General features: G+C 45.9%; 3 protein-coding genes across 3 annotated transcripts in view; all 3 read left to right on the top strand.

Annotated features, from left to right (window-relative positions):
• The window catches only part of nploc4 (NPL4 homolog, ubiquitin recognition factor), an 11,574-nt gene extending 1,779 nt beyond the window's left edge, over positions 1–9,795 (top strand). Inside the window, exons 3-17 of the mRNA XM_061094925.1 lie at positions 2,705–2,814; positions 4,007–4,231; positions 4,311–4,359; positions 4,448–4,542; positions 4,623–4,746; positions 5,670–5,849; positions 5,991–6,077; positions 6,633–6,704; positions 6,783–6,909; positions 7,785–7,945; positions 8,086–8,157; positions 8,248–8,340; positions 8,590–8,706; positions 8,989–9,091; positions 9,397–9,795. Coding sequence (XP_060950908.1) covers positions 2,705–2,814; positions 4,007–4,231; positions 4,311–4,359; positions 4,448–4,542; positions 4,623–4,746; positions 5,670–5,849; positions 5,991–6,077; positions 6,633–6,704; positions 6,783–6,909; positions 7,785–7,945; positions 8,086–8,157; positions 8,248–8,340; positions 8,590–8,706; positions 8,989–9,091; positions 9,397–9,560 — 1,779 coding nt within the window. The 3' untranslated portion in view covers positions 9,561–9,795. The remainder of the gene's footprint in view (positions 1–2,704; positions 2,815–4,006; positions 4,232–4,310; positions 4,360–4,447; positions 4,543–4,622; positions 4,747–5,669; positions 5,850–5,990; positions 6,078–6,632; positions 6,705–6,782; positions 6,910–7,784; positions 7,946–8,085; positions 8,158–8,247; positions 8,341–8,589; positions 8,707–8,988; positions 9,092–9,396) is intronic.
• Positions 9,796–15,714: 5,919 nt separating this feature from the next.
• rnf213b (ring finger protein 213b) lies at positions 15,715–46,874 on the top strand. Its single transcript, XM_061095541.1, has 66 exons — positions 15,715–15,768; positions 16,815–16,954; positions 17,060–17,308; positions 17,426–17,769; positions 17,848–18,003; positions 18,652–18,821; positions 18,908–19,191; positions 19,277–19,515; positions 19,755–19,961; positions 20,038–20,251; positions 20,341–20,396; positions 20,474–20,639; positions 20,712–20,858; positions 21,045–21,143; positions 21,247–21,375; positions 21,514–21,679; positions 21,765–21,932; positions 22,018–22,167; positions 22,255–22,886; positions 22,981–23,140; positions 23,228–23,445; positions 23,522–23,665; positions 23,751–23,903; positions 23,989–25,282; positions 25,837–26,021; positions 26,101–26,247; positions 26,391–30,176; positions 30,274–30,410; positions 30,490–30,588; positions 30,678–30,790; positions 30,900–31,013; positions 31,138–31,181; positions 31,268–31,424; positions 31,520–31,655; positions 32,261–32,449; positions 32,536–32,669; positions 33,257–33,432; positions 33,513–33,716; positions 33,831–34,018; positions 34,097–34,217; positions 34,532–34,632; positions 35,434–35,613; positions 35,847–35,992; positions 36,082–36,181; positions 36,417–36,531; positions 37,625–37,829; positions 38,707–38,897; positions 39,405–39,521; positions 39,673–39,774; positions 39,936–40,172; positions 40,579–40,663; positions 40,737–40,771; positions 40,869–40,972; positions 41,062–41,206; positions 41,375–41,540; positions 41,618–41,712; positions 41,793–42,041; positions 42,144–42,270; positions 42,508–42,591; positions 43,277–43,460; positions 43,546–43,747; positions 43,837–43,914; positions 44,095–44,292; positions 45,051–45,140; positions 45,494–45,672; positions 46,163–46,874. Exons 2-66 carry the CDS (start codon positions 16,862–16,864, stop codon positions 46,299–46,301), a joined length of 15,222 nt encoding a protein of 5,073 aa, XP_060951524.1. The 5' UTR covers positions 15,715–15,768; positions 16,815–16,861; the 3' UTR covers positions 46,302–46,874.
• A 494-nt stretch (positions 46,875–47,368) lies between these two features.
• cep131 (centrosomal protein 131) lies at positions 47,369–67,477 on the top strand. The gene is made up of 29 exons (XM_061095037.1): positions 47,369–47,482; positions 50,387–50,583; positions 51,467–51,633; positions 53,156–53,267; positions 53,708–53,835; positions 54,257–54,361; positions 54,509–54,688; positions 54,767–54,878; positions 54,969–55,085; positions 55,431–55,626; positions 55,754–55,848; positions 55,931–56,059; positions 56,193–56,364; positions 56,476–56,570; positions 56,668–56,865; positions 57,808–57,999; positions 58,126–58,266; positions 58,389–58,514; positions 58,593–58,709; positions 59,598–59,700; positions 61,440–61,641; positions 62,197–62,304; positions 62,785–62,902; positions 62,999–63,073; positions 64,216–64,358; positions 64,465–64,642; positions 64,732–64,928; positions 66,955–67,015; positions 67,102–67,477. Exons 2-29 carry the CDS (start codon positions 50,398–50,400, stop codon positions 67,171–67,173), a joined length of 3,825 nt encoding a protein of 1,274 aa, XP_060951020.1. The 5' UTR covers positions 47,369–47,482; positions 50,387–50,397; the 3' UTR covers positions 67,174–67,477.
• Positions 67,478–69,946: the final 2,469 nt, after the last annotated feature.

The following is a 69,946-nucleotide window of genomic DNA, read 5'->3' as shown; positions in this document are numbered from 1 at the left end:
GTAGCAGTGATACATCCCAGTAGCAGTGATAGATCCCAGTAACTGTTATGCATCCGAGTAACAGCGATACATCCCAGTAACTGTGATAGATCCCAGTAACTGTGATAGATCCCAGTAACAGTGATACATCCCAGTAACTGTTATACATCCCAGTAACTGTTATACATCCCAGTAGCAGTGATAGATCCCAGTAACAGTGATAGATCCCAGTAACAGTGATAGATCCCAGTAACAGTGATAGATCCCAGTAACAGTGATAGATCCCAGTAACAGTGATACATCCCAGTAACAGTGATACATCCCAGTAACTGTGATACATCCCAGTAACTGTGATAGATCCCAGTAGCAGTGATAGATCCCAGTAACAGATCCCAGTAACAGTAATAGATCCCAGTAGCAGTGATAGATCCCAGTAACAGATCCCAGTAACAGTGATAGATCCCAGTAACAGTGATACATCCCAGTAACTGTGATACATCCCAGTAACTGTGATAGATCCCAGTAGCAGTGATAGATCCCAGTAACAGATCCCAGTAACAGTGATAGATCCCAGTAACAGTGATGGATCCCAGTAACTGTGATGGATCCCAGTAACAGTGATACATCCCAGTAACTGTGATACATCCCAGTAACAGTGATAGATCCCAGTAACAGTGATACATCCCAGTAACAGTGATAGATCCCAGTAACAGTGATAGATCCCAGTAACAGTGATAGATCCCAGTAACAGTGATAGATCCCAGTAACAGTGATACATCCCAGTAACAGTGATACATCCCAGTAACTGTGATACATCCCAGTAACTGTGATAGATCCCAGTAGCAGTGATAGATCCCAGTAACAGATCCCAGTAACAGTAATAGATCCCAGTAGCAGTGATAGATCCCAGTAACAGATCCCAGTAACAGTGATAGATCCCAGTAACAGTGATACATCCCAGTAACTGTGATACATCCCAGTAACTGTGATAGATCCCAGTAGCAGTGATAGATCCCAGTAACAGATCCCAGTAACAGTGATAGATCCCAGTAACAGTGATGGATCCCAGTAACTGTGATGGATCCCAGTAACAGTGATACATCCCAGTAACTGTGATACATCCCAGTAACAGTGATAGATCCCAGTAACAGTGATACATCCCAGTAACAGTGATAGATCCCAGTAACAGTGATACACACAAAGAAGTGCACACGTGTTTTTTCAGAAGGCCATCAAAGCTCCACACTGTTTATCCTTTGATGTTCGCAGGGGATTCAAACCATCAACCTTCCCACTGCACCACCATGCTGGTGCTAGATGTTTGATATTATACACATTAGTAGTCATGATGGAGATCAACACACAGTGTCTATACAAGTCAAACCAGAGTACAGTTGGGTGGTTATTTACAGTGTAGGCACACAGCCATAGTATTTATCCTGTAAGATGCATAATTTATCAAAACCATAATGTTACTCTATTTATTAAGACATATGTAATCAGTGTTAAAATCCATCAGAACTTCTCAAACCCTGGATTCTTGGGTCCATTTCTTCACCTGTAACATAAACACTGTTCTTTAGTGTGTTTTCTTTCTACTGCATCACAAGTTCTGATGTGCATCGTACACTGCTGTCACACACAGTGGAGATCTGCTCACTGATCATTTATGATTTATGTATGAAGCTGTGCAGGAAGCATCCGTGGCAAGGACCGGAAAATATACTGGATTCACTCTTATCATCACATCTGCACGGCAGTTTGTTGTTTACAGCCACGACATTACTCCTCCACACGAGTATTAAACAGGATGATAAACACAAAGGATTTATAAATATGTAGTTAGTTAATGTGGACATGTTTTTAAGATCATCTTGGGTTTTGAAAAACCTAGAATAGAAGCAGGATCAGCAGAACGGTCACAGTGGAGAATTCCAGTATCATCTCATCAAAGATGCATGTGTCTGAGTCGAGGCCGGACGGTTCAGCAGATCAATGGAAGGAGTGGTTTCAGTCCCGGCTCCGGTGCAGCCAGCGACGGGTGGAATGGAAAAGCACGGGTCTGAAGCAGAGAGGTTATATTTCTGCTGCTGAGACAGAATGAAACACACAGGATACAGTTTCACCAGCGAACAGCAACGCACACTGTTCTTTGTGTGGTTTGAGGAAATATAATGATTTAATGCTCAAAGACTGTTCCCAAGTTACAAATACACATTTACAACCACGAACAGGATTTACTATGAAAGTTCCCACACAGTCATTGGTGGATGGTCCATGATGGATTAGCTTTAATGCCAAGATAGTTGTCCTGTTCCGATGTAAACAGTTCCGCTCTCTGAGTTCACTCATGGCTGATTAACTCAGTAAATCTAAAGTGATGACGAGCCGTCTGATAATTTGACGTGAGGTTTGGATGCAATGACAAATACGTCCGTCTCCTAATAGCTTAGTTTGGCTCAAAGTGTCGTCACTGTAAGAGGTGTTCTTACAAGCTGAGGTTCTCTCGTGCCAAGAGGCTCTTTGCTAATCTGCTTTGAGATGGACGCACTTTACGCTATGAAAGTGTTTCCTGTGATGAATCTGAAGAAGAGCAAGAGACATACTGCTCATCATAAGCCAGGACTTGTTAAACACTGAAGGTGGTTTACAAAGTCAGTGCAGTGGGATGAGACATGAGTGTGTTGTTGCTCATTCTAATCAGGAAACTCCACTTCCCCCTCAGGTGGCCACAGAGTTTGGGTTCATCTCCAACGGGTTTTCTATTTACGTGAACCGCAACAAGACCGACGAGCTTCTGTCCCAGAACGTCACCCTCGGCTTGCTGAAGATCAAGTGAGTAACAGCAAATGAGTTTTTAGAATTATGTACAACAATCGGTCAGATTGAGGAGGTTTTAAAAGTCTTATTGTCAAATTAAGTTCTGTGTGTCCTTGATAAAATGTGCTATTTAGCCAAAAAGTAATACAAATTATTAATGGTTTTCATGTCGATTAATGTACGTGAACTTATTAGGGCCCGAGCACTGACATCAAAGGTCAGGTGAGACCCTATTGAAATTGTAAGGATTATTATTATTCAGGCAAATGAATTGGCTTTTTGAGGGCTTTACCATGCTCAACTTCTTACCAAAATTTGCAGAAAGTTAGAAAGTGGTGAAAATTTATGCATTCTGAAGGAATTTTTAATGGGCGTTGCAAAATGGCTCAACGGTGCCCCCCGAGACCCCTGGAATGTGTTCACATTGACCGGTCTTCACAAAAATCAATACACAGGTGTATCATGACCAGACAAACAAAAAAGTCTTTAGGTGCAATTGGAAAAACACAACAGGAAGCCTGCTATCTTGCATTTAGTGGCCATTTTGCCATATTCCACATTTTTACTTTGATGTACTTGTACCAGGGCTTTCATCGAATCAACTTCAAATTGAGATGAGTGTCATCACAACAAGATGGAGATAAAAACTGACTGAGGGATTTTTTTTTCGTTTGATTACACGCCATGAAAACACGATGTTCTGTAACGCGGACATACATAGACCATGAATCCTTTGATGCTGAGCCGCAAACAAACAACTCCACTCCTGTAGTGACAGTGGTCAAAGATCAGAGAATATTTATGTCTTGCAAAGGTCACATCTCTCTCCCTCTCAGAATTTGGACATGTCCTCAAACCGTGCAAATGTTGAGTTAAGGTGAAGGTTCATCCTTCACCAAAGGAGACGATGTTGTGATAACTCCACTGTGCATTGTCCTATCAACACCAAACTTCTGTCTCATGATCAGAGTCCAAGCCAGAACAGCTCTATGTGTCAATATTTCCTCGGTCATTATTAGTTTTTTTCAGGCAAAAAGCATGCAACGCTTCAAAATGCATGTGCCCTGGCCCACCCAGTGCTGCTTTGCAGCCCTAGAAATTTTTAGTTTATTATTATTATATTTATCAATTGAATTTCTTTGCCTTTATTATTTATGTTTTTCCATATTCTTTGGTGAATCATCTTATTTCTCTTTATTTTCTTCAGGCATGGCGACATCTTGTATCTGTATCCTTCAGGCTCCTCCTCCGGGGAGGTGATGGACACGGCCACCCCGCACACATCTTCATCGCTACCGTCCATCTCCTCATCTTCCTCATCGTCCAACATGATCCCTCGGTCCTTCTCATCAACCCTGGTCCAGGAGGATGAAATTGATCAGTATCTGACCAAGCAAGACGGCAAGATCTACAGGAACAAAGATCCCCAATTGTAAGGAGGAGACGTCCTGGTGTTGTATGTTAAGTGAAGAGTTTCTCTGCGATCTCTCACACTCCTCATCTTGTTACAGATGTCGCCATGGTGCCCTTGGAAAGTGTGTGCACTGTGTACCGTTAGAGGTAAGAAAAGTCAGAAAGATGTAAAGCTAACACCGATGCTGTGGGACAGTTTCAACCTGCTGAGGATCTGCCTCTTTTCCGTTTTCAGCCTTTTGACGAAGACTACCTGAATCACCTGGACCCACCGGTGAAGCACATGTCATTCCACGCATACCTTCGCAAGCTGACCGGAGGATCTGATAAGTGAGAAGTTGTTCTAATTCTTCCAATAGAAATGCAGCCATCTCGTTTCCAGGTCCTAAGTCTGTTTTCACATCCTGCAGAGGGAAGTTTGCGGCTCTGGAGAACATCAGCTGTAAGATCAAGTCGGGCTGTGAGGGCCACCTTCCCTGGCCAGAGGGTATCTGCACCAAGTGCCAGCCCAGTGCGCTCACACTGAACAGACAAGTATGTAGCTCTACCTGTGTGTGTCTGGGACAATGAAGCTACAGTTCACCATTTTGAGCAAGCCATTAAAAAAGTAGTGTTTACAATTAGTCATTTATCAGATGTTTTATTTAAAAGTACTCACCACCACGTGACAATTGTGTTTGTATTGACAGTAGGGATGGGGGGAAAAAATCAATTCAGTTACAAATCGCGATTCTTGTGAATGACGAATTTTAAATCGATATGCTGCCTCCCAAATCCCCAAATCGATTTAAAAAAAAAAATAATAATAATAATAATAATATATATATTTTTTTTTTAAACATATTTATTGGTTTATACCTGGGGGGATATATGGGGGGAACCAACATCACCCCAGAGCATGTTGACCAGCTCTTGTTTTTGCACAAGAATCGAAACATACCCAAGCACTAGCTTTGCATCGCCTACATGCAAACAGCAATAGCCTACTTTTTGTTTATTTCAAAGTTAATATTTTAAGTAAACTTTTATTCATTCTATTTAATTTACCTTTTATTTATTGTTTAAAAGTAGCCTAAGTGGCAAACATTTCTTAATCTGTCAGTTTGTGTGCAGTTGACAGGGGCTATACAATAATAGGGAACATTTTTATTTATTTTCTCTATTGGCTGCCCGGCAGTCATTAAGTAAATGTTAATATTTGAAATAAAACTGGTAAAGCTCTAAGTGAATTTGACTGTGTTGTATTTGAAGGAATGATTCAACATTTTTCCATGGCCCAGTATTTAAAAAAAAAAAAAATAACCAAAAGAAATCCCAGGAAATCGTAATATCGAATCGCAATACTTACAGAATCGCAATACATATCGTATCGCCACCTAAGTATCGTGATAGTATCGTATCGGCCTATTCCCGTCCCTAATTGACAGAGAGATCATTGAATTGTGTTCTTCTTCCAGAAATACCGACACGTGGATAACATCATGTTTGAGAACCACACCATTGCCAACCGCTTCCTGGACTTCTGGAGGAAGACGGGCAGCCAGAGGATGGGATACTTGTACGGAAAGTACACTGAGCACAAAGACATCCCGCTGGGCATCAGAGCTGAGGTGGCTGCTATCTACGAACCTCCACAGGTGAGAGATTCTCATTAAATTGCATTCAGTATCATCGTAATTATGAACTGTCCATTATCCATTTTGACCATGTAAGCAACCATTTGTTGAGCTTTTACCTTACAGGTGAATTTAAGACTCTTTTCTTCTTCCCTGTTACAGAATGCCACTCAGAACAACCTGGAAATGTTGGAGGATCCCAAAGCTGCAGCTGTGGATGAAATTGCTGCCAAGCTGGGCCTGTGCAAGGTCGGCTCTCTGTCCTTCAGCGGCTCTCATTGGCTGTAGACAAGCTGGGCTTTTCATATTGTGTTTCCACACTGTGCTGGCAGGAGTTATAAAGCAGATTTATGATTTTCACGGCCAAGTATCGCAGCCTCTGACTAGAAATTGATTTATTATTCAGAAAAGGCTTGAACACGTTCAACCAGAGGACTTGAAGGGAATCAAACTGTTTTTTATGGGTCTGTAGTGCTGGAATATGTGAAATGTTAAGGTCGGATGGGCAAATCTAAACCTTGCTCTACTGTCTTCCACTTTGCATTTAACTGGCAGGATTTTTCTTTTCTCTGGTTGAGACATTGAACACTTCACTCACACACTGCATGTGAAGGTGTTTATGTAGATTTCATCAGATACGGTTTATCCATTGGTTAATTAACTTGGTTCCTCTTTCTCTGGTCATGATATCAGACTCATTACTCTGTGATGTGACCGTGGATCAGTTGTGTTCTTGGATGCCTCTTTGTTTTATGAATTGAGCAGATGGATTTGAATCTGATTGAATCTTCCTCTGGTTTCCAGGTGGGCTGGATCTTCACAGACCTGCTCTCTGAGGATACGAGGATAGGCACTGTCCGCTACACACGGAACAAGGTGAGGGTGAAGCCTGTTCCTCAGACTGACCTCCTGACCTCCTCCTCCAGGACTTATCATTGCTCTCTCTCCTGTTAGGACTCGCACTTCCTGAGCGCAGAGGAGTGCATCACAGCAGGGTACTTCCAGAATCTACACTCAAACCCCTGCAAACTCTCGCGAGACGGACATTTCGGATCCAAATTTGTGACGGCGCTGGCGACAGGTACGTCTTCGTTCCCTCCGAGGCTGAAGTGAAAACTGAAAATAATTTTCCTCACTTAGTGCTGATGTTAGATTTCTTCAAGATCACAACATGTGTTACTTTGATCGTTATTCTGTTTATTTCACAAAGAATCTCCAGCTGCTTGTGATTTTACAGTTAAATATCGTAATGCTTCATATGAAGTAGGAAACTCGTTCTCTTCCAACAGCGCAACATTATGGGCTGAGCTGTGTAATTCATTCATTAAGATCGTAAAAAGTCTTAGAATGAACTCATTGAAACCTGCAGAAACTCTGTGTGTTATTGCAAAACACTTGTTATTGAGTATCTTCACCTATTTGTTCTCTACAGATGTTCTCACTCAGTCCAGGCCTGTCAGGTGGCTGTCGTGTGTTTATTTCCATTCCTCTTGAGTATCTACTCTGTGTGGGCTGTAATTTAGAGGCCAGATTAACGCTGTAACTCAAGCCACATGCTGTGTGAGAACAACTCTCTGTGGAATCAACGCCAAGTGTTTACTCTTCTGTTCTAAACGCACAAAATCTCTTCTATTTGAGGTCACACAGCGTTGTGGTGACCTCATCACTGCTCATTGCACTAATGAGGCTCTGCAGCCAAAGCTGATGTCATGATGCACATGTGATTCCAGCCGGGGCCGAGGTCCATCTGTTTGACTTTCCATGGTGTGAAGACGTAGCGTGTTTGCAAATGATCTGCATGTGTTGGGCAGAAGATTTAAATACTCTGCACACCACAGTGACACGGACAACACAACTGTTCAATGATGTCATGTGTTAAACCTTATTAGTCTTTTCATTGATTTTATCCGGGTTTAATCCCACGAGTGCATCAGCCTGTGTCTCTGCTGCCTGCAGGAAGTCCAGACAACCAGGTGCACTTTGAAGGATACCAGGTGTCCAACCAGTGCATGGCCCTGGTGAGAGACGAGTGTCTGCTGCCCTGCAAGGACGCCCCCGAGCTGGGCTACGCTAAAGAGTCCAGCTCGGAGCAGTACGTCCCCGACGTCTTCTTCAAGGTACCAGCGCATACATGAGAAGGATCTAACATTCTACTGATCATTATAAAAATGAGCTGGATAATATCTTCCAGATTCTTAGGGCCAGGTGTCATGACTCAGTTAATCCAGATGTTGAGATTTTCGTTTGAATCCAACAGGACACAGACAAGTTTGGAAACGATGTCACGTTTCTGGCTCGGCCTCTTCCTGTGGAGTATCTCATTATAGATGTGAGTAACATTTGGTGTTGAACATACTAAGCACACGTATGTATTCAGGCAGCATTTAGTCTAAATTCCCTTTTTTTAACCCTTTTAAAGATCACCACCACGTTTCCAAAGGATCCTCAGTTCACCTTCTGCGCCAAACAACCCTTCCCCATCGAGAACCGTGATATACTCGGAGAGACTCAAGTAAGAGGGCAGGAGAGACACACACACACACTCACACACACACATCTTGAAGGCTGTAACCATTTCTAATAATCATCACATGTTTTGTATAACTGAGGGTAATTATTGGGCTGCAGCCACGATACAAAGTTTTTCTTCCGTCCACTTTTGCCTTCATCTGTGTATTTCAACCTGAAGCAGCAGTTCCAGCTTCATGTTTACAGCTCAGAGGAAGTGACATGTGTTGTGTTGTGTTGTGTGTCTGTGCAGGACTTCCACAGTTTAGCCACGTACCTGTCCCAGTGCACCTCCACGGCTTTCTTGGACATCGTGTCCGACTTCCATCTGCTCCTCTTCCTCGTCACCAATGAAGTCATGCCTCTGAGAGTAAGTCCACATCTGGAAGTGCTCAGTGGTGTGAGGACGTTTCTCACTCGGAACCTTTGTTCATTCGATTCTCAGACTGGCCGCTCGTTACCATCACAAGTGCGTTTGATTTGAGAAATAAAGAAAAGAGAAATCATCTTTCTGTGCCGAGCCGCCTCATCAGATATAGTCTATGACACCGAGGCTCACGAAACCAAAACCCTGCAACTGGTTTTGTTTCCAGTTTCCTGAACGTGTCCGTGTGGAGCAGGTTGATGATTCTGTGTTTTGTGTTTGTTGCAGGACAGCATCGGGCTGCTGCTGGAGGCCGTGAAGACTTCCAACGAGGAACTGGCTCAGACCTGGAAGAGGTCTGAGCAGTGGGCCACCATCGAGCAGCTGTGCAGTGAGTCACTGACACACACAGACACACACACACAGACACACACACACAGACACACACAGACACACACACAGACACACACAGACACACACACAGACACACACACAGACACACACACACACACACACAGACACACACAGACACACACACAGACACACACAGACACACACAGACACACACAGTCCGACTCATTCACACACACACACCGATCTGCCTCCGATTCATACACAATATATATATTTATACGTTAAATGCTGAATTTCTCTTGATCGGGCAATCAGTGATTTAATCGGTCTCCTGTGTTCCAGGCACGGTGGGGGGGCAGTCCTCCAGCTCTCTGGGGTTCGGGGCCATGGGGGGGGGCCCCTCGGTCCCGGCCTCCTCCTCCTCCATGTGGTCCTGCCTCCACTGCACCTTCATGAACCAGCCCGGCACCGAGCACTGTGAGATGTGCAGCCTGCCCCACGGTTAACCCCTCCCTCCCTTGCTCACGCAGCCCCGCCCACTCGCCGATGACGCCGCTGCACCCGGACCCGGCTGCTGTGACGCCGGCGAGGGGGGTGGGGGGGGGTGGGTGCAGCCGTTTACATCCCGTTGGTTCAATGAATAAAGTTCACTCAGACTTTTCTTTGTGTCCCTCCTCACCGCGGCTCTGGTGAGTGGCCGGTTCTTTACCGTCGAGCACTTGTGGCTGAGGCCCCTCCCCCTGAACCCCCACCGCCCACAGCCCCCCCCTCCCACCCCCCCGTGGCTCAGATAGATCCTGCTGTGACCCGGGACGACAGCAGAGACTCGAGTGTTTGGACGTTCGCTCACATCAGTGCCCCCCCCCCCCCCCCCGCTCACTTTCGTCTTCTGGAGAATTTTGCTGTGTATGAATTACATTTGAGGAATGAAACTGTTATTTAATGAAGCGTCTTCTTCTTTTCCTTTTTTTTTATCTGATTTGTAGCGAAACCTTAAAATGTTTTTGGATCTTCAGCGTGGACTCGGTCAGGTTCTCACAGGTCTCGAGGACGAGTTCCTTAGAGTTCAGTCATGTGACGAGCTCCCGAGCGGCTGCGTTTCACTAGAGAGTTTATTTTCATTATTGAATATCTTTTAAAAATGTTTGGAAAGTAAAGTCGTGGATCGGAGCCGGGAGACGATTCCTCCGCTGAGTGGTTCCTGAGGAGCTTTCACTGTTCTGTTGGAATTTTAGATTTGATGGTTTGAACTTGGCAGAAAGACGAAGCTTATTCTATCACCATCCATCGTCTACATCACGACGCGCTTATAGGAACAACTGGTGCTCGCCACTCCCCCCCCCACCACCACCACGTCACGTCCCCAGCACCTGGTTCTCGTCTTTCCTTTTTCTCGCCGTCGGATCCGAAGCAGCGTCTCTCCGCTGACGAGCCCGTCTGGGTCGTTCCGTCGCCTTCTAAAGATTTTCCTGCTCGGACAGAAAGAGGTCGTGGGTCAATGTGGAGAGAAAGAGACACGTTGGACATCGCCTGTCTCTTCTGATGTCTCGTGTCTCTTCTGATGTCTCGTGTCTCTTCTGATGTCTCGTGTCTCTTCTGATGTCTCGTGTCTCTTCTGATGTCTCGTGTCTCTTCTGATGTCTCGTCCTCCAGCAGCTTGAATGATGAACAGATGTCAGTGTCTCTGTTGCAGCTCAGTCTGAAAACAGTGTGAGAAGCAGATGAAACCCTGAGATAAATGCCCATTGTCTTTATCTAGAACAATAAAGGATATTTAATATGTGACGCTCACGACATTTACAAAGTTCAGTTCCTCTGCTTTTAACAGAAATGTCACAGAACAAAACTTCTCTAAAGCTCAAGACAGATAAAACAAGACGATCTTCATATTCCATTAAAAATACTTTAGAGAAACTTTCCCTTTAACATGTTCCAGTCCGTGGAGATGTATCCGGATCTCCAGTTAAAACTTCTCTAACTTCTTAGTTTCCTCTGGGTTTTGAATATTGGGACCAAGACTTAAACGTTTGATTCATTTAGGTTCAGTTCTGGTTTAACATCATTAACATGCGCCAGCAACATGTTTCCTTTGTCTCCACTTCGTCCAAAATGATCAGAAACATCTCAAACACATTGATAGACGGATAAAGTCATGGCTCGTACACTGAGCCTGTGTGACTGCAGGGGGCGCTGTTGCTCAGTCAAAGCTCCAAAGTGTTGCTTTAAAGTGTAGTTTAGAAGACGAATAGCATTTGAGCACCAAAATGACTTTAATATAATATGAGGGAATCACAAATAAGACAATTTGGTGTTTTTTATTCTTAAATAGCAAATGACACAGATTCTTAAAGAAAACAACAAATGGCAGTTTCCCATATAACCCATCTAACCCTAACCCATCATCTGACTGATCTGGAATCATTTGAATTCACGACCTGGATTCGTTCGCTGCTGACTGTCGTCGACTGAATTAGACTCAAACATATCGATGACATCACGTAACTCTGCACTTTGCACTGTTATCTCAACTTAACCTCCAGAAAGAAAACTGAGCGAATCACTAGAAGCTGTGGAGTTGACCCCGGGGTCGTCTCCAGGGAAACGGGCCCTCGCACATTTAGATATTTATGAGACGTGTGCTTCTTCGTAAGAGCTTGACAGTAATTCCATGGATGAAGTGAGAATATATTTTAATTGTGGATTGAAAATGCTTGGATTGTTTTTGCCCCCCCCCCCTCGTGTGAATAATGTGAGAGCATCTTCTCTGATGTCACGGTAACGGCCGGCAGCGAGCTTCTCTTTTTGTACTGGTCCGGACCCGTTTGCTGAGCTGAGTTCACAGAGGACGCAGAGAGGCGTGTGCTGTTCATCCAGATTTGAAACAAAATAGAATTTAAAAAAAAAAAAAAAATGAAATAAACAACAAAAATTCCTTTTGCACAAAATGTCTCTGTTGTTTTTTGATGCATCGTGTCCGATTACTGACGTCAGCCTTTCTGGGTTTTCATCACTTTCACGTCTTCATACAAATAATCAACTGGTTTATGAGAAGTGGGTAATTTTTATTTTTATTTTAACACAAACAGTTTTCCACATAGACTTTAAACAACCCTTGATTTTTAGAGCTCGACCAATTTCATTGTTGGCTGAATAAAAACAATCACTATGATCCCATAGCATCAGCATGTGTGGGTTTGATGATACAAAAAACTATTTTCTGACTTAAATTATATTTATTTGGCTGCTTTTCTGTTTATGGTCATTGCTACTAAAATTAATGGTTAAACTGTTAAATATCAAACCTCAGTTACGATTGTTGTAAGAGTTATAAATCATTGAGCTTTTTTAGACACCATCAAATGTTTTACCCCCAGATATCAGTATCGACTTCCAGCTCCAATAATCCACATCAGCTGAGCTCTGGTGATTTATCTTTAGGTTTTGCTGAGCTCCGCCTCTGTCGGTGTTCTGCCTCCACACGACAGATGTTTGAACATGAGTGACGAGAGCAGGTGGAGTCCAGTGGGTCGAGCTCCTCTGGATGGGAACCAGATGAGGAGCAGGAATGTGAAACATCAGACACGTTGGAGCTGGAGCTCCTTCAGAACCGATCCCTGGTCTGTTCCTCTGCTCCTGCTGCTTAATGAGGTTTACAGAGAAGGACACAGGCTTGTTTCAGTGAAAACTGTGAGTTCAGATCAAGATGAACGTCTTTGTCTTCTGTTGAAGTTTGAACTTGAAGTAAAATCCTGATAACTGACCTCATGTGGGAGGGGCTTCTGGAGACCTTCCCTCCTCCTCAGTTAATAATCTGATACCAGGACTCTGCTCCGTCCACACAGGATTCTCTGACTCCACTGCAGGTACTGTTAATATTCACTGCACGTGAGGATGTAATTCTTCATGGTGTGACTCAGCAGTTCACAGTAACGTGTGTTCTTGTGTGTGCAGACGCAGATTGAAGGATGAAGGCTGCTGGACTCGTCTTCATCCTGGTGCTGACTCAGTCTGCAGCTCAGAGACAGAAAACAACTCACAGAGCAGACGTGGGTCTGAGGAACGAAGGTGAGTGGAGAAGAAGATCAACTTTAACTTTCCTCATTTCATCTTCCTCCTGCGTTTAGAACATTTCAATGTCAAATTAAGATAAAGTTGTTACAGTTATAATATATTATGTAACAGTGTATTAATGTCGACACAAACTTCACACAAAAGCTTCAAACACAAACAGTATTTTAACGTTATCGTCACGTGTTGTGTTTTTTATTTTAACTTTTAAAAAGCCTCCTGTGAACAGGTTGTAAATAAACATTTGAGATATATTCTAATTCCAATGCTATTTAGCAAGTATTTATTAATATTTCAGTAGATTTTATTGATGATATTTTACATCTAGGTCAGATTTCTTTGCTCTCATTTCTCATTGTTCGCTTTTTGATTCAAATCAGTTTCTTCCCTGATGATTCATGTGTGTGGTTTGAATCCTGGTTTAATGGTTGGATCCTGGTTTAATGGTTGGATCCTGGTTTAATGGTTGGATCCTGGTTTAATGGTTGGATCCTGGTTTAATTGTTGGATCCTGGTTTAATGGTTGAATCCTGGTTTAATGGTTGGATCCTGGTTTAATGGTTGGATCCTGGTTTAATGGTTGGATCCTGGTTTAATGGTTGAATCCTGGTTTAATTGTTGGATCCTGGTTTAATGGTTGGATCCTGGTTTAATGGTTGAATCCTGGTTTAATGGTTGGATCCTGGTTTAATGGTTGAATCCTGGTTTAATGGTTGGATCCTGGTTTAATGGTTGGATCCTGGTTTAATGGTTGGATCCTGGTTTAATGGTTGAATCCTGGTTTAATTGTTGGATCCTGGTTTAATTGTTGGATCCTGGTTTAATGGTTGAATCCTGGTTTAATGGTTGGATCCTGGTTTAATGGTTGGATCCTGGTTTAATGGTTGGATCCTGGTTTAATGGTTGGATCCTGGTTTAATGGTTGAATCCTGGTTTAATTGTTGGATCCTGGTTTAATGGTTGAATCCTGGTTTAATGGTTGAATCCTGGTGTTGATGGTGTTGATGGTGTTGATGGAGACGCTCTTCAGCCTCTGCAGTGATTCTGTGTTTCCCTCTGGTTCCTTCTCACCTGAAGCAGAGAGGACGAGCACCAGAAGCTGTTCCAACCTCACGCTGGTCTTAGACAACTGGAAGTACGCCATCATGACGCAGGTCAAAGATCTGCTGCTGCACGACCACAACACTGTGCTGCCCGACTACGGGAGGTGATTCTCCTCTGGGAACCTTCTGGGACTCTGTCGGTGAGGATGACTTTTTCATTTATTCACTCATTTGAGTTTCAGGATCCAGCCCCTGTCCGACGCCCTCGGGGATCTCTACAAGGAGTTCAACGCCCTGAAGGAGCGTCTGGCCGACCTCACCCTCAGGTTTGACGGGGTGGAGGACTTCGTGGACGGCGTGCGGTCGGGAAGGAGCCCTGCAGCCCCCCGAGGCGAACCCAGACCCCCGGGCGCCCTGCTGGGAGACGTGGTGGCTGCTGGGAGCCGACCTCCGGGGAGGAGGACCAGGGTGGTGGTCCGGAGAATCCAGAAACCTGCAGCTCCTCAGGACTGAGGAGGAAACTGAGGATGAAGCATCAGAATCCTGTTTGCTGTAATGTTTTATATAGAGATTTTATTTTTCGGTTTTATCACCACCTCCATGGTTTCAGTGTGAGGAGGTCATGTACATATCTTATCTTGTATTAACACTATCTTTATTGTTATTAAAGATTATTGTAACTGATGCATTTGTTTGTAGATCACTTTTTACGGTTGTAGCTGGTTTAACAAATGTTTTAAATGTATAAGTTCCTCATATTTGCACTTGAGTAAATGTATCACACGTCAGAAACTGCAGGAATGATTTCATATCAAGAAAATATACTTAATGTGTTAAATACAAAACTAAAAAGCACAGAACTGCTGAGTCATGAAAACAATTGTCAGCTCTGAGTTTTCATTCTCCACAGTGATGAGGCAGAAGTGAATCTTCCACAGAACACAATAGATTTTGAATAAAGAACTGTATGTGTTGTTAATATTATTTATTATTAAGTTCATACAAAAAGTCTCAATACACTAAAGTCATTAATATGCTTTAAGCCACAGAAAGTGGAAATTTACCTGATTGTTATTTTAATTTATTGAACAAACGTTTCTGTATCTGAGAGAAACATGATAATATAATATATAATATTTAGACATCGCATCTGTGAATTACAACAAAGTTTAAACTAAAGAAGCAACAGTCTACATTTAGAGATGTTAACTGTTACTCAGGTTTTTGACTTTAAACACAAACGTCCGAGTTTACGTAATTTGCGCGATTTCAGTTACGCCTCTTGCGTAAGTTTCATGTTTGTTGCGATTCTGGGAGAAATGAAACTGAAACTCAGTTCAGGGACCGTCAATAAATTACTCACTAAAACAAAGTGAAGAAATCTCTTACTTAGTGAATTTAACTGAAGATTTAAAGACCTGAACAGATATATGTTTACTTAAGATCATATTTTGTAATTTAACAGGTAACATTCTAAACAAAAAAGAGATTATTCGGAAAGTTTCACTTCAGTGGATTCATTTGTTGACGTCCTCTTACAGTTGTATCTCTCAGGTCTTATAAACGTTTCCTGATCATTTCATCTGCAGCTGAGAACCAGAAGGTGAGTGAATATCTGTTTATACTGTAAAAGTACTACCACACTGTGCAGAGTACTACCACACTGTGCAGAGTACACAGTAAAACTCTGTATGTGAAGTTCTGATCCTTGTTCAAACTGAGCTGCAACATTACCAGATCAAAACTCAGTAAATCATCTTTGTGTCATCGTCTGAATTCAGCTCAGATGTTCATAGAAGCAAATAAGAGTCGTTATTAGTTTCTCTGTTGTTATGTCACATATCTAATCAGTCACTTTAACTTTTTATTCAGTTTTTAATCGTCTTATTTTCTAGGGTTCAGAACAGAGGATGTTAGGTCCTGAGACAACTTGTGAATATGGGCCATACAAATAAAATGTGATTGTTGGATTATTGATAATTTATTGTTCAAATCATTGATTAAGAAAGATTCTGAACATTTAGTGGCTCCACTCGTTCAAATGTGATCATTTGCTGCTTCCTCTGTTTTATTTTACCCCAAATTGAATATCTTTGGTTTCTGGTCTGTGATGTGTTGATCATCACAAATATATTAGTTTACACAGACATAGTGATTAAAGATGGATGACATGATGATTCTCTCATAGTCAAATCAAAGCATCTCCATCGCTCCCTGGTGGCTGGCTGCAGTACTCCTCATAAACCCTTCATTCTCCACGTTAGCAGATATGACAAAAATAAATCAAATCAGAGTAGATGTGAGATAAATCTTTGTCAATGTTTGTTCAAGTCTTCATGTTCCTGATAAGTTTGGTTTGAATTGGTGATTTGATCGTATAAAGATGGGCTGAGACGTCCTGATTGACAGCTGAGCCTCACTCCTCCCTTTTTACCTCCCTAAAATCTGTGTCGGCGTCTAAAATGGTAAAATTGTCTAGAATAATAAAAATCACATGAGTAACTGATGATAATATAACAGGTCTCTACAGCCATAGAGTTTTTTATGGATATTTACGACTGGTCAAAGTCCCTGAGGAAGAGGAGCTTGTCTGAACAGTGTCACAGAGGTTTTGCAGACATGGTGGATGTGACTGACTTTTACATCCAGACACAGGAAGCATGGAGCAGAGACGCCCGTGAAGACAGAGTGGACAGATGGAGGAGGCAGCAGGACGGACCCCTGGATCCCAGCAGGGAACCAAGGAGAGGGAGGATGATGCAACCAAAAGATCCCAGAGAAGAAATAAGGTACAAGAGTTTCAAACAACAAATGTGTTTAAAAACCCTGAAAGAAATGAAAACCAGTCTTGTGGTCGTTGCTTCACGTTTACTGTACGTTACTGTGTGTCCCAGGAACAAGGACCAAGCCGGAGAGGTCAGGACAAAGAGAAGAAGAAAAAGAGAAATCCAAGAAAGAGAAAGCACAACTCAAACGCAGGAGCAGCTGCCAGGAGTGAAAACGCAGAAGAAGAAGAGAAGATGGAGGCTGTGACGACGCCAAGCAGCCAAACTCCAGAGGAGGTTCCTGCAGAGACGCTTCATGTGGATCCTCCGGCTGAAGAGAACGAGCAGAATCCAGAGAATCAACCGAGGAGCAAAGAGGTGAGGACGGTCGAGACTCAAACCACGACACGGGACGGTTCAGACCAGGTCACGCAAACTGAGGCTGTTGCTCAGATGGACAAAGAAACTCAGACCGACTCAGCTGCCCCCGAACAGGATGACACCATCAATGCAAAGACTCGACCCGGGTCTGACGCTGCAGAGACAAGACGAGACAAGAACTCAGCTGAACCGACGCTGCCGGACAACGACGCTGCTCAGACTCCGTTAACCAAACGTGAAAATCCAGAGAACAAAGCCTCAGAAGCGTCCGATTCAGCAAAAGAGCAAAACCCTGCGAAGGAGGAGAGTCCTTCTGCAGGAGTCTCCAGCCAAGAAACACAACCCAAACCGATATCGTACGCCAGAGCTGTGTCCGGAGACGGGAGCAGAGGGAGAGGATCCAATGTGGCTGCTGACAAAACCTCCGATAAAACCTCCAGAAGGTCCCAGAGCTCCCGGTGCGTGTGACACTGATGTTTGTGACTCAAGTGTTTGACCCTGATTGTAAATGTGTATTTCTCTCTCTCTCTGCACAGTGATATCAGCCCAGTGAGAGCGCCCCCTGGAGTCCCCATGTTCACCTTCCATGTCTACGCTGTGCTGGACAAAAAGTTTAGATTCAACCAACAGCACGACACGCTGGCTCTGTTTCACTCTTCAGGATATCATCCTCTTACAGTGACGCACTTTGTGTAAGTGTTTGTGATGCTTACATTATGTTGTTCTTCTTACAAATATAAAACTTCTGCGATCTGCACCAACTGATACTTTCCCGTCATAAGCCAGGTACAGGTTGATTTAAACTTCACGTATTTGCTTTCGTCCACGTTTGTATTGTGGCGTTGAAACATCTAAAGATTGGGTTTGTCCTTTAACCCCTTTTTACACAATGTCCCAGTAGTATCCCAGTATCTGCTTTCCCCTCCTCATCTCGCGCCATACTAGCCAAACTTAAAGATTAGCTTCCTGGTGGGCTAACCGACCTCCGGCCAGGGTCCACTATTCATCCATTAGAGGGCAGTGCAGAGTCGTAGAGTTTGATAATGTTCCTCTTGTTGTTAAACGACCAGCCGACCAATCAGAGCAGACTGGGATCTATCAGGGGGGGTCTTAAAGAGACAGGAGCTAAATAGTGTTTGAGCCAGAGGCTGAGGTGAGGAGCTGCAGCGATGGACAGTTTGAGGAAATGTTTTCTGAACATTACAGCATGAAAACACTAATAAAACCTGTAGATGATCAGAATGAGTCTCCTTTACTATTGCAACCAGTTCTTTCCCTGAAGTTCACAGACAAATTCCATCCCTCTGTCCTGATTAACATGTTTATCTTGTTATGTTTAGTGGAATAGAACAACGAGGCTATCTGGTCGAAGCGACTCTTTCGGTTGAGGAGAGTGTTCTGCAGAGAGGAATAACCCTGATGTATAAATATGGTGTCCTGCAAAGACAAAAACAGATAGAGGAAGACGCCATAAGAGAAATTTATTATCCTCAAGACTCCAACATTAAAGGTAAGAGAAGACGCATTAATCTTCAGCATTACTGCTGGTTTCAGTCTCATTTTACCTGATGTTCTACTGGTCTGTGTTTCATCCAGAGCTGCACCTCTACGAAGGCCTCATTAATGTTGGTGGAGGGCGAAGCCTTTTGCAAACTGGCCTTCACATGGTCGGCTTGAGGAAATCGAGAAGTGAGGAGGTTTCCGACGCCTGGCTGGCCTCCGCCAAACTGCTGCTGAACAGAACCTTCCAGAGCTGGTCTCCGTCAGACAGACTGAACACCAACTGCCTGTGTGACCACTTGAGTCATTTCACAATGAGTCTCGGTCTTGCACATTTTAGAGTGAAATTCAGCGACGGATCCCAACCCACCAGGATCCAGGTGGGTGCAGCGAGAAGAGTTAAGACATCCTCTAAGTTAGACCTCCATTGCTCCACCTATAACTAAACTCTTTCTTTGTTTGCAGACCTCAGAGCTGATTTCAGAGATGTTGGTTCAGATCTTGAAAGGAGAGGAGTTGCCAGGAGTCCGCGGCGGCACCAGTCCTCTGGTTCTGGGCCTCTCGCTTTTCACTGTGACCAGAAGCTGTCGTATCGATTTCAGAGAGAAGTTTTGGGAGGAGCTGTGTGTCCTGGTGTCTTCAGAGCCGGAGATGGAGAAGACAAACCTGGACGGGCTGCTCACATCTTTCCCAAACCTACAGCAGTAAGTTGCATTAAGCAGGTTCTTATATTTATTTATATTCCTTAATGCTTTTAAAGTTGTTAAAAGCATCAACCACAAACTGAGGAGAAGGTTTTCTGGGTTCAATATAGTCTTCTTCTCCGGGGAGTAACCTGCCTGACGCTGTGGAGGGTTAACACCTGATGAAGTGATGAAGTGTTGATCTGAGGCTCTGATGATACGACCTTGTCTTCTCTCTGCCCCCCCCCCCCCCCCCTCAGTACCGTGTTGGGTCTGATAAACCTCTGCTCTCAGCGCCTGGTGTCGGAGCTGGTCCTGCTCATTCCTCTGCTCTTCAGGCTCAGACACTCGGGAGCCGCTGCATCCAAAGTGGGTCCGACCGTGGAGGAGGAGCCCTGGTCGGGACTGGAGGGCGTCGGGTTCAGTCAGTTCAGAGAGAACATCCAGTTCCACCCGGACAAAAGAAGGTGACTCTATCTTCCCCTCAGCTTCCCTTCTTCATGAGTGAATGATGTGAGTCTTCACAGGATTTGTTTTCCTCAGGAGGATGATGGATTTGACAAAATCGCGCTTATCATTGGCTGAAGAGACGCCTCAGCTCCTGATTGGCTGGCTGTCACTGTTCGCCCTGGAGGATCTTCCTGAATTCTCGGACCTGACAGGGATACGTGCAGAGCACCTGATCCAGAGTCTACTGTACCGACTCCGAAAATGTGAAGAGAGCAGGGATTACAACCGACTACCGGAGACCGTGAAGGTGAAAAAACCTACGAATAACATTTAAAATAACGTTGCCTTCTCTTTAAAATGACCCTTTGTGATGATCGTTGTCTTTTCCACGTGCAGAACACTCAAAAAACGTTGAACCATATTCTGCTCATGGTCGACAAAGAGAAGGACAGGTAAGATCCGGTGAAAGCTTCTTTCAGACCGATGCACCCTGGCTTCGTTCCCTGCAGCTTCTTCTCTTTGTCTGTAGATTGATTGAATCTGGAAACGTGGGCGGAGCCTTCATGAGCAGCATCAGCGTGGCGAAGAGCACGTGCAGGATGGTGAGGGTGGTCCCGTGGTACCAGGCGGCGGTCCTGTCCCACCAGCTGGTCCTGAGACTGGCCGAGGTTCTGGACACTGCACAGAGAAACAAGGTGATGATCTCTTCTTTATAATCCGTAACTTCTTCAATACTTCAGTGTAACTCAACGTTCTGTGTCTCTCAGTCTGAAGATGAGACGTTGGAGATCTTCAAGCTGAAGCTCTCGGAGAAGCTAGGTGCCGCGCAGCAGCAAATCCATGAGTGGAGAGAGGAGCTGCTGAAAAAAGCCCTGGTGGCGAATAAAGCTCTCAGCTACCCGAAGGAAATTGAGGTACACAGGGAATCAGAATTATACTGTCAGTAGTTTGTGGAGTCTCATTCAAACTCTCTTGTTTTGTTTCTTGCTGCAAGAAAACGATGATGGATTCAGTTTACAATGAACCAGTGTAACCATGCAGCTGAAGCAGTGTTAACATGAAACTGAGTGAATGTACCAGTGACTGTGTTGTATCACCAGCTGTGGGACACACTCTTCAGAGTGGAATGCTCCATTGAAGAAGTTTCCTCCCGATGGACTCAGAGCCTGAGAAAAGAGCTGAGGAAAAGGATTTCCGCGGTGAGTGGGTCCGTGTTGTTCAGGGTGAAGTCGATGTCATTATCTGAGGTCAGAGTCCAACATGGTTTATTGTACAACACATCTGAGCTGAGCATCTCTGCAGGCAAGTGATGAGGCTAAAGTTCTGCTGTGCTGCGTTGATCCGATGGCGTCGGCTGTGAGGAGCAGCCACACTGAAGTGCAGACGTGTTTCCATGAGATGAGTCAGTCAGCGATCAAGTCAATCTGCCAGGTGCCGTTCAGAGTCCACCTCCTCCTCAGAGGGATTCTTTTCCTCTCTTCTTCCCAGAACATTTGAATTTAAGAGCTTATTGATTTTACGTACCCTTGCTTTGACTGATTAAGACCCCGCCCACATGTTTGTTTTTAGGGAGGCCATGCCGGAGACCTGATGCGCAGGCTCAGCTCCGAGGGGAAGGAGGTTCCGGTTGCCATCCTGTCTGCTGTCGTGCTCGAGTCCGCAGCTCGATTCAGAGACAAGCCTGTGCTCCAGCTGCTGGATTTACAGTCGGCCATGAGCCACCTGCTTCTAAACGGTACCTCAGTCCATATTTCATCGTTCTAACTTGTTTCCTATCTTCTGTAGCTTGTGTAAAGACCAGTGTTGTTGTGTTGGCCCAGAGGATTGGAGGTCGATCCGGGTGGATGACTCCGCCGGGCAGGAAGTCCACAGCTGTGTGGTGGCAGTTGGATCTCTGGTGAAGTCTGTGCTTCAAGGAGACGTGGCGCTGGGACACCTGCAGACCTGCCTGAAACACAAAGAGCAGTTTAAGAAACTCTACCTGCAGTGTATGAACCTTCATCAGCTTCAAACAGCCTTCCTGGATAACTTTGTTAACTATATTTAATATCTAACATTAATATCTTCCCACAGACAAGAAACAGTCCACAGCTGGAAGCGTTCCTGTGGATGCAGGTGATGTTCTGACTGAGAGAGAGAAGGATTTGAACTCTTTCATGCAGCGGACACAGCAGATGGAGACACTGATAAAGATGATAGCAAAGGTTAAAGAAAGCATCACAGGTGAGTTGAATTACTCTAGATTAGACAGAAAGGGCTTTTTGGTTTGGTTTTGGGTTTTGCTGAGTAACGTGTTTCTTATTCCACCAGTTCCTGAGATGTCGACTCTTGAGGAGCAGCACGGAGCAGATCTTCAGAGCATCAGTCTGAACAAACTGGTGCAGGTTCAGTCTCTTGATGCTAAATGGACTTTGAAGCAGACGGGTCCTCCCCAGGTCCTCTGGTACCACATCGGTCTGCATTCGTTGAAAATGATCCACGAGATGCACAAACTGCATCAGAGCAACCTGATCCTCTCGTCCTGGGTGAAGAGGGCTGCGTCCGAAGCTTCGGCGAGGCGACCCTCCTCAGCTCCCGTTGCAGTTTCCCTAACACAGGTCTGTGAACACATCTGGAATCCGCTGCTGACCGAGTTCCTGCAGCTTGGCGTCAGCATAGCGGGTGCAGACGTCACGCTCGAGCAGCTGGATCAGGCCCTGTCGGAGTCTGGCGACCAGGGAGACGGGAGGCTAATGAAGAAGGAGCTGAGTCTGATGTCAGAGATGTTTGGTGAACGCAGGCAGTTCCGACCTGTGGAGAACTGGGTGGAGCTGAGGCTCGCTCAGATCCGGGAGTATTCCCAGCTCCACCAGGCCGCGGACGCAGCCGGTGCGATGCTGAAAATAGCTGAAAAAATGAAGCTTTCTGGAAACTTTGCGCAAATTCAGACCCTCAGCCAGCTGGTAACTGTCTTATTATCTTGTGCTACATTTGATTTCAAGTATTTAAGATTTCCACTCTGTCTCTGAAGGTCTGTTATGCTTAATCATTTAAAAGGGAGAGGACACCTTCAAGCAGAGGCCTCTGGCGTCTCTCACTGACGACCTGTTCAGTGCCAAACAGCAGCTCTCCAAAGTCTCCAAGCAGAACACTCGGTGTCTGGAGGAGTTTCTAGCGAGCCAGGCGCTGGTCACCTGGGTCAAAGCAAACCTCAAAAGTAAAAGAAAAGTCTCCACATTGATGCAGAAACACAAACTGTCCTGGGATCTTGCAGGAGATGTTCATCTTTCTGTCCTCTCGATAGATATGAGCGATGTGAAGGTTTACGTGGAGTTGGCTTCCATATCTGCTGGAGAGAACGACACGGAGATCGACCAGGTGGCCTGTTTCCACGATGCAGTGATGGGCTACGCACCTCTGCTCTACCACCTCCCCCCCCGGGCCGGCCTGGACGAGTTCATGAAGTATGCTCAGCTGGTGTGGGACACCCAGAGTCGAGATGAGAAGCTCCCGGACAAATTGGTATTTATTTCTCCATTATTGGTGGTAGCACATGAAGTCCTTTCGCTGTAGCGTCGTGACAGTGTTGGTTTTTCAGAGAGAATCTACTCGATTGCTGAACTGGTTAAAAGACTTGAAGGAGACCCACGGCTCGGTGGAGCAGTCCTCTCTCTCCCTGGCTTCTTCTGTTAATGCACATGGGGTCTATCACATCGGCTGGTCCGATGGAAACACAGAGAGGGTGAGTGAGAAATCCTCCGTTCAAAGATGAGTCAAAGAGACCGAGATACAGAGCTTTACTTTCTCCGCCTTCTACTGGTTTGCAGAGATGTCTTCAAAACATGGTGCAGGTCACAGTGACCAGCGACAGAGAGGAGAAGAGCTACAAGCTGGAGGAGCTGCTGGAGCTGCAGAACAAACTGATGCTCATGTCGTCTAAAGGAGAGCACGGCAGGGAGCAGGTCAACCGGTTCACCGAGGTCAGTGGCGTTTCCATCCATCATCTTTACCTCTTAGGGTCCTGTTAACATGTGCTTTATGAACTCCTGCACTTCTGTCCTGTAGGTTTTTGAAGGCGTTCAGAGACTCGGCACCATCCTTCTCCAGATGCAAACATCTGGCAACATGCTCTTCAGAAAATGGCATGCCGAGGTCCAGTGCCGTCCACAACAGCAGCCGTGCATCACTGTGACCTTCTTGTCCCTGAAGAGCAAAAAGATAGTTTACTGTGGGGAGCTGACGGAGCAGCTGCAGTCACTGGCTCACTCCATGGACAGCTGTCAAAAAGAATGGCGTTCCTTCATCTGCGACAGGCGCTCAAAGTTCAGCTTGTTGAACCACTACACGTCCGAGCAGATGGTTTACCTGTGCTACTGGATACACAGAGTGTGTCAGCAGCGGGCGGCAGTTCCTCAACAACTGTGGAATTTACTTTTCCCCATGAAGCCCCAGTGCACTCTGACTGATGTGAGAGTCGCTCACAGAGAGGCAGTAGGTCTGATGTCAGAATACGATGAATCAGAAGAGTCTGGGTCTGATGATGAAGATCAACACCTCACACCTTCAGACTTAACACCAGGTTCACCAGGACACGCTGAAGAGGACGAAGACGAGACTCGTGATTTGATGGAGTTCTCCTCGGAGGAGGAAGATGACTGTGTGATGAAATGTGATGATGACCACGACAATAACAGTCTGGAAAACCTCTGGAGCCTGTTCAAGAAAGACCCGTCTCGGTATCTCAGTGAGTACTTGGACATCTCCACTCTGGCCCACTTCCTCTCGTGCCTCTCTGAGATGAACCAGCAACTCATGATCAGGAACCTACCACCGGTTCTCCAGGAGGGAAAGCCCAATCTCTTGCTTTGTCCCAGCGCAGAGGTTCTGACCACTGTGCTGTCGTTCTACATGGAGAGTCCAGAGCAGCCTCTGCCGTCGGCTGACGAGGTTCTGGTCTGCAGAGAGGAGACCACAGAGGAGGAGGTGGAGATCTTCCTCCGCCGGGCTCTCGGCCAAGGCTCCAACCAAAGCTGTCAGAAGATATATTGTCTTGTGGGTCCAGGGCTGCTGGGATATGATGTGAGTGTGGCGTTGGGGGAGCGGTTTGACGACCTGCAGAGAAGTGCCAGCCCACATTACCGTTTGGTGATCGTCAGTCCTGTTGTGCACCAACACAGATACGTGCCGTCTTTCTTCAGTAATGACAAAGTACAGGCTGCTGTGAGTCCAACGTCTCATAATGCCAGGAAATATCTGCATCAACACTTCACACAGAACGCACCCCCGGAAAACCCTGTGGCACAGGTTTCTCCAGATCAGCTGTCGGTCTGGATGGTGTCCTCTCTGCGCCCTGCAGTTGGTAAGGATAACCCGGATCGGTAAACCATCATGAAAACGCTTAGAGAATCGAATTTGCAACACTTGAGGTCTTGTCACACCAAGGCCATATTTTTCGTAAGCTATTTTTAATCCATCATCTAATAAAAACAGTGAAATAGTCCGAAGAGTTTTATGATCCTATCAGTTTCTTGAACTTGGGCTGATCCAATCCTGAGAAACCATCAGGAAGAAGGAGAATTTCATCTTCTAGTCAAGCTGTGAAATCATTCCCGTCACTTCCAAGTCTGTTTCAGGACGTCACTGGTTCAGTTTGATTCGCTACCAGCTCAGACCAAACCTTAAAAAGAGGAAAACAACTTTCTGTGATCCAGTGTTTTCCTGAACAGCTCTAACATCTCTCTGAAAGGAATTTGACAGAGGAGAATCAAACGTGGTCATTTAAATAATTAAACGTGACTTGGTGGGCAAAGACCTTAAAACTGTATCCGATCCACAATGACAAAAATGTCATGTTTACTGAGGCGGTTTATGTTATTTAATTTCTTGACAGAATGCCTCTCTGTGTCTCATTAGGTAAATCCTTGTATGTGAATCGCTTGTTTGAGAAGTTCCAGCAGAGATCTCCTCACACCAAACACATCAGGATCCGACTGATTGAGCCGCGTGTGGATATCGACCAGTTGATAAAGAGTCTGTCAGAGGAGCTGGCCTCGTGTAGAGAGCAGGATCCCGTCCTTCTGCACATCGACACAGCTGGAGTGAGTATTCACTCCTTCATCTCGGCCCAGAGCTGCTTCTGGCGGTTGTGCTAAAGAGTCTGTGTTCCGTACCTGTCAGGTTCGCTGGGGCCTGGAGGAGCTGCTTTTCCATCTGCTGGTTCTGGGCTGTTTGAGTGGAAGTCACGGGATGCTGTGGAGAAGGAATGTAACTCACCTGGTCATGGTTGAGGTCCTGAAGACGTCAACACAAAGCCAGACTAAAGAGGTAGAATGTCGTTTTCAGATCCCAACTTTTTAACTTTGTATAAAACCCTAACCCTATGAATTTAAAGCTATTTTTTTAAAAACCAACCCTGAATCCAAATGTGATATATTTGAATATTATGTGTGTTGACTTTGTTCCTACAGAAGAGCCTTGGACTTCTGGACGTTCTGCCTACGATCCACTGTCGGCCTCCTAGAGAGGTGACGCAGCTGCTGGCAAAACAAAGTGTCTTCACCCTGGATCCACTCATGGATGAGCAGGAGTTTCTCAGTGAGGGGATTCAAAGACCTTATCAATACTTAAAACTTTACCACAGCCGTCAGAACCTGGATCGTGTTACCTACCAGGAAGGATCCAGACGGGGGGATTCGCTTGACTGTCTCAAACACTTCCTGCTCCACTGTGGAATGACAGATCCGTCTTGGGCTGAGCTGAAGAACTTCTCCTGGTTCCTCAACGTGCAGCTAAAAGACTGTGAGAAATCAGTTTTCTGTGATCCAGACTTCCTTGGTGACCAGCTGCCTGGTTTCAAGGGCTTCATTGTGAAGTTCATGATTCTAATGGCCAGAGATTTTGCCTCCCCTTCTCTGAACACATCTGATCAAAGCCCTACGCTGCAGGTTGAAAGCAGCTCCGGCGACGACCTTCTGACGATTCGTAAGCGATGGGAAAATGAGTCTCATCCATACATTTTCTTTAATGCAGACAGATTCTCGATGTCTTTCCTGGGCTTTAATGTGAAGAAGTTCCAAAACACACTCCGTGCAGTTGATCCTCACAGCGACAAGGTCCTGATAGAAGATGTGATGTCACAAGACCTTTTTGAGGGTTTGGAGCGGCAACAGATTTCTCTCACCGAGGACTTTGATCAGCTTCCCCGACAAGACAAAATCAAGAGGCTCTCATTGGTTGTTGGTGCAAAGAAAGGAATGACGGACCCAAGATTTGATCCAGATCCAACATACGAGCTCACTGCTGACAACGTGATGAAGATGTTGGCCATAAACATGAGATTCCGATGTGGAATTCCAGTTGTCATCATGGGAGAGACTGGCTGTGGAAAAACCAGATTAGTCCGATTCCTCTGTGCTCTGCAGAGAGAGGAAAGACCGATGGAGAACATGGTGCTTGTCAAGGTGCACGGTGGCACCACAGCAGAGATGATCTACAGAAAGGTGAGGGAGGCCGAGAAACTTGCTGAGCAGAACCGCAAAATGCACCACCTGGACACCATTTTGTTCTTTGATGAAGCGAACACCACAGAGGCCATTTTTGCCATCAAGGAAATCCTGTGTGACCAATCGGTGAAAGGGAACCCTCTGAGAGCCGGCAGTGGCTTAAAGATTATAGCTGCTTGCAATCCCTACAGGAAGCACTCGCCTGAAATGGTGGAGCGCTTGGAACGGGCCGGGTTAGGCTACAGGGTGAAGGCGAATCAAACAGAAGACCGCCTTGGCAAAGTCCCTCTGAGGCAGCTGGTGTACAGGGTTCATCCTCTGCCGCCAAGCATGGCGTCCTTGGTGTGGGACTTTGGTCAGCTGAGTGACTCAACTGAAATTTCCTACATCAGACAGATTGTCCAGAAGAAAGTTGCTGACCATTCTTTGCCAGAGACCTGCGAGAATGTCATTTCAAATGTGCTGGCCGCCTCCCAGATGTACATGAGAAGCAGGAAAGACGAGTGCAGTTTTGTCAGCCTCAGGGATGTGGAGAGGTCCATGAAGGTGCTGGTTTGGTTTTACCAGCATAGTGAGCTCCTGTTCAACAACTGCTCTCATCACAGTGACATTGAGATAACCCTGAAGTGCCTGATTCTCGCAGTTGGTGTTTGCTATTCCCCGTCTCTGGTGGACAAAGGGACGTACCTGGATGACATATGTTGGTACTTTCCAGAACCTCTCCGCTCCTCAAAAACGTTGAAAGAGGAGATTTCATCCTGTCAAGACTTCTTCCTGGAGAACATCAAGACAAGGGAGACCATCGCAAAAAACATTGCACTCAAAGAGAATGTGTTTCTCATGGTGGTTTGTATTGAACTCAGGATCCCACTCTTTCTGGTTGGTAAGCCGGGCAGCTCTAAGTCGCTTGCAAAGACAGTGGTTGCTGATGCCATGCAGGGCCAGAACTCCCACAGCGACCTGTTCAAGAAGCTCAAGCAGGTTCACATGGTCTCCTTCCAATGCAGTCCTCACTCCAGTCCAGAGGGCATCATCGGGACATTCAGGAACTGTGCCCGCTTTCAGAAGGACAAAAACATGGAGGAGTACGTATCAGTGGTGGTGCTGGATGAGATTGGACTAGCAGAAGATTCCCCTCAGATGCCCCTGAAGACCCTTCATCCTCTTTTGGAGGATGGATGCATTGACAATGACAAACCAGATCCACACATGAAGGTTGGCTTTGTTGGCATCTCCAACTGGGCTCTCGACCCAGCGAAGATGAACAGAGGAATATTTGTGTCCAGATGGGATCCAAGTGAGGATGAACTTGTGAAAACTGCCAAAGGAATCTGTTCCTCCTCCGAACCAATTCTTCTGAAAATCACGCACCTCTTCGAACCTCTGGCGAAGGCATTCCTGAGCATCTGCAACAAGACCTCAAAGAATCAGTTCTTTGGTCTCAGGGACTATTACAGCCTCGTCAAGATGCTCTTTGCCACAGTGAAATCCACACAGCAGGAGCCGGATGGTGCACAGTTGGTGGAGGCCATCCTGTGTAACTTCAGTGGGCAGCCAGAGGGTTTTGACCCTGTGGTATTTTTCAAAGAGGTTCTCCAAAACCACACAGAAATCCCCAGACCGAGCACCTTGCAAATGGTGAAGAAGAATCTTGATCATGACACCGAGCTGGAGAGCCGCTACCTTCTTCTGCTGACCACCAACAACGCAGCTCTCCACATCCTCCAGCAACAAGTCTTTGCCAAAGGAAACTCTACCCAGCCGGAAATCATCTTTGGCTCAGGATTTCCAAAGGACCAGGAATATGCCCAAATCTGCCGTAATGTGAACCAAGTAAAAATATGCATGGAGACCGGTCGCACTGTCATCCTGCTCAACATGCAAAACCTCTACGAAAGTCTGTACGATGCTCTGAATCAGTACTACGTTTACCTCAGTCAACAGCGATACGTCGATCTAGGTCTTGGTTCCCACAGAGTTAAATGTCGTGTCCACACAAACTTCCGACTGGTGGTTGTGGAGGACCAGAAGAAGGTCTACGAGTTCTTTCCTGTGCCGCTCATCAACAGACTGGAAAAACACAGACTGGATCGGAGTACTGACCTGGAACCATGGCAACACAGGGCTCTTCACAAGCTGAAGGAATGGGTGAAGGCATTCTCAGGTGAGGCCACGGAGGATTTCATGCTGTCTGACATTTTTGTAGGCTTCCACAGCGACGCCTGTGCCAGCGCTCTCTTGCAGGCACTTGAACAAAGAGCACACAAAGTTGCAGACAGTCCAGGAAGACAGGATGAAAACAGAGACTCATTGGAAGAAGACGAGCTAAATGAAACCATTGAGTCAAGTCCTAATGGACTGATAGAGGCAGCCGATGATGCAACTGATGCAATGGACACTGAAGTTACTGGAAAAGAGCAAGAAGCCGAGTTGGTGGATCAGAATGATGAATCCACTGAGATGTGCCAAGATGAGACCAAAGAGATGTCTGAGGAGGTGGAAATGATGGAGTCAGAAACCAGTGTTGGGTCTGCAGCTGATGATGAGGAAGAAGTCTTCGATTTAGCCAAATGCCTCTTGTTGAACTGCGCCACCCCCGATGCTGTGGTGAGGCTCAAGTATTCAGATTTAGCAAAGCACGAGTGGGAGAAACTCCAGAGGAGGTACTTCCAGAAGCAACATCACCACTCACTCAGAGACTTCCTGGAAGGCTTTCTGAGCCGGACCCAGCTGTCCACCAGGTTTCTAGAGGTAGGCCACAGGTCACTGCTCCAGTTTGGTTTTCATAATTTCCTCTACAATCTTTATAAACCGTTGACATCACTAACAAGTTCGTTGCTTGGTGTAGGTAACTACGTTCTCCAGCTTATTCACCAGATCGGATGTCAAGGTGGTAGCCAGGGCCCTCGGACTGCAAATGGAGAAGATCCTCCTGCTCTCGCTCCACCAGTTTGACACTGAAGTCTCCTTCTGCAACACCATAAGGTACCGACCGCTCACATAACAGCAGCACAGCTTTCTATCTCAGTTATTTCAGTTAATTATCTTTCTCCGTCTGTCCCAGGGGCTTCCTGCAAGGTGCCGGCCACTCTCCTTACCTCCTGTTGATTCAGATGGACCTCGAGGAATCCCACTGCAGTGACGAGCTCATAGCATCAGCAAAGTAGGGCTCGATATCCTGAGCAGATCGGATTATACATATGTTCAAATTCCAGAGATTTCCAGCAAGTTTATGATTCACTCCACCTACAGATACTGCTCCATGAATTACCTGATGTCACGGGAAGATCAGACGGGTTTGGTGATTTTTATTGTAAAGGTTTCCAGGATCACAAGTCAGTCTCAGTACATCGGTTTCCAAGGAGGTGAGTGCGAAGAGGATTCTGATCATTTCTGCGATACGATTATTTACCGACTGAATCCTCCATAAGGTTTGATAAGACTACAGCCATGCTTCCTCCTTTTGTCTCTAAGGAGTGTGGCAGTCGGTGCATATCGATGACCTGAGGGATTCACAGGACATGAGCCCGAACCTGATGGTTTTCTGTGGAACTCTCATCAGCAACCTGCTCAAACCTGCACTGTCAGGTAGTAACTGTCCCTCCTCCTGTAAATCAAAGTACTTTCTATATCACAACAAGGAAACTACGCAGTTTATTGTCATTCCAACAGTTTCTACTTAATAACAAACTGTGTTATTGATCGTTATCAGACCAGGAAGACGAAGACACTGGGAGGAACACAGAAGACTCCCAGGTAAGTGTAACTGAAATTCACTTTGAATTAAACACATCTTCATTCATATTGTCGCCTGATTGAAATGTGTCTGTCTCTGCTCACAGGCGGACAGAGCCCAGCTCCACAGCCTGGCCTTAGTGACGTCATGTATTCAGAAGGCTGTGGGTTTGCTGAGGGACCCTGATGGTGTGGAATCACGAAGTATGAAGCGGATGCACCTCCTGCTGTCTCTACTGGGAAGTGCTCAAGGGCACGTAGGAGGTAATATATCTACTATTCATTTGAGTTTATACATAGCTCTCAGACCGTCCGCCAGCATCTGTCTCTGGTGTTTAAACCTCCATCTTTGCTTGAAGCTCACTTCCAGAAGGTGCTGCTGAGGCGACTGGCTGAGGCCTTGGCCAGAACAGAGGAGTGGATGGATGGTCCCAAGGAGTGGGTGAGCAGAGAAGCCAAGAAACGACAGGCTCTGCAGGAGGGAGGAACTCTGAGGTAAAACTCTTCACGTGGCACCAACTCTGTATTCATGGTCATAGGTGGTTGTCTTTGAAAAAGATCTTTAATGGTTGTTAATGACAACTTGTGGAGGAACAACTGATCAGTTTTGCTGTGGATCCTAGAATTTATAATGAATTTCTAACACGATGGGGAAAGAGCCATTTGGAACATTTTCCTTGTGTTTTGCTTTGTTTTAATTCAAACTAGCACCCAGGGAAAACATGTAATATTAGAATAATATAACAATGAGTTGGAGGGTTGTACAACATTGGTAGTTATGTTGTGGCTCTAAGGGAGTCAATCAAAATGTCTTGTTTTATCACGTGGAGATTCATAAATAAACGATAATAAATGTAGTTGTATAGAAATACATGTTGTGTGGTCAGGAGTTTTTCTATTGAATCACTGACCTTCTGGTTAGAGGACGACCCGCTCTACACCCTGAGCCACAAAGAGTGGGAGGTGTCAGCAGAGATTTCACTGAACAACCTCAGTGATCGATTTATCTGATAATTAATCTGTGACTGATTTATATCCAGTATCTGGAAGCAGTCGACCTTCATCAGAACTCACTAACTCTCCCTGTCTCCACCTGGCAGACACACCCTGTGGCGCTGTCTTCAGTCCACTGTGATTCCCATCCTGGCCAGTATGTTAGAGGCGATGGACAGATATTCAAACCTGGACCTGCTCTCTGACCCGACCCTCGGCCCCGGCCTGACCACACTGTGGCTGGACATCCTGGACGATTCACAGGTCTTAGACCTAACACCTCCTCAAAAAAGAAGGTGTGGTGGGTTCACATTTCTGTGTAATGCGGTTAATTAGAATGTTAAACTAATCAGCTCTGTGTGTTGATTGTTATATTCCACAGTGAGTCGGACCAGGAGGTGCTGGTGCAGCACTTCTTCACTCTGGATGGTGAAGAACAGCCCTGCTCTGCTCCGTTCAGCTGGATCATCACCATGCATCTGGAGAGTCTGTGGGCAGAATCTGAATTCCTTCCAGGTTTGGACTCAAAACTCATCAATAGATCCTGAAGTTATAGTTAGAGACTAGGGCTGGGCAAGTTAACTCGTTTTAATCGAGTTAACTCAAGTGATGATTGTTTATCCGCCAATTATTTTCTTTTTTCCTGTTCTGCAGCAGTCAGCAACAGACTTTCACAAAATAAAAGCCTGACTTTCACAATAAAAAAATAAATAATCAAACCTGAGTTAATGCGAGATAAAATAATTAATCGAGTTAACTCATCACCTGAGTTAACTCGATTGAAACGAGTTAACTTGCCCAGCCCTATTAGAGACACTTGAATCCACTTGTTACTATGAGGAGATGAGTCTGTCTCCTGTGTCCTAATGAGGAATGTGGAGCATCTTGTTAAGTTATACTTCAGTAAAGGTTCAACAAATAATGAAATATGCAAACGAATGGCTCATCAGCTCCACATTATCATATGTATCAAGAAGTCTATCCTCAAGAAAGAAGCACACCGACTTATTCTCATAAGATCATGACTCTTGTCCTGTTAAATTAAGACTTTATCCAGTTAAGTTGAAGTATATATTTCTCTGTCTCTTAAATCGGTTCCTTAGTAACTAAAGAGGGCGGCACCGAGAGGGTTCTCCAGTTTGTGAGCTCGTTCAACAGCAGCCGGCTCGGCGTTCACTTCCACAAGCTGTCGGACGAGGAGCGGCTGCAGTGTCGCCGCCGCTTCCTGAGAGACTTCCTGCTGCTGTCTCTGAAGATCAAGACGGAGGAGGAGCGGCGGGTACGGACATCACCTGTCACATGTTTCCGTTACACATTTTGAGAAAAGGTCATAGTCTGAACCTTCCACGTGTCACGCAGGTGTTGACCACAGCCATGTTGGGCTGCGTGTCCGAGCTGCAGACGTCCACGGGCGCCGTCCCTGACCTCTCTCCTGCCTGGATAATGGCGGCTGCCAAACATTTTGCCTCCAGACTGGAAACGCTCTGCCACATCTTCCTGCTGCAGCCACACCTAGCTGCCCAGGTCTCTCAGCAGGGGTCAAGGAACCAGCCCCAAGAAATGGTGAGAGAAACGTTTTGGCTTCATGTTCCACCTCTTCCTCCTCCTCGTCATCACCAACAGGTCACATGTCCTCTCTGCAGTTTAGTGAGTGTGTGTGTGCGTTGCCTCTGACAGGTGGAGGACATTCTGGCTCTCGGCGTCTGTGTTGAGCAGATGAAACTTCTGACTGTGACTTCGCTGCAAGCGTGCGAGTCCTTCGTGAGCAGAGTGGAGTTCCTGCAGCCTTGTCTGGACCGAGCGTTTGGTCCGACCTACAGCGCCCTCTGCAGCCCTGGCTGTCTGCAGCACCTGGACTCCATCAGGTGAGTCTGGACACTCGTGCAGTGAGAGAACAAGACCAATGTCCTGTGTTTCTGAGGCTTACTGAGATCTGTCCTCAGGCTGCTGTGGCATGGGATGCTGGTTGTTGCGTCTTTCATCCAACACGTTGTGTTTGAAGTTGAGCAGGACGACTCTCGACTGAAGGAACTGGCTCTCAAACACTGCAACCTTCACCTCAACGTACGTCCAATGCTTTAGTCTTTTAGTTTTGTGTTTATTTCCAACCAGAGCGAGTTTCCTGATCCATTTATATAGCATTTTTATTTATTTACATTTGCTGCATGAAGAAGCTTCTCTGCAGTTTTTCCCTGAAGGTATTTTATTTCTTAAATGTTCCTATATTGATATGAACATTTCATAAATTGTAATTTTATATTATTTTAGCTGAGGCACTCTTTATTTCAAGTGAGCTTTAGTGGAGTTTTCTTGCTAAGGGCAGGAAACACAGTCGTCCAGACGTGTTTTCACATGTTGTTCTTCTGGTCCTGTCACAGCTGATGCAGGAGTCACCTGACATGAGGGGCGTGGCCACGCTGCAGCAGCTGATCCGGATCCTCAACTCCTTCCACAACGAGTGCATCAGCAGAGATCTGAGGTCAGACGGTGCTTTTAAACCTTTCTCTTCGAAACTTGAATATACTCACAGGAGCATCTCATTCCAAAAGCACTGCAGCAAACAATCCCACTTTGTCTCTTTTAAGCAACTTTTACACAGTGGTGGGAAGTAACGAAGTAGAAATACTTTGTTACTGTACTTAAGTAGATTTTTCACATATCAGTACTTTACTTGAGTATTTATTTTCCTGACGACTTTTTACTTTTACTCGTTACATTTGAACAAAAATATGTGTACTTTCTACTTCTTACATTCTCAAACTGGCTTGTTACTTGAGCAGCGGAGGTTGGCGCACCTCCCTCTTTCTCTCTCTCTCTCTCTCTCTCTCTCTCTCTCTCTCTCTCTCTCTCTCTCTCTCTCTCTCTCATCTAGGGTTAAAAAATTTGTAAAATTATACATTATATACGTTATATTCATATTGTTGTTATAATTTTTCAGTCAATTGAGATAAATCTTGAGGAGAAACATTTTGGGTTGTTTTGTGTCTGTATAGGCCTACTATAAAAATCACTTTGCATTTTTAATTTTGGTACTTGTACTTTTTCTTTTGATACTTAAGTACATTTCAACACCAGATACTTTTGATACTTAAGTACTTTTAATATGAGCTACTTTAAGAATTTTACTCAAGTCATTTTCTGACGGGTGACTTCTACTTTTACCGAAGTCACTTTCAGGTCAGATATCTGTACTTTTACTCAAGTATAGTTTTCAAGTACTTTATACACCACTGCTTTTACAATATAAAAATTTACCAAATGTCTAACTTGTGATGTACAGGTTTGGCATTTCCTGCCCAGTTTGCTTGCTGGAGCTCAGCGAGCCGTCAGCTCTGCCCTGCCTGCACGTCCTCTGCCTGCCGTGTCTCCAGCGCTGCCTCCAGCCGGACAGACGCTCGTGTCCTAAATGCAGAGCGGACGTCCCCCCCGACTTCAAGCCCACGGTTTCTGACGCCATCAAGTGAGTTAGAGATAAACAGTGTTTGTAGAAATGTGGTGATTCACAATGCATCATTGGAAACTGCGTCCCAAAGATTATATGTATTTTATTTATGTAGACATTCACAAAACATCATCTACGATCTATTTTTTATATTAAAGCAGAATTTTCCGAGCATTATTAACTGAGACTGCAAACTGAGAGTCTTCTTAATTAAAAAATAACAGGAAGAATAATATGTCTTTGTGTCTCAGAGTCTCTCTCCAGCAGCACCGAGCGATCAGGAACTGCTGTAACTCCTTCTTCCTGGAGGTGGTGTCCAGGTTCTGTCTGTCCGAGGGGCAGCAGCCTGGAGCCGGGGTGGTGGAGCTGCTCTTCTCCTTACTGGTCTCTGCTAATGGTCGGTGGAAAGAAAGCAGCGCAGGGTTCGAACTCTCTGATGCTTTGATTTGGTGGATTTCAGATTGTTCATTATTTTGTGTGATGCAGGAGACGTGTACAGGACCAGGGAACTCACTCCCTTCCTGGAGTGTGTGGACAACTCTCCGGTGGTTCGATCCGTTCTCCCCAAGCTGCTGCTGCAGTACAGGTGGGGACAGGAATCCAACGAGCCCGGGTGGAGCTAGAGCGCCAACCGCTTTTAGAAACAAAACCACCAACATTAGAAAGTTCTGAATTTGCCTTTAATTTCAATTTAAGTACTGAAACAGGCACCTGGTACTTAGAAATGTACAGAACATAGATTAAATAAATAAATGGAAATTAAAATGTACAAGCTCAGATTAAAGTAAGCAGCTGATGTTGGTTCACTGTGCATCTGTCAGCTTCGATCAGGCAAAGACTCACATTGAAATCTACCTGAAGAATCTGGAGGAGAAACTTCTGCTGGACAGAGAAGACCGAACAGAACTCTACCTGCTGTTCGTCAACTGTTTCCAGGTAGAACGCCCTGGTGCTCATATCCATCCTTCCATCCTCCCATCCTTCCATCCTTCCATCCTTCCATCCTTCCATCCTTCCATCCTCCCATCCTTCCATCCTTCCATCCTTCCATCCTTCCATCCTTCCATCCTTCCATCCTCCATCCTTCCATCCTCCATCCTCCCATCCTTCCATCCTCCATCCATCCATCCTTCCATCCTTCCATCCTTCCATCCTTCCATCCTCCCATCCTTCCATCCTCCATCCTTCCATCCTTCCATCCTTCCATCCTTCCACAATTCCATCCTTCCATCCTCCCATCCTTCCATCCTTCCTTCCATCCATCTATAATTCCATCCTTCCATCCTTCCATCCTTCCATCCTTCCATCCTTCCATCCTCCATCCTTCCATCCTTCCATCCTTCCATCCTTCCACAATTCCATCCTTCCATCCTCCCATCCTTCCATCCTCCATCCATCCACCCCTCCATCCATCTATAATTCCATCCTGCCATCCTTCCATCCTTCCATCCTCCATCCATCTATCATTCAATCCTTCAATCCTTCCATCCTTCCATCCTTCCATCCTTCCATCCTTCCATCCTTCCACAATTCCATCCTTCCATCCTTCCATCCTTCCATCCTTCCATCCTTCCATCCTTCAATCCTCCATCCTTGCGTCATTCCATCCTTCCATCCTTAAATCCATCCATCTTCCATCCTTCCATCTTCCATCCTTCCATCCTTCCATCCCATCCATCCATCCCATCCATCCATCCATCCATCCATCCATCCATCCATCCATCCATCCATCCATCCATCCATCCATCCATCCATCCATCCATCCATTTATCCTTCCTTCCTTCCTTCCTTCCTTCCTTCCTTCCTTCCTTCCTTCCTTCCTTCCTTCCTTCCTTCCTTCCTTCCTTCCTTCCTTCCATCCTCCATCCATCTATCCTTCCCTCCTCCATCTATCTATCCTTCCATTCTCCATCCATCCATCCCTCTATCCTTCCATCCTTCTATCCTTCCATCCATCTATCCTTCCTTCCATCCATCTATCTTATATCCAAGCAGAATTGAAGTGTCCTGTCCTAACAACCTTTCTCAGGACTCTCTGTTGTGCTCGGACGCCAGAGAAGAAGACGAGAGCGGAGAACGACAGATGAAAGCAGAAATCCGCTTCCTGAGCCGGTTGGCCAGGAAACAGGCTGCAGCCCGAGCAGCCGAGCCGGCAGAGTTCCTGCTGGACATGGCCAGACTGAGAATCTGTCTGAGGTCGGCTGCACGGCTCCTGGAGAAAGTCAGAGTTCAGGGTGAGTGGAGCTGACTGGACTTCATGACGTAGGACTAGGGCTGGGCAACGATTAAAAGTTTTAATCGCGATTAATCGCATGATTTCCCTGATTAATCACAATTAATCGCATTTGTATACGCAAAATCCAATAATGGATTAAAAAGTAGTGTATAGCGCAATTTTATTTTCAATGTTCTGCCATATGAACGAAAGTGCCATAACACTTGTTGTGCAAACACTTTTAACATCAGCATTTAATACAGTAGCAGTTAAATAAAATATTCAGTGTAAATCTCAACTTAACAATGTTATCAAAGCAAAAATATATACAAAATTAAAGCTCAATGCCACTGCCAGGGCATTAATGTTATTCTCTTCGTTATGAAAGATGTATCCTCCTCCCTGCGTCTAACGTAGTCTGCCGCAGCCTCGCTCCACTCGCTGTTTCGTTGAGTGATTTGCTGATATCAACTGTGTGTTTTGCATTCAGGTGATATTTTAGACTGGAAGTTCTCCGGTGATAAGAAAATTCACCTTGGCAGTGGCTACAAATTACTTTGGTTCTGTCGACTCCGCCATCTGGAAGGACTTTAAAATGAAAATGGCCATGTAAAAGCTCCGTACCCTTATCCATGGTTGTTTATCCGCCAATTATTTTCTTTTTTCCGGTTCCGCAGCAGTCAGCAACAGACTTTCACAAAATAAAAGCCTGACTTTCACAATAAAACAATAAATAATCAAACCTGAGTTAATGCGAGATAAAATAATTGTCTGAGTTAAATAAGTGATGAGTTAACTCGATTTTAACTAGTTAACTTGCCCAGCCCTATGTAGGACTGATTGATATGATTTGTGTTCCGTGGAAACAAATGAGGCTGTGGTGTGTGTTTCTTCAGGTGCAGTTGAGAAGCTGGAGGATCAGTACCTGCAGCAGGTGAGAGCGGTGTGTGAGTACTGTAACAACGACTGGTTCCGGGTTTACCTGCTGCGAGCGCTGCACCGACTCTCTGGGCTCGACTGCATCCTGTCCCTGATGAACAGACCCGCCTGCGGATGGCTGTTCCCCACAGAGCTCCCCCGGCTGCAGGTACCGCTCCCAGACATTTACATTCACGTGGTGTAATCTTAGAAACTTAGAAACTTAAAACTCACTGTTTAAAAACGTTTCTTCTAACAATGGCCTTGACTGTTTGTTTTTTTAATAAAGTATTCTACATCTTAAATATATTTTCCGAACCTCAGCAGGTATTTGCTGTTCGACTGTGCAAACATTTTGAATGTGTTGGTTTTCACTTATTTTCATAATCAATTAATCTTTGGTCATTTTGTCGATGTCAGTGAAATTACTGAAAAATGTCCATCTCAGTTTCACAGAACCAGAGGAATGTTTTCAAATCACTTGTTCCAAAGATATTTGTTTCAAATAAAACTACAAAAAACTGGCAAATCTTCAATATAGAATCAAATTAATATTAATCAACAATGTATATAAACACATGCATTTATATAAAACCACAACATGGAGCTGTACTGCTCTATTATCTTCCATGAACTACTTACCTGTAATAACACAGTAGAATGTTTGATCCCTCAGGTGGAGACCACCCCGGACCCCTTCCTGTGCTGTGGGACGTCCTACCGAGAAGTGAGAGACGCCGTGACTCAGGTTCGGCTGCAAAACAAAGCCGGCAACTCCCTGACACAACTAAAGGTCAGAGGTCATCGATCTTTCAGTTCTCACTGTCATTTTTTGTAGACCTGTTTCTAAATTGTATTAATAAAGAGTTTTCACTTCTCTTGTGGTTTTTCTCTCACGAGTTGAATGATTCCTGCTTCTCTGCTGTTCTCCTCTCCCTGTGTAGAAGCTGAGAGGTTCTCAGATGAGACTCGTGGCTCTCGCCTTGTTCAGGGACGTCACCTCCCGCTTCAGATCACCTGACGTCCGCTCACAGCCCTCAGCACAGGTCGCTGCACACGTCTCAAGGCCTTTTGTGTCATATGAGCCCGATACTGGAACTCTCTGTGCTGGTTCTGGGTTTCACAGGTTAAATAATATTTCACTGTGAAGTGTTTGCAATCAGTCTCTTCTTGACTCACTGTGTTTTGGCCCCATGTGAACGTACAGGACAAGGAGAGACTGCAGCCGCTCCTCATGAACATCCAGCCGGTGAAGCTCAGGGAGTTCTGCTCGTCACTGCTGCAGAATGAGATCGGTGGACCGGGCTCACGTCTCTGCGTCAGCGACGATCTCTGTCCTCAGAGACAGACCGTCCTGGAGCTGCTGGTGCATCAGGCCTCGGTGCTGCTCAGTGGAAATAAGTTACTGGCTCCTCTCTACCAGATCGCCTCCCAGCCGCAGAAGGTCAGAGTAAGACGCCACTTGTCCTCTTACTTCATCATGTCCTACGTTCATGATGACATCACTGCGTCACGTGCAGTACAGTGTAAAATGTGTTGTCACCAGCTGGTGGCGCCACAGGATTTCCCTTGACTGCCCAGGGGAGATGGTCTTTAGAATAAACCATATTATTCTAATTCACCGCCCAATTTCAGCTTTTTTATCATTTATTCTGGTTTATTGATTTACATACATTTAACTGAGGTTTGACAGATTTTAGAGACATGAAGCATTTGAAGATTCTAAAGGAAACTTTAACAAATAATATCAGCATAAACACTGGAGGACTTCTTTAAAGAAGAATATATAATAGGCAGCGAGCAAGAAATTTCCTATCTCATTTCTGTATAATTCACCTTTTCCCTTGTAGAACTATTTCCTGCCAACGATGCCGGACGATCACTCGGCCGAAGCCCGGCAGTGGCTGGGAGAGAAAAAGAAGCTGCGGTCGTACAGTAAGTGTTTCACAGCGTGAAGCTGCTCGTTGCTTCTCTCGTCAGCTTCTCACATCTCTCTGCTTCTTTTCAGCCTGTGAAAACGGACACGTTTGCTTCGTGGGAGAGGTGAGAGCTTTTTTCTGTCCTGTTCTTGCATCAAGCATTGAAAATGAGTTCATCTTTACAAAGTGAATACATTCTGTGCTTCTGGGTTTTCACCCAGTGTGGCAAACCGGTGGTTCGATCCAATTGCCCTGACTGTGGAGTTCCCATCGGTGGAGAGAACTATCACCCAGTCCAAGGCTTCACTGCACAGGCAAATGAGAGGTAATGACACGTTAAACTAACCAGTGTGGGGCCGGATGTTTGTGTTTCGGTGGATTTCATTTGAGTTTCTCCTCCTCGGTGGTGTGAAGAGATCAGACTCGGACGGGACACGTGTTAGGAGAAGCTGCTCGCAGGTCTGAAGCCCCTGAGAGGCAGATGACGTGCGCTCAGTCCTGCGTCCTGCGGCTGCTCACGCACCTCGCCATGCTTCAAGGAGCCACAAGAAACCAGAGCGTGAGACCTCACTTCCATCTGCACCACACTTCAGTTTTTTGACATTCAGATTTTGTAAAACTTTCACTCAAAATCCTGTAATCAATGATCCCTGCTCTCAAACCGATGAGCGGATTGTTGTGATCGGCGTCCCGTGAACCCCCTGCTGTGCTGCTCTCTGTGCTGCAGGCCGTCCAGGACATGGTCCAGCCCAGGCCCACGGACGTTTCCAGCTTCCTGTGGCAGCACCTTCTGAAGGACATGAGCGTGCTGGGTCGCAGTTTGAATCTGAACCGGGACGACACGGCGGTGACAGTTCATCTGGTTCTCAGCGTCTGCACAGAGTTCAACTCAGGTGATTCTGACTCTCTGACCACTTTCAGTGCTTCTGTTCATGTAAAGAAACGCTGACTCTGCTGAATGTTATCACAGGCTCCCGAGGTCAGATTCCTAATCTGTCCTCCAAAGCAGAACGGCAGCGGTGGGAGGAGCTTGTCCGTGACGCTGCCATCAACCCAGTGCTTCAAGTAAGAAATGTTCTGTTGTTGCTTAAAATGCTGTGATCACATTTTTGTTTAGCGTGGTGATCAAATCTTTTCTCCTCCAGGATTTGCAGAAGAGTCTTTCTGAAGCTCAGGACAGAATCGGTGCTGACGATGGACCTGCTGGAAGCTCCCTGAGGAACCTGGTGTTCGGGGATCCGGGGAACGTGTTGTCGCTCCCCTCCGACTGCCCGACCCACCGCTCGTCCTTCTGGACTCTTCCTGAGATCATGACAGTGGAGAGATTCTCTCAGCTGGTGGGGGAGGCGAAGGAACGCAGCTCTTTACCTCTGCTGCTCGAGTTCCTCAACAAGGTTCCCACAATCCCATTCCACAGGTTTAGTTTTCCTCAAACTCAACTTTTGTGTTGTTTTTCTCATTGAATATGTTGTGTTGTGTGTGTGTGTGTGTTTCAGATAAACTGTGTGAGGCAGTTGCACCACCTCCCTGAGCTGGTTGTGTTACAGTCAGACCTGCTGCGGGTGTTTCCTCTGACGTCTGCAGCTCAGACTATTGCTGAGATGTTGCAGCAGATTCCAGCAGGTAAATCAATGTCTCATTTATTTCTGAACGTTTATAATTATATTTGAATGTGTGTCTTTTTTGTTTTCATATAAACTTATTGCAGGTCTCTACCACATCCTCACACGTGTCTGAATTGACAAATAACAAACTAAAGCAGCAAAATCAACGAAAGAATAAATGTGATCCCACCACTAATATCACACATGTACAGACACACACTCACACAACCTGAGCCTGTGTCGTTGTGGTCCTCAGGATACCAGAAGAGGAAGCTGCAGGAGCGAGTGACGACCTTCCTCAGCGTGTGGAACTGCCTCCGAGCGGAGCTGGCAAACCGCTGTAAGCACCTGAGCTGGTTCATGGTGGAGAGATGGATCTGTGAAGGGAAATAATCTGTTCTGTCACGATCCGTTCAGACACGATTAGAATCACAAACATCGAACCCTCTGTTACTGCTGCTGTTCTAAATACTGCTGTTATGACCGGTGTGATAATATTAATATGACGGCTACTGTCAAGTAAAATACACATATCTATATAGTTTATATCTATAGTTATTATAAATGACATGATTTAAATTGAGTGAAAGTGAAGTTAGTGAATTGTTTGACAACGATGTTTAATGTAGAAACTCTGAAGTCTTCAGTAAAATGTGAAATAATGGGAACCTCACATTTTAATTAATTTGTCAAATTAAAAACTTCTATAAGTATTTAATATACAATTCATAATATAATATTCAATATATTTTGATGAATTATCTGACAGCTAAGAATCAAATAGAAAATAACAGTAAAAAAATTTTTTTTGTAATTTGTTGTTATTCTTAATGTGACACCTATTCCTACCCATATTAATTTACTTTCGCCTGTGTGTGTGTGTGTTTGTGTGTGTGTGTGTGTGTGTGTGTGTGTGTGTGTGTGTGAGTGTGTGTGTGTGTGTGTGTGTGTGTGTGTGTGTGTGTGTGTGTGTGTGTGTGTGTGTGTGTGTGTGTGTGTGTGTGTGTGTGTGTGTGTGTATAAAGCAGCAGAATTGGGTGTGGATGTGAAGTTGTGTGAGAAAGAGGTGACAACCAAGAGCCCCGGGGAGTTTCTGACACCGGCCCGACACGGCCCGGGGTCGTGTCTCCGCACGCTGGTGGACTTCCTGTCCAAGACTCACAACAGCCTGGTGACAGAGGCCAGGAGAGCGAGTCGCCAGGAGGACAGGTCCGTGCAGAGGTCACGTGATGAGACGAGGACGAACTCAGGGTTCAGCAACTAAAACTGTTTTAACTCTGTTTCATCTCCTCAGTGAGTACATGGTCATGTTGGAGAGGATTTCCGAGACCCAGCTGACTCTGTGCAACCCCGAGAGAGAGCTGCTGCCCCTGGTGTTAGCTCACTGTCACTACACCTTGGAGAAAGGCCGGGAGACGGACAGCAGCTACGATCTGACGGGGATCCAAACGCAGCTCGCCCGCCGCTTCCTGGCTGGAAAACCTCTCATCAAAGGGGTAAAATCTAAATATGTGTCTGTGTGTCCGTCTCAGGTAAAACAAACATTCCTCTCACCAGCACTGTTTTCCACTCTGATTAAAACCAGGACACGTCGAGGTACCTGAACAGACACCTGCAGGATTTCTCTGTGGTTCTATCCGAGGTCAGAGGGAAGGTTTGTCAGGTAAAAGCATTTCCCTCAGCTCAGAACATTAGATACAGTACCAGTCGGGATCTGGAACTGAGTGGTGCCAGCTGAAGAATGTTCACAGGAGTCTCCCCTGTACGAGTGGGTGAGGCCACTTTGTTAGAGGTCAAATTCCTTCCCTTGGCCCTGCTGACTGTTTCCCTGTCCGTCCTGCAGGAGGCGCTGAAGGGTTCTGTGTGCAGCACCATGAGGACGGTGCTGCGCTCGTACACAGATGTTTGTGACGCCGTGTACGTGGTGGAGATCGGCCTTCGCTTCCTTGGCAAGATGGGCGGTGATCCTCAGGGTCAACTTTCATCCTACCTCACTGATTCTTTGCAGATGCGCCCACAGATTTCCAGCACTGTAGCCAAGGTAGAAGCCTCCAGACCCACAGCTATTTCCACTGCAACACCACTATGCAAAGAAAGGGATTCCATCTCATCTTGTAAAGAATGCACAATTAAAACAACCCTCTCTTGTTGACTTTCTCTCAATGAAAGTCCCATTTATGGAATATTTCACTTATATGTAAGATATTACATAATCAAATTGAACAGTTTATACCTGACTCTGATCTTCTCTGTTGCTATGTTACAGAAAAAGATTTACAAGACTAGAAAGCTAGAAAATCCCAAACAATGGGGTCCGGCCTTCTCTGGAGTTTGTCTTTCACTCTGGAGAAAGTCCTGAGACTCTCTCGAACATTTTCTTCCTCCTCCGGATAATGTCAGGAGACAATCCAGAGTTCAGTGCATGACTGAAAGCAGATGAACATTGGTTTTCATGTTTTGTCTTCTACTTCTATTGATTTCTATTAAAATCAAAAATCAGATCGAAAACCCGCAGCTGCTACAAATTTGCATGACTGGTTTAACTCGCCTCAGTGGAAAAGTTAAATTTACTAGTATATTTGTGCCAAGGTGTAAACTCTACATTCATCATCATCTTGCCACGATAACGTATCTGAAAGATTGTTCAGGTTCCAGAGTCACAGAGAAATGACTGGAAGCTGGTTCCTGCTGTAGAGAGATGTTGCTTACAAAAAAAGTTCCTTTTAGGAGATAAAACCTGCACAAAAAAACGCGATGGTTTGCTGTGACCTTTTAAAAACATGAAACTTTTTATTTTAGGGTCTTGGAGAATGCAAACTGGAACACAGCATATTCACCTGGCAGTTCCTGACTTGTTGGAAATCCGAGCTCATGCTGAACAGAAAACAAGTGAGTATCAATAAAAAAAGAGTTATTGGATGTGGACGGAAGAAATATTTGAACCAAACCCCTTCACAGACTGAAACTGTTAAATCCGTGAGAGGAACTCTATCCGCGAGGACCACATAATCACTCATGACCCCTGCTGGCTGCCAGAGACTGACCCCGACACCACGGAGAGTTAAACTTTCTGGGCTGTAATCCGTTGGACGTGTGCCATGTGACCCACGGCGCCCACAGACTGACCCCAATGAAAACTGAGTTCGAGGAATTCTGTGTTCGCAGCGGTTTCTGCAACGATGCACAGAGTCGTGGAAGTGAATTAAACATCGATTAAAGGGAAATCCGTGATTCTCTTTCAGGACCCGTTTCAGAAACTGCCCCCGAGGTTCCAGAAGAAGCTGTCCGAGGACGAGATGAAAGGGCTGAAGGTTTTCCTCGCTGTCACAGACGTCGACACGTTTTCTTTGGAGCTTCATGAGATTCTGCTGCTGAAGACGAGCGATGCCGTAGCTGAGCGGGGTTACCAACCAGGCTGGGAGTAAGCACGAGCCTTTTGTATTCACCCATCTGTAGGAAAACTCATTCACCGTCTGTCAGTTTAGCTTCTGTTGGAGGAAATGCACCAAATGGTTAAACATTCCTTTAAACATTTGCAGTAATGACACAAATTTCTCCAAAGGGTGTTTGTAAAAAACACAAAGATCATGAGTGAAAGACGTGTGCCTCTTGTCACGTCAGAGATTACCACCCTGGTCCAAAGGAATCCATAGATCCCAGACAGTTTGAATCAGAGGAGAGTGTGGAGGTCTCGCCCGGGCGCTCCCCTGGGATGTGGAGCCTTTTGACTTCCAGGATGAGAGCGTGACCCTGCAGGCAGCCATCTGTCAGGGGAAAGGAGCTTAAGTTGTAGCCCCTCGGCCGCAGGTCACTCCTGTGGGGGCGGCAGCTGGGCAGAGGAGTGAATAGGAATGCTTGGGGTGAAAACAATGGCCTCTGTGCTAACGCTTCTCCCTCCCTGCTGTTTCCAGCATCAGGTCCACCATGGAGAACCATTTGGAGGAGAAGAACCTTCCACCGCTGCTGGAGCTCGAGTCTCTACCGGAGGAGATCACTCTGGCACAGGGGGCCGACGTGTGGAGGGCGGCTGTGGACTTTAAAAGAAGATAGATGCTGATTGTAACAGAGATCTGGGTTATCTCTGATTGTTTGTTGTAACTGTAAAATAAGAGAATATCTAGATTCAAATAAGATAATAAGTTCATAGATTGGAAGAACGACCAAAACAGGCATTCATGGCAAAGAGCAGGTCAGAAGTGACTGTAAATAGATAGAAACAATCACAAGGAGACACACAATGACGACAAAGGGACACAAAACAACCACTGAGACACACAAAAAACACCACAAAGAAAAGCTATATGACCACAGAGACAAATTGACCATAAAGAGACACACTGACCACAGAGATAAAGACACAAATATAATAATAATAAACATGCAGAGAGACACAATAGTCTTATATTAAGATGTAGTGGTACAGTAGTAGTGGGGCCGTTTTTATAACTCATTAATCATTCTATATATGGGGACACATTCTGAATAATTGTTCTCTTTGTGATGTGAATATTGTGTTGGAGATGTGAGTCCTTGTTTCTCTTTGTTAAAGTCTTCTTGGTGTCTGATCATGTTCATTGTGTGACTGAGGTTTGAGGGAACATTTAATAAATCATCTTTAAACGAGCTGGAACTTTTGTACTGTTTCCTATTCAGTGAGAAGTGATAATAAATCAAAGCGTCCTTTTGTAAAGTCAACCAAACGGTTGAATGAGCCACGCCCCCTGCGAGGCGGATTATCTTGACCAATCAGAAGCACGAACGAAGGGACGGGACTTCCTCCTCCGCCAATCGCAGGCGACGGGGGGCGGGGCCGAGTGGGTTTTCACTACATGATGTTCCGCGTTATCACGGATCGTCAGTTTGAGTCCAGAGACAGAACCGAGCAGAGTCAGAGAACTAACCCGAGCTAACCCGAGCTAACCCGAACTGAACCGAACTGGTTCAACTGAACAGGTTGACCTGGTTGATCTGGTTCTCCTGACCCAGCTGATCCGGGTTCTCCTGACCCAGCTGGTCCGGTTCTCCTGACCCAGCTGATCCGGTTCTCCTGACCCAGCTGATCCGGGTTCTCCTGACCCAGCTGATCTGGTTCTCCTGACCCAGCTGAACTGGTTCTCCTGACCCAGCTGATCCGGGTTCTCCGGACCCAGCTGATCTGGTTCTCCTGACCCAGCTGATCCGGGTCTCAGCCTCCCGGAGGAGACGAGCTGCAGCGGACCCGCGATGCTGAAGTGAGTTCTTCATCAGCTGTTGTGTTGTTTGTGTTGATTATCGGTCAAACGTGGACTTGTTTCATCTGAAGAGCTGAGTGTTAGTCCTGGACCCCCCCCCCCCCCCCCCCCCAAGTGGAGTCCAGGGGCCGAGGCAGGGATCCAAACCCTCATCGGGGCAGATCCGTGTGAAGTCCCTGTTGTTTACATTCAGCTGCTGGGTCGGAACCATAGACTGTGGTCGGAACCGGTCGGAACCGTTCCCCTGATGCACAGCTAGCCAGCTAGCATCTGCATGCTAACCTAGCTCACCACAGCTGTGTGTGCTTCCACTGCTTCTCCTGCAAGTAACGGGATCTAATTCACCTGTCGTCATCCACAGGCTCGTCCCCTGTGGCTAGCTGAGCTAACAGAGCTAACAGAGCTAACAGGGCTAACAGAGCTAACAGGGCTAGCAGGGCTAACAGGGCTAACAGTGGTGGTAGATGGTTGTTTCCAGGGGCTGTGAACCTTGTGTTTGTGTTTCTACTCCTTAGCAACAGCGACAGAGATGTGCTTAGTTACCTCACTGCCCTTAGCAACACTAACCAGGTTACCCAGCGTCACCAGTGACTCGCATGGTTACCAGTCAGCTGGTAAAGCACAGGGAAGTGACGTCAGATAAGATGTTGGATCCTTTATTAGTCCCTCCCTGTGTGCAAATACACTGTGTAACAGCTTTAAAGAGGAAATATTCAAATACAAACTCAGTAAAAGGTTTTAAACCAGCTGAAAAATACAATGTAAACACAAAGTAGCTACACATAGAATAGAGATTTGTACAATGTACACAACACTCAGTGGAACAGTGTTGTTGTTGTCATCCTCTTACACTAATGGCCCAAGTGATGGATTCTGTACAGTCTGGTGTATGATGACGTAATCTCTCGGGTGAAGTTTTCTGTAACTGTTGTGTGTTCAGTAGTACTCAGTGGTGCAAGTAACAAAGTACAAATACTTCGTTCCTGTACTTAAGTAGATTTTTCACATATCTGTACTTTACTTGAGTATTTATTTTCCTGAGTACTTTTTACTTTTACTCGTTACATTTGAACACCAATTTCGGTACTTTCTACTTCTTACATTCTCAAAACTGTCTTGTTACTTGAGCAGCGGAGGTTAGCGCAACACGGGCTCTACGCACTAGTGCATTACTATTTGAGAAATATAATATAAATATATAAAGACGTTTTGGCGTAACGTAACGGAAAACGCAACAGGAAGTCGCCAATCTTTGATATTACACGTTCAATCACGTTCGATCATATCAACTTTTAAATGACGTCTTAGACCTACGATAAAAAGCATTTTTAATTTTGGTACTTGTACTTTTACTTTTGATACTAAATGTCAACACCATATACTTTTGATACTTAAGTACATTTAATATGAGCTACTTTAAGACTTTTACTCAAGTCATTTTCTGACGGGAGACTTCTACTTTTACTGAAGTCACTTTCAGGTAAGATATCTGTACTTTTACTCAAGTATGCCTTTCAAGTACTTTATACACCACTGGTAGTACTCTGCATGCTGTCACACTCCTTTTGTGTGCGACCTGCAACAAGGTATTACTATGTTGTGAGTAGTTTCCTGTATTTCCTTGCAAGCTCAGAGAATACACACACACATGCATTGTGGTTCTGATGAACACAACCGTCGCTCCACACTTTGATCTCCTTGACTTCTGGAGGGTCTTTGATCAAACCTTCGAAGGACTCATCAAAGGATGGGGTCTAGTCTGGATCGCTTATGACATCATTGTGATCAGATAAGTCCTCTTCATGGTGTGGATATGTCTGTTCGGCATCTTCAACCACATCAACGGGAGTGTGTGAGGTATTGTCCTCTCCCTCTGAAACCGAGACTTGGTTCCTGCTGCTTCATCTCTTCATCTCCCGTGGATGAGGCCGGGTCGCTGTCAGAATTGTCGAGTGCATCTTCTACGAATTTGTACAGTGACAAATGTGTGATCTTTCTGAAAAACCTTCGAGGCCTTGTGGTCACTTGTAGTCAGTGGTGGGAAGTAACGAAGTAGAAATACTTTGTTACTGTACTTAAGTAGATTTGTCACATATCTGTACTTTACTTGAGTATTTCTTTTCCTGACCACTTTTTACTTTTACTCGTTACATTTGAACAAAAATATGTGTACTTTCTACTTCTTACATTCTCAAACTGGCTCGTTACTTGAGCAGCGGAGGTTGACGCAGCTCTCTCTCTCTCTCTCTCTCTCTCTCTCTCTCTCTCTCTCTCTCTCTCTCTCTCTCTCTCTCACTCTCTCTCATCTAGGGTTCAAAATTTGTAAAATTATACATTACATACATTATATTCATATTGTTGTTATAATTTTTCAGTCAGTTGGATTGTTTTGTGTCTGTATAGGATTACTATAAAAAGCACTTTGCATTTTAAATTTTGGTACTTGTACTTTTACTTTTGATACTAAACTACATTTCAACACCAGATACATTTGATACTTAAGTACTTTTAATATGAGCTACTTTAAGACTTTTACTCAAGTCATTTTCTGACGGGTGACTTTTACTTTTACCGAAGTCACTTTCAGGTCAGATATCTGTACTTTTACTCAAGTATGGCTTTCAAGTACTTTATACACCACTGCTTGTAGTAAGCTTCATCAGGGATTCCCAGCTAGGGGTTCACAAGCTGCCTCTAGACACTTTCATTAAATAAATACACAAAAGTAAAGAGGATCCTTTGTGATTCTTTTGTGACACAATCTTTCTTAATTAGATCATGTATTGTGGGAAAAAAATGGACACAAGCTGTAGATGAAAGTGGCCGTTAGTCCCTGTGTTGCTGTGGTTGAACCCTCTGAGTCCTGATTTCCTCTGACCTCCATCCCATTGTCCTCTCCTGCAGGTTTTCAAAGGATGCATAAGACACGCAGCCCCTCCTCCATCCCGACAGGCGTCTCCAGAGATGCTTTGGACCTCAGCTTGTCGGGCTCCCAGCTCTCAGTGTGCAAGAGACCCAGCAGCGCGTCGCCGGGGAAGTGTTTCTCTCGCTCCGTGTCGGTCTCCGTGGCCGGGGACAGCCGAGGGAAACGCAACACCCTGGTGAGTCGGTGCTCTGCCACACGTGTGCTCCTGCTCCGGCAGCAGAGCGGAGCTGAGGATCGTCTACGAGTGTTGAGATTAGGGTTGCAAAATTCCGGGAATATTCAAAGTGGGAAACTTTCCATGGGAATTAACGGGAATTAACGGGAATTAACAGGAATTAACGGGAATATATGGGAATTAACGGGATTAAACAGTATTTACAAATGTACACAGCCTTTCCTTCTACATTGGATGGGGTGAAATGTCTCCACACATGAGAGAGTGCACGCGGCATTGTTCTGTAGAATAAGATGAGAACAAAGTTTGTAAAAAAACACTAATGCAATGCCAGAGATATAAATAGTTAGCTGAACAATTGGAATCGTCTGTAAACATATTTTACAATTGATGGATAAATGAATGGAAATAGTCTAGATGAACAGATGAACAATCCTCAATCAGCATGCTAATATATTTTCACAGTAATATCATGGAAACTTACCTGACTAGTCCTGCACTCTACAGCAGGCCTCAGTAGCCCTGCTGTAGAGTGAAGCATGCTGGGAGTTATCTGTGCATGTGATGGAAGAATGCACAGTGGAGGGTTGAAACTCAACGTTCCATACATCTTTAAAATAGAGTTTTGAATGATGTTTTTATTGCTCAGTTTAATTTGCATAGTTTTTTTTTTTTTTTAATTCCCCAAATTCCCAAGCTTAATATACCCGTGGAAAGTTTCCGGAAAGTTTCCGGAAATTTACCGGAAACTTTCCGCCCCTTTGCAACCCTAGTTCAGATATCCCTTCAAGATGCAGGAATGAGAGACATCTGTCTTCTCAGTCTTAGTTTCCTCCTGATATGAAGAGTCAAATTCTTTCAACAAGCTTTTTTAAATCCGCAGAGTGATGTCAGCTTCGGTAGCTCCCGCTCCATCAAGAACCTGCGGCGCTCCAACAGCACCACGCAGGTCAACCAGCAGGTCAACCAGCAGGTCAACCAGCAGGTCAACCAGCAGGTCAACCAGCAGGTCAACCAGCAGGTCAACCAGCAGGCCAGCATCAGTCTCAGGTAGGAACACATCCCACAGTCACCAGCTCACCACACGTGTTGTACTGACCATCCATATGTCCTCTTATTTCTTTGGGTCAAACCTTTTTCCTCATTCATTCTCACTGACGTTGATACAGGTGCTCTGCAGAGGTCGAGCTCTGCTCCCCAGACGACCTCTACAGCAGCATGCGTGTGTCTGAAATATGAAGGTCATGTTTGTTGTGAAATGACAGGAAAGAATGTGTGCATCTCAGATGATGTGAGTCGGAGCGTCCGAGGCAGCGCTCCTGTTTCCACGACGAATCTTTGTTGTAAACCCTGTGGCCCAGGCCGCTGCTCGTCAGGGAGCGGTGAACAGCTGGCAGCGCCGGAGCGGCAGCGGCTCACACAATGAGAGCTGTGGTGGCGCGGCAGCTTCTGCTGGAGGAAGAGAAGCTGGGCGCCTGTTGCTAGGGTCGGGGGGGTGGGGGGTGCAGGCACTTGCTTTGTCCCAGGTTCGAGGGGGAGGGCCCAGGACCTCTGGGTCAGGTTACCCCCCCCTCCACCAGGAGCCAGTGAAAGGAGAAGTGTGCACGCTCTGGTTCTATTGTCCGGCAGCTGCCGCCATTACCTCCCCCCCACCCCCGGCCCCCCGCCCCCCCGCCCTCTCTGCCTCTCAGGATGCACAGGGGCTTTAAATCTAAAGACATTCTGAATACCCCCAATGCCCTCCCCCCCCACCCTGTCCCACAGTCTCAGAGACTCCAGGGCTGGCGTTGGGGGGGGGGGGTCACTCACCACCGTGCTCCTCACTACTGCCCCCCCCCACCCCCCACCCCCCTCCCCGTGCTCCTCTCTCTCTTGCAAAGCACAAGTAGAGGAATGTGCTGCCTGAATAGTGTTGTCAGATTGCTTTACATTGGGCCAGCTGGCTTGATCCCCCCCCCCGAATACTCAGACACACACACACACACACACACACACACACACACACACACACACACACACACACACTCACCCACCCTGCAGCACAGACAGCACCAGAGGTCAGACAGGAGGTCACCCTACATCTGTGCCGTTTGAAAGACGAGTGTCAGACCCTGGAGATCAACATACGTGTGCACGCACTCACATGGGATCCACAGCAGAGTCCCCCCCCCCCACAGACCAGTCAGCTGCTGTGGTGGATTCCAGTGCCTGGGGGGGGGGGGGATGAGACCGGTTTCTGCAGCTGTCATTACAACATTTAATCACAAAAGCTGCAACTTACCACGTCGAGTGGAGCGCCCTGCTTTGTGTTGAGATGTGTGATTGTGTGTCTCTGCTAAGCCCTTGTTGTGTGACACTCAGCCCTGAACAGGCTGTTCCCCCACTTATCAGGACACATTGGACTTTATTTTCTTTGCCCACATATATACCACAGTTTTTCAGATTTCATCCTCCTCTTGTATCAATGGTTCTGAGATTTCTGTTTCCACCAGTGATGATTTTGATTTACTAGTAAACAGCGTGGCTCAGTATAACCGGGTCCTGACCTGTGATTGGCTTGTTGGCTCCTCAGTCAGGAACAGAGCCAGGACTACCTGGCTCTGTTCGACAGCAGCGTGGACGGACGCAGGAAACTGTCCAGCCTCAGCCGGGCCTCACCGGACGGAACCACGTGGAACGTCCTGGTATTTGAATCAATTTCTTATTTGGTCATTTATACATATGCTGGCTATCATATTAGAGGGGGTGGATAAAGTACGAGGATGATAACAGACAATTTTATTTCTTTAATTCAATTACCAGTTAATCTCTGTTACTGTATATATGTATATATTTTATTTTATTTTATTTTATTTTATTTTATTTTATTTTATTTTATTTTATTTTATTTTATTTTATTTTATTTTATTTTATTTTATTTTATTTTATTTTATTTTATTTTATTTTATTTTATTTTATTTCTTATATATTGTTGTTTTTTATATTAGAATATAAAAGAATTCTGATTCTGATTCTAATCTGCAGTTTTCCGACCAGCTTAAATTTTGTATTTTTGCTTTAAAAATGGAGCGGCCGACCTCCTGAAGCCTCATTGTGTATTAACTCTGCGTTTCACATCTCAAAGGACGACCAGCCCAGAGCTCTTCCTGTGCACCTGAGTCCTCGCAGCACCGGCAGCGTGGACTCGCCCATCAGCCAGAAGAAGAGAGCGCCTGGAATAGCTCTGGCCGCCAACTTCACCGCCAACAACAGGTGGGCGGCGTCTTTGACACATTCCCCGTGCTCGCACATGCACGCTCACAATATTCCAGGTAGAAGAGGGACGAGTCCAAAACCAGCACAGTCACTACCTGCACTGCTGCATTCTGGACTCCTGCCTCTCGTGTTTCATACCTGTGGATCACAGCAGCTGATACTGCCTTCAGGAATCCACCCACACACATTTTTTCACATTTATGTCAAAGAACCGTGTGGGCTGACTTTGTAATATGATGAGAATTTGTGTCACAGCACGTACAGTGTGGGTTACTGTAAGGCCCTGGGGGGGGTGAGGTGAGAAAAGATGGCCGTGGCCGTTCTCAATACTTCAAACTGATACCCGCACATGAGGGACTTCCATGAGTTTGTGAATCGTCTCCTGCAGGGTGTCATTGTGCTTTTCTGTTTTCCCCAGGAGCAACAAGGGAGCGGTGGGGAATTCTGTCACCACCATCTTACACAACAACTATTCTGAGAAGCCGCTCACGCCAAAGAGCTCCAACCAGAAGCCGTCCTTTAAGTATGTGGTGCACTCAGTATAATCGGTTGCCTGTCGTGGTTTCAGAGATTTTTTATTGATAGGGCCAAGCCAAATGTAAACTGCAGCTGCATTCATGAGAAAGTTCTTGTGTTTAAGATCAGTTGGTTATTTATCTTTCTCTCTCAGTAACATCCTGAAAGCCACAGCAAACGATGAAGTGTCACTGGAGAACGGCTCCCTCACCAAGTCCCAGAAGAATTTCTCCTCAGCATCTTTAAGCCCCAACAACAGATCTCCGGTGTCGGCGCTCCACGGCAGCCCGGTCCTGCTCCGGAGGAAGGAGGTCACTGAGGAGGAGGCTGAAAGGTTGGAGCCGTTAATGATGTTCTTCATGAGTTGTCACTGTTGTTCTGTGACTCACAGCAGTCCTCTGTGTATTTGAAGGTTTATTCAGCAGGTGAACCAGGCAGCAGTCACCATCCAGCGCTGGTACAGAGCCAAGAGACGACACACAAACCAGGCAGCGCTCAAACGCATCCTTGCTGGTAAAAGAAAGGTATCCATCTGTCCTCAGGCTGCTGCACTGCTCACCTTTCATTCCACACAGTCTCAACTGGGTTTATCTCACCTGTTTGTCTCCTGGTAGGAGTGGGAGGAGAGAACGGAGGAGGACAGTCGCCTGGAGCAGCCGCAGAAACGGGACGAAGACAGGAAACGGATTCGTGAGGAGAAAGCTCGTCTGGCTCGTCTCGCTGCCATCCAGGTGCCCACCTCTGATTTACTGAAGAAGTTAGAAGACATGTTTTCAAAACTGATGCATTAGAGACGACCACAGCTAAAATCCTCAGTCTGTGTCGAGCCCCAACAACCGCAGGGCGCACACTTCCCATAATGCAGCTCATGCGGTTTTTGTTTGACCCTTTTTGGTTGGATAACATCTCTGAAATTGTCATGTTAGAAAAAAGATTCTAGTCCAAGTGCTGATTCTCCAGTGGTAATCAAATACTTGTGGAACTTAATGGACGTTATTAAAGGAAAACAACCCACACAGGCGTCACGTTATGGTCTATGACACTGTCCCCTGTCTCTCCCTGGTGGTGTGGTGCAGGAACTGCAGCAGAAACGGTCCCAGCGGGTCACAGAGGTGCAGCATGCGGCCGAGCCGGAGCTTGAGAACCAGAGGCCGACCAGTGGGGTTGGGAGGAAGAAACCACCCAAGATTTCTCTGCCCATTAAAAGTCCAGCGTCCTCGCCGAGCAACAACAGCCCCGTGTCGCCCACTGTGGTCAAAGCCAAAAATACAGGTGTGTTCTTCTCTAGGAGCTTTGGACTATCACCTGTGTTTAAATATCCACGATCATCTTATTTCATCTTTAAATTGATAAAAATCCGTTGTTTCTGACGGGCCTCCTGATGGTTATGTTTCCACAGACTCCAATTTGAACATTGTGGCCGACGTAAGTGAACTGAGCTTCAGAGCCATTTCTCCTGCTCCGTCCAATCCCAGAGGTTCTCAGTGTTCCCAGGTGAATAATTCTTTAATCCTAATGCTTCACAATCACAAACTCCATCCCACTCCTGATATTAAAATCCTCTTTTGTCTTGTAGGAGCAGGAGGACAGGGCAGAGGAGGATATTTGTCCGGAGCAGCAGAACCAGGAGAACGACAGGAAACTGGTCCGTAAAGAGAAAGCTCGTCTGGCCCGTCTCGCTGCCGTGCCGCTGATCACGGCTGATGTACGTACCTGCCGTGAACTCTAAGTCAGGGTTCAATGATTGTTTCTAAAGTAAATCAATCGCATCACACTGAGTTTGGTTCACAACACTTTTGTGATGTGTTGCAATGTCTCCCTCTGGTGGTGTGGTGCAGGAGCTGCCACAGAAAAGAACCCAGCGAGTGGCAGAGGTGCATCACGCGGCTGAGGTGGAGAGCATGAAGCCGGTCGGTGTGATCGGACGAAGGAATCAGACCAACAGAAGTCCCGCCTCTCCGAGCAACATCAGCCCGATGTCACCAACGGACATCAAAACCAAGAACACAGGTCGGAACGCCGTGAGCTCAACGCCAAACACATCTTCATGTGCAGTTGAGGTTACTAAAATCTGATGTGAGAGAATCCTGTAATAAACCTTCTGGTCAAATGTTTCCATAGACACCAATTTGAATGTTGGGTCTGACATAGCGGAGCTCAGCTTCAGAGCCATTTCCCCGTCGTTCTCCAATCGCAGAGGTTCTCAGTGTTCCCAGGTACGTTATTATAAACGATCAAAGTTACTCACCAGTAATTAAATCAGTTTTTCTATTTGGTCCTGTCTTAATTATATGTGTGATGTCCTTACTCCAGGAGGCTCTGCAGAGGTCTGTGAGTGTGGAGGAGCAGCGTCAGGGAGCTTTGTCCAGCAGAGCTCAGTCTAAAACCACGCTCAACGAGCTGCTGGACACTCTGAAGCTGCTGGAGGACAAGCCCGAGCGGCTGTCCGAGCCCGAGCGGCTGTCCGAGCCCAAGAGCTACCACAAGGAGAAGTACGCCTGGATAGATGAGGTCAGTCTCAATGTTCTTAGGGATGAGTAGGGTTGCAAAGGGGTGGAAAGTTTCCGGTAAATTTCCGGAAACTTTCCGGAAACTTTCCATGGGAAGTTTAGCTCGGGAATTTTGGAAAAAAAAAATAAATACGCAAATTAAACGCTGAGCAATAAAAACATCATTCAAAACTCTATTTTAAAGATGTATGGAACGTTGAGTTTCAACCCTCCACTGTGCATTCTTCCATCACATGCACAGATAACTCCCAGCATGCTTCACTCTACAGCAGGGCTACTGAGGCCTGCTGTAGAGTGCAGGACTAGTCAGGTAAGTTTCCATGATATTACTGGGAAAATATATTAGCATGCTGATTGAGGATTGTTCATCTGTTCATCTAGCCTATTTCCATTAATTTATCCATCAATTGTAAAATATGTTTACAGACGATTCCAATTGTTTGGCTAACTATTTATATCTCTGGCATTGCATTAGTGTTTTTTACAAACTTTTTTCTCATCTTATTCTACAGAACAATGCCACGTGCACTCTCTCATGTGTGGAGACATTTCACCCCATCCAATGTAGAAGGAAAGGCTGTGTACATGTGCAAATACTGTGCAAAGACCTATGTTAAGAATGACACAACGATGCAGAAGCATATAGTCAAGTGCCCAAAGTTTCCTCAGGGCTCAAATCAGCCTATGACAAAACAAAATGTTTATATTTATGTCTGTATATGACAAGGTAAATACAGTTAGTATAAGTTACCCACAACATTTCCAGTTAATTCCCGTTAATTCCCGTATATTCCCGTTAATTCCCATGGAAAGTTTCCCACTTTGAATATTCCCGGAATTTTGCAACCCTAGGTATGAGGAGCTTGTCTTCAGTCTGCGGGTTTTCATCGCCGAATAAATCAGCAATAAACAAACCTGCACTCTTCCTGTCTCTCATCTAAAGGACGGAGACTCCATCTCTCTGACCACCGACAACCTGGAGCGCCACAGGCAGCTGAGTCACCACCCGGCTCTGCCAGACGGGGGCGCCCTGCTCTCTGAGGCCAAGCTGCAGAGCATCATGAGCTTCCTGGACGAGATGGAGAAGTCTGAACAGGAGAGACCTCGCTCGGTCACCTCAGGATCACACAGAGAGGTCCGGGCCACTCTTCATTCCTGTTGTGTATCAGTGTGTCCCCATCCCAGGAACATCTATTTGCCATTTATAAATTAAAATAACCCATCATTAAAAAACGTGCTGACTCTACCTGTGTGTTCTCAGGCTGTGTTGTCTGAGGAGGAGCTGGTGGCGGTCGAGCAGGCGTCGGGCCCCCCCGGCTCCGACGCCACCAGCCCCATGATGAGAATCAAGCTGGAGCTGGAGGAGAAGAAACGCAGCGTGCACATGCTGCAGGCGGCGCTGGTGAGGAGCTGCACACACCTCGCAGGGAATTTAAACCGAGCGAGTGATCCTTGATCCCGGTATTTTCCTGTAAGTGACCACGAGTGGAAGTTTGTTGATGGTCTCTGTGTTGTGTGCGTCAGGCCCAGCAGAGGGAGCTGACGCTGAGACTTGTGAATGAGACGGAGAAGGAGCTGAACAGGAACCTCCATCTCCAGAAGGAACAACACGAGTCCACCATCCAGAGACACCTCACTTTCATCGATCAGGTACGTGCAGTGGAAACTCAACACGTCTCCTCGCTGGCTTCTTCTTCCTCTGACTGTGGTTTGCAATCTGCTCGTCAGCTGATCAACGATAAGAAGTCCCTGAGTGAGCGCTGTGAGGGAGTGCTGGGCGAGCTGAAGCTGGTGGATCAGAAATACACCAAGCAGATCGCACAGATGCAGGAGCAGCATGAAATGGTGAGCTGGAGGATGACACCAGTGATTTAATGTTTCCCTGAAGACGCAGGAATCCACCTCTTTGTATCTCCCACTGCAAACAGCTCCGGCCGCTCTGCCTCTGCTTTGCTTGGTGTGTGTCTTGCTTTCTTGCTGTGTTGCCTTTTGTTTAACTGTCTATTCTCTGTTTTTCTCTTCCTCTTCTTCGCTGTCTTCCTCTGTCCCCGTCGGTTTGTCTGTATTTTCTTGGCCTTAGGTTTGGCAAATTCTGGGTCCCTTGTGCGAGGTAACTTTGTTTTATTTTCCTCGAACCCGTTCATCCATTGACTCGATCGTCTCTCTCATTCTACCACTTCTTTCTTCATTTCATTTATCCCACACAAAATCTCTCGGACAGTGTGTCTGCATGTGAGTCCCCTCGGTCTTTTCTCATCTCTAGGTTTAGATTTACAGCTTTCAGGGTTTTATCTTATTCTGTAAATCGTCTTGTCTCCACTCTCCTCTTCCTCTTGTTTCCTTTGTGGTGTTTCTCAATTTGAGATTTGATCTTTTAACAAACTCAACTTACCTTTTGAATTTGTTATGGTGTGAAAGCTGAATCTGGGACAACATCCAGTCTCTGCTCTTACCTTTCACCATCATTGTTCCTCGTTCTTAGAATTTTCTGTTATTTAGCAACCAACTGCAGAGTAGATGTACTACTTCCTGTTCGTACCACACGACCTGTGTACATTTTCAGCTGTGTTAGTGTGGATGTAGCCTGTGTTAGGATGTAAACATTTAATCTCTACAAACCACCTCTCTTGTTTTAAATGATATAAATGCTGGTGTATTTGTTCTCATGACTTCACTTCACTGTGTCACCACCATAACTTACTCTCCGCCCCCACTCCCTTCATCCCTCTACAGGAGATCAAGAAGTTAAAGGACCTAATGAGCGCCACGGAGAAAATACGACGGGAGAAATGGATCGACGAGAAAACCAGGAAGATTAAAGAGATCACTGTGAAAGGTAGTGAAGCCTCCGAGTGGAAATCTGGGATTGAAACTTTTATTTCCCAACAGAATCCTGCAACACACGTCAGTGATTCAGCATAATTCTATCCCCTCATTGTGGTGATGCATTTGTCCCTTTGGTTTGTTCATTCTCGACCAGTTTTCTGGAAGTAACTCCCTGAAACACACTGGGTTTATTGTTACTGGGATGACCTGATACCATCAAATGTCCCAGTCAGTTGTCAGGAAGCGCCGATGACATGTTTGTACAGTCCCAGCTCTGGAGATAAAGAACTGTTTGTATTTCTCTACAGCCCTGTGACCAGCTCCAGGTTGTTTATGGCTTCAACCAAAGTTTAGACGTGACTAGGAGGTCGGAGGTTAAGAAGCAACAGCAGGCGGAGAGTGGAGCGCTGGTGGGAGGGGCTAGAAAGAGCGATGGGATGTGTAGGAGGAGCTTTGAAGGTCAAACGAGTGAAGAGGAATGTTATGGCGTGCCTGAGGTCGGAGGCAGATGATTACAGAGTGGCGTAGAAAGTTTCTGAATGTTAGAAAGACAGAGAAGGAGAGGAGGGAAGAAGGAATGTGAAATAGAAAATGTTTATAGGATTAGGAAAGCAGAGCTGGGACAGAGCGGGTGGTAGGAGGGTCCGGGGGGGCACCAGGCATGTGACCAGAGCTGTGTCAGAAGCCAGATGGGTCGAGGCCGGTCAGATCCAGAGGCCGGTGACAAAACACATCCAACTCAACACGGAGAGTCACACACATGTAGAGACACACACATGTAGACACACACACATGTAGAGACACACACATGTAGAGAGAAGCTGTGATCCTCAGGAGCTCCTTCCTGTTCCCTCACCTGGACACTGAATGGAGATGTGTGACGCTCCTCTCACAGACACACAAAGTCTTTGTGGATAAGATTTCACTTCCTAAAGGTCCGTAGCTGGAGTGAGTGAGCGAGCGAGTGAGTGAGCGAGTGAGTGAGTGCTGAAACCAGAGAACCTCTCACCCTGGAAGTGAAGCCTGTTCCTGAGGTGCAGCACGATGTGAGAGACCTGGTTCTGATGGGACTCTTAAAGCCTAGAAGATGAGAGCTGCACCACGTTCATTACTTGTATGAAAGTGTAGTTAATTTGAACTCTGTATATACACGTCACATATGTTTCTCTACTGAGACTTTGTTCTTGTTCTTCTCAAAGCAACTCCCTGAATCTCAATGTGCTTATTGTTACTGTGATGAGCTGATTCCATCAAATGTCCCTGTCAGTTTCCATAAAGTGCTGATGATGTGATTGTACAGTCACAGCTCTGGAGATAAAGAATTATTTTCATTTCTTTACTGAAAACACGACCTCTGACACGACCTTCACAGAGAGAGGTTGAGGATTCAAATGTTTAGTTTCTTGGCAGAGCTGATAAACTGCCACGGTCAGACTTTATACGTACGCCATTTTTTTTAGATGGTTTAATTATAGTGTGTTGGTTTTCTGACATGTAAAGTTGTCCGAGCCACAATGTAATGGTTCATATGAAGTGTGATCATGTGATGCAGAGTAATGGGGAACGCAGGGGACACCATACCAAATATTGCAGGAAGACACGTCAGAAATGTTTGTATTTCTTCACTGAGTCATCTACTCTCGTTCTCACCAATATGGACCAAAAAATGTAAACTGCCGTACAGGAATCTGACTCGTGAAAATACAAATAGATCAAAAACACGTCTCCTCTCTGCTCCTCTGCTCCCAGGTCTGGAGCCGGAGATCCAGAAGCTGATCTCCAAACACAAACAGGAGCTGAAGAAGCTGCGGACGCTCCACGAGACGGAGCTGCTGCAGGCGGACGACCAGGTGGCCCAGCGCGTCCTCCGCCAGTGTGAAGAGCTCCGCCAGCAGCTGGAGAAGGAGAAGGAGGAGCAGTGTCAGAGAGAGAGGGAGCTCACCAGGCAGAGGTGGGCATGGCACCTCATTGTCACTCACACTGGCCTCCTCTGCCTATCCATGTTTGCGTCATATAATTAAAATGTTCCATATGAAAACACTGTCGACAAAGCAGCCTTTGTTGAGCTTAATGTTTTCAGACCTGAGTGACATGGCCTTCACTCTTCTGTTGATTCAACATCTTCATCAAGCAACGCAAACAGGAAAGAGAGAGAGACTGAGAAACAACCAGAGGCCGAGAGAGGCTTTTCATTTCAGGTTACATGAGGAGAGACACAGCAGAGTTAGTGAGTCCAGCACATGGAAGGCTATTAGCGGGTATTCGATAATGAGTCCCTTGTTTGTGTGATCCACCCATGTGTACTGATGATGCTTGTTTGTGTGATCCACCTGTGTGTACTGATGATGCTTGTTTGTGTGATCCACCTGTGTGTACTGATGATGCTTGTTTGTGTGATCCACCTGTGTGTACTGATGATGCTTGTTTGTGTGATCCACCTGTGTGTACTGATGATGCTTGTTTGTGTGATCCACCTGTGTGTACTGATGATGCTTGTTTGTGTCAGGTATGAGAAGCAGCTTCAGGAGGAGGAGCTCTCCCTCCAGCAGCAGAGGAGGCGTCTCTCCAAGGAGGTGTCCGACGAGAAGGAGAGGCTGGCCCAGCTGTCTGCTCGGTGAGGTCAAAGGTCATCCGTCCCTCTCCCTCTCTCTGTCACGGGAACCTGAAGAAACAAAGCAAACAAGATCTCACAGAAACTGGTTCATTGTGAATTCTGCTCAGAACTGATCTTTTTAAATTTTGAAAATATGTCTCTTCTGCAATCCTGCAGGAAATATAAGAAACACTTTAAAAATGTTAAAGTAAATAAATCAGCATGAGCCAGTGTTAACCAAAGGTAAAACATTGGAATATATACGTTTTATGTGTATATTCAGATATATAAATTAAGTGTTTAATAATATGTTTCCCTGTGAAACTTGATGATTGTGACTGCCTGTCTCATTCTGCAAAACTTAGTAAATATATATCCTGGAATGTTTTCATGTTCCAAAGAGTCCTGAGTGAATCGGCTGTATTTTACAGCGGAGTTACAGTTATGTTATGATAAGTGTTGTGGTTCTCAATGCTCTTGGCTCTTGTCTTTGTCTCGCAGGCAGCGAGCGGAGCTGGAGGATCTGAAGCGGCAGCTGGAGGAGAACAGTTCTCTGGCTGCACGAGTGCTCAGAGAAGAGCTGGAGAAAACCAGACAGGAGCAGGAGAGGAGGCACCAGGTGAGGAGTGTGGACGGTGCAGAGGAACGTGAACTTCAGGCAGTTGTCATGTCTGCAGCACATTCACAGAGTGTGTGTGTGTGTGTGTGTGAACAGGTGGAGATGAAGGCATTACAAGAACGACTGGGCATCGACAGGCAAACCTGGGAAGGAAACTACAAGAAAAAAGAGGTTTGTTGATGCACTGTTATGAGTCGGTGCCGCCTGTCCAAAGCTTCTCTGATGGAACTCAGTAGCTCCTCTCGTGTTCACAGTCCCGTGAGTCACAGCCTGTAGATGTGACCTGGTGCTCTCATTGGGCCCTGGAGGCATCTGGCTGGATTATTCATTCTTGTGTCAAATTGGCAGAAATTGGCCAAAATTTTTCTTTTTCCATTTCATGTTGGGATTCCGGTACATTTCCAGCTTTGTGGAGTGAGAGCGACTAGTGTCATGCAACTCTCAATTTTTTTATTAGAGGAAACTGTGATGGGGTTGTTAAAGCGTGATCTTTTATCCTTTAAGAGATATGAGCCAAACTCAGTTTAGTCAATTAAGAATTTATTTAGGAGACAATGAACAAGTTCCAGCAAAAGCAATGGGCTTCCAGTACATTAGTTGTATCAGAGCGCCTCGAACATCCGGGGTCTGTCCATTTTATACAGTAGATCTTCGTTCCTCCTCCTCGGAAGTGCGCACGCGTAATCCATCCTCCTGGCATTTGGAATACGGAAGTAGAACAGGGAGACACTCCCAATGACACTATAGTTGCTAGGCAACCTGTTTACTTCAAGAAAGGTCCTTGAACCACAGATGCAATGTCGGCCAAAGGTGTTTACAATTGGAGAAAAGATTATTATGTTTCAGCGATATCAAAACAAACCTGACTGTGTAAACATTCGGATCCTCGAAACCAAAGCAATGAAACAGAATTAAGTCAACAACGTCACTCTGTCTGACCTCCACGACTTTATCAGACAGCTTCTGGAACTCTATGTGAGTTTAATGAATCTAATGAAATTATGCTTTAATACAGAAGTTAGAAATGAGATCAAGTTAACGTTCATTCTTAATTTGTAGATTAAACCCTAGGAAGGAAAAGGTAATTATTAAATAATTTGTACCAAGGCCTTATATCTAACTAAAACTACTCCTATCTTTATTTGGTTAAGTTCAATCAGCTCAGACTATAGTTAAAAGTTTGAAATTCTCAACAGTGTAGATCAGATCCGCTGAGGAAGAACCGAGTAACTTCTACTCACAGATGTTGGTTGATAAGTAAAGAATTAAATCGTCCTTCAGAACCGCCGTCATGTGTATTTGTGTGTCTATAGGAGGCGTGGCTTCTGAGCCGTGAGCGCGAGCTCAAAGACGCGCTGCGACGAGAGCGCGACAAAGAGATCGAACTGGCCATCTGCACGCTGGAGGACGAGACGAGCAAGGACAAGGAGGAGTGTGAGAGGGCAGCCGACAACAGGTGAGTGGCTTCAAAGACAACTTTCCACGTCCTCGGTCAACGTGCTTCTTTTTCTGTTTGCAAGTCCTGGCTGTGTGTGAATAACGGCTCGTTGCTCTGTTCTCAGGGTGAAGCGATTGGGCGAGAAATACGAGTCTGAGGTCAGGGAGCTGCAGCGCTCGGAGAGGACGGCTGTGGAGAAACAACAAGAGCTGAGGAGGCAGCAGGCGGACACGGAGGGAGAGCTGATCCGACTGCAGGCCATGCTCCGACAGAGAGAACAGGAGATGGAGGACATCACACAGGTAAAGAGAGAATCCCTGTCATTTTTAAATGGAAACATTTCACTACAAAACAGATTGAGACTTGGAATTCATGTGACTCGTCTCTGCAGACCAGGGACAAGCTGTCGGACGAGCGCAGCCGCCTGGCCGAGGTGATCAGGCAGGAGTTCGCTGACAGGCTGGTGCAGACGGAGGAGGAGAACCGCCGGATGAAAGTGGAGGTGTCAGAGGTCAGGGCCAGGCAGCGGGTGGAGGTGGAGAGGGTGACCAGGGAGAAGGAGGAGGAGCTGGCTGAAGTCCATCAACGGTAAGCTGCAGGGCGAGAAGATCATGACTTTATGAATAGGGTTTATTTAAAGTTTTAAACCAGCTAAACAGAGTAATCAGTGAATCAGACTCAGCAGAGAATCTGAAGTCTTCTGTGTGAGAAGGAAAAGAGGAACTTGAGGCCGAATTATAGTCGGTTTTTACGCACGCACGCACGCAGCTTCTACGGACTCGTTTTGGTTTAGAGTTCCCCCACGGTTGCGCGTGTTGCAACGCAATTCACCGCCAGACCACTAGGCGGAGTAATGTTTTTTGTTGAAGTCGGCTCTTCTTCGTGTGTGGCACACGTTTATTTACATCGCCACGGCGGCTCCTCAGAGCCTATTTCTGGCGGACAAATCCTCCGGTCAGTGACGGGTTATACTAGTGTTTATAGTTTTGGATCTTTTCTGCCTAGTGCTCTTCTGTTTTGGTCCATATTCGTTCTTCTAAATCTTCCGTGGTTTCCGCAGTTTCCGGGCATGAAACCGGAAATGCGACTCCGGACGGGATGTAGTAAGCAGACCAATCACAAGCCTTGCCACTGCGTGAGGCTCGCGTCGCTTTGTCGTATAGTCAGAAAAATTGGCGGACGCACGCAAGCCGCAAGAGGGGCGTGTTGCGTGTCTTGCGTGCGTAAAAGGCCGACTTTAAATCGGCCTTCAGGAAGCACGTCGGTGTTCGTCTCCACACTTTTCAGAAGTGATGTCGGTCAACTGGCTCTTCACAGGCTTCTGTCTGAGGTGTGAACAGGAATGTTGGCACCTGATTTAAAGACACAGTTGAACAGGAACAAAAGGTGGAAACTCAAGCTCTCCGCTCGCTGCCACTTTCTAAGAGAGTGAGTTGAATGGAGCTTTGGAGGAATCGTGAAAATGACCTGATTTATATCTACACGGAATTAAATGTGGCTCTAATCAGAATCAGAATCAGGTTTTATTGGCCAAGTAAGTTTACACAAACAAGGAATTTGACTCTGTGTGCTCGCACAGAATACACATTACAAAACAAACAATGTATATTGCGATAAATATTAAACAGTATGATACAGTAAGGTTGAAGTAAATAAATATAATTAAATATAATAAAATAAAATTCCGGGAGTAATTTTACAGTGGTATTTATACAGATCCAGGGTTTGTCAGGCGTGTTCATTTATCCTAAAATATGAGAGGAGCCGATCCGAGTTATTCATAGCTATGGACAATTATCACAGCCTATGCTAATTAAGTTAGCAGTAGGAAGTTGAAAATGGCCCCGAACAGCTGGGGTTTGGTATAATTATAACAGTAGATTTGATGTGATTGGTTATGAAATATTTGGAGGTGTGTCAACGCAAATCACTTTGGATCTCCCTTATTGGTCCAGCCGCAGTCCCACGCCTCTTTTCACCGAATCCAGGAAGTGACATAGCAGCAGCTCTCCGTCATGCTCCTACGCTTCTCTGCCGGTTGCTAGGCAACTCTATCCAGCCAGTCTGATGTTGTCTCCTAATTTAGCCTTGAGTAGAAAATGTCTTGCTCCAGCCATCTCTGCTGCAGCATGTGAGCCATAACAAACTCTCTAGACTCTCCTATCAGGACAGCTGTGAGACTGACCATCGTTGTGACTCACATATATCGCAAATTCCAAATATTAAATAGATTTAAGAGAAAGGATTAAAATAATGATTTGTATACGGTATTATTCCTGACTCAAACTGCTCCTATCTTTATTGTTAAAAGTTCAGTCAGACACCACCTATAGTTAAAAGTTGGAAATCCCAACAGGTTGTTGCAAATAAAGACAAAAACTAACAAGAATCCAAATGAAATGTTTAACTTTGTTTTTATTTATTACAATAATTAATTGAAATTAATAATTAATTGAAATTAATAATTAATTGTAATTAATAATTCAAGCTTGTGGCCAAAAGGAGGAATAGGAGGAGGAGGAGGAGCATGTGAAATAAGGGATTTCTCTTCTTCAGGTCATGTCTGAAACCGGTCACATAATTAACGCCTCTTCTTCTTCTCGTGCTTTTCCAGCGTGAAGGCGGCCATCTTGAGGAAGGAGGAGACGGTCAGTAACCTTCGGAGGCAGCACGAGGTGAGAGGCGGAGCTCTGAAGTCACAATGTCTCTGATAGGAAAACACAGCGTCTATAAATACCCCCCCCCCCTCTTCCTCTGACAGGCTGCTGTGAAGAGGGCGGATCACCTGGAGGCCCTGTGGGAACAGCAGAGGAAGCAGCTGCAGGAGAAGTGACTGACGGGAGGACCCGGCTCTTCCCCCCCGGTGGTCGTCCCCCCTCCGCTGTGTCGTCTGATGCTGTTTAGTTTTCGCTGCAGGACTGAACCTGTGTAGCTGCAGAGGGTTGAACAAGTGACTGAACCTTGTCCTTCCTCATATGCAAACTACACAACAAACGGTGGAGTGCTCTGCCCCCCCCCCCTGTCAGACATGAAGGAATGTTTTGTGTTAGATTTTCCCTGATTCAAATTCCACAGCCCAGGTGGAACCAGACAGAGGGATTGACTCCTCGCTCTTCTTCTTCTTCTTCTTCCCTGTACCGAGGAGGACTGCTGCTTTCTCTTACTGACTGAACTCCCCCCCCACCCACCCCCACCCACCCCCCTGGCTGCGGTTGGGGGGGCAGGAACGCCTCCATGTTCCCCACAGAGCTGCCACGGAGAACAGTTCCAGATGTTCCTGAATCCAGCCCAGGCCTGCCCTTAATGTGCTGAGTCATGTGTTCTGTCCCAGTGCCCCCAACCCCCCCCCCCCAACCAACCTGGAGACAAGTGCTAATTACAGGATCCATAACCCCCCCCCCCTCTACAGCCCTGTGACCAGCTCCAGGTTCTTTATGTCTTCAACCAAAGTTTAGATGTGACTCGGAGGTCGGAGGTCAACAGCAGGCGGAGAGTGGAGCGCTGGTGGGAGGGGCTAGAGAGAGCGATGGGATGTGTGGGAGGAGCCTTGAAGGGCAAACGAGTGAAGAGGAATGTGATGGCGTGCCTGAGGTCGGAGGCAGATGATTACAGAGTGGCGTAGAAAGTTTCTGAATGTTAGAAAGAAAGAAAGAGAAGGAGAGGAGGAGAGGAGGAAGAAGGAATGTGAATAGAAAATGTTTATAGGATCAGGAAAGCAGAGCTGGGACAGAGCGGGGGGGTAAGAGGGTCCGGGGGGGCACCAGGCATGTGACCAGAGCTTTGTCAGAAGCATTACATTACATTACTACTTTACATTACATTAAATTATTATTATTACAAGCTGATGAGCATCAACCATGAGGGAATGAACCCAGAACAACAAGAATCAAGAAAGAACCATTTCTTCCAAAAAGCAAAACTACAAAGTGCTAAGTGACATGTAAGAGCTTCTTAATTAATTATAAACTTACTTAATGATTAACTTTTATTCAAGTTATAGTCGGAAGACGTTTGTTTTTAATATGCGGCGGAAGATGTGTAAACAGTCGTGATTTCTTTGAGTGTTGAGCAGTGAGGGAGCGTGTGACCAGGTCCTGGATGTAGACCGGACCCGATCCGTTCAGGTCCTGGATGTAGACCGGACCCGATCCGTTCAGGTCCTGGATGTAGACCGGACCCGATCCGTTCAGGTCCTGGACGTAGACCGGACCCGATCCGTTCAGGTCCTGGACGTAGACCGGACCCGATCTGTTCACAGAACCAGTGAAGGGAGCGGAGGAGCGTGAGTGAATTTAGGTTGAAGACCAGTGGAGCTGCTGGTTTCTGGATGAGCAGCAGCAGGTCCACCTGCCAGGAGGGGGGTGCACTCATAGATATATATAAAGACTAGATGTCTCGTCTGCGTTGCCGGTCAACGGAGACGAACGTCCGCACATGGCGGACATCTTGCTACAGGCAGCTCGCTCACCCATAACCTTGTGTTGGTAGTGGTACATAACCATAACTTGCTTTTAAACGGTTTGGTTTGTTATAAACGTCAGAGATGTAGATATGAAACTGCATACTTATGAATAATTATGTTATTTTCTAAAAAATTCAATAATTTTTAACATACCAGTCCGTTTAAAAATCGGTTGAAAATCGAGCAAGTTATGGTTATTTAAAGAGTAAGTACCACTACAACACAATGTTATGGGTGAGCGAGCTGCCCCCTAGCAAGATGGCCGCCAGGTGCGGACGTCCGGCTCCGTCGAACCAGACATCTAGTCTTTATATATATCTATGGGAGCAGTAGTCTAAGCGTGAGGAACCTGCGCCGCCTTGTGAGTCTTCAGCAGCCTGCGACAGAACACATCCCACTCAACACGGAGAGACACACACATGTAGAGACACACACATGTAGAGACACACACATGTAGAGACACACACATGTAGAGACACACACATGTAGAGACACACACATGTAGAGAGAAGCTGTGATCCTCAGGAGCTCCTTCCTGTTTCCTCACCTGGACACTGAATTGAGATGTGTGACGCTCCTCTCACAGACACACAAAGTCTTTGTGGATAAGATTTCACTTCCTAAAGGTCCGTAGCTGGAGTGAGTGAGTGAAGGAGTGAGAGAGTGAGAGAGTGAGAGAGTGAGAGAGTGAGAGTGAGAGAGTGAGAGAGTGAGAGAGTGAGAGAGTGAGAGAGTGAGAGAGTGAGGGAGTGAGGGCTGAAACCAGAGAACCTCTCACCCTGGAAGTGAAGCCTGTTCCTGAGGTGAGAGACCTGGTTCTGATGTGACTCTAAAAGCCTTTAGCTAACACCTGCTAGCACAATATATATTTATTCTCATATTTCTATTTATTTCCGCTTCATTTTCCTGTGAGCATTTTTATTTCCAAAAGAATCCTCCAGCACTCGTCAGTGACTCAGCATCACTCCATCCTCTCCCTGTGGTTTTACACTCGTCCCTTTTAGGATGAACATGTTCTCATGAGGTGTTGAACGAGATGTTTGAGCTGATTCAGCTTCTTCTCATTGGCTGAAGCTCCTGTTGGCTCCGCCCTCCCGGCAGAAACACCTGAACTGGACAAACGCCTGAAAGATGAGAGCTGCTC

Source organism: Limanda limanda, chromosome 21 (genome assembly GCF_963576545.1).
Source record: "Limanda limanda chromosome 21, fLimLim1.1, whole genome shotgun sequence".
NCBI classification, from domain to species: domain Eukaryota; kingdom Metazoa; phylum Chordata; class Actinopteri; order Pleuronectiformes; family Pleuronectidae; genus Limanda; species Limanda limanda.
This window is presented reverse-complemented; position numbering and strand designations above follow the sequence as displayed.

Excerpts from the sequence above, each read along its gene's own strand:
- rnf213b (XM_061095541.1), top strand. The coding sequence starts at position 16,862 with ATGGAGGAGGCAGCAGGACGGACCCCTGGATCCCAGCAGGGAACCAAG. Across the intron at positions 20,397-20,473 it reads GTCGACAAAGAGAAGGACAG|ATTGATTGAATCTGGAAACG; the intron begins GTAAGATCCGGT and ends CTTTGTCTGTAG. Across the intron at positions 40,772-40,868 it reads ACGTTTGCTTCGTGGGAGAG|TGTGGCAAACCGGTGGTTCG; the intron begins GTGAGAGCTTTT and ends GTTTTCACCCAG.
- cep131 (XM_061095037.1), top strand. The coding sequence starts at position 50,398 with ATGCATAAGACACGCAGCCCCTCCTCCATCCCGACAGGCGTCTCCAGA. Across the intron at positions 51,634-53,155 it reads CAGGCCAGCATCAGTCTCAG|TCAGGAACAGAGCCAGGACT; the intron begins GTAGGAACACAT and ends TTGGCTCCTCAG. Across the intron at positions 64,359-64,464 it reads GAGAGGGCAGCCGACAACAG|GGTGAAGCGATTGGGCGAGA; the intron begins GTGAGTGGCTTC and ends CTCTGTTCTCAG.